At 42.6% G+C, this 65048-nt stretch overlaps 1 protein-coding gene and 2 non-coding genes across 3 annotated transcripts; 2 read left to right on the top strand and 1 right to left on the bottom strand.

Moving 5' to 3' along the window:
- Positions 1 to 26231: 26231 nt before the first annotated feature.
- Positions 26232 to 26338, top strand: LOC130500516 (small nucleolar RNA R71). Its single transcript, XR_008939137.1, has one exon. It is a non-coding gene; the product is annotated as a small nucleolar RNA R71 (small nucleolar RNA).
- An 11384-nt stretch (positions 26339 to 37722) lies between these two features.
- Positions 37723 to 39279, bottom strand: LOC108824739 (uncharacterized). Its single transcript, XM_056994835.1, has 2 exons — positions 39101 to 39279; positions 37723 to 39013 (listed from the first exon to the last, which is right to left on the bottom strand). Exons 1-2 carry the CDS (start codon positions 39277 to 39279, stop codon positions 37723 to 37725), a joined length of 1470 nt encoding a protein of 489 aa, XP_056850815.1.
- LOC130500615 (small nucleolar RNA R71) lies at positions 38723 to 38829 on the top strand. The gene has a single exon (XR_008939232.1). It is a non-coding gene; the product is annotated as a small nucleolar RNA R71 (small nucleolar RNA).
- Positions 39280 to 65048: the final 25769 nt, after the last annotated feature.

Consider the following 65048-nt stretch of genomic DNA (forward strand, 5'->3'; position numbering starts at 1 on the left):
CTAAGTTCCCTAAATTTTACGGCGGTTTACAAGACGTTCCCATCCCTTTCCTATGATAAATTTTCTAAGTCGGACATACCTTAGTCTCATTGATTACTCGAGATTGCCTCATGTTCGTTCCTCTTTGTCTTCTAACGTTTTATTGTCAAAGGTCTTCGCCTAAGTTCATATCCTCGTTTCCTCGTACTGCTGGTTAAATCGACCATGTACCCGAAGGAATAGTGCAGAATCGTTGAAGCAAAGGGAGGAGAAGTAGGCGAAACTCGAAGAAGGCTAAGGTGGGCGGACAAGCGAAAATGATTGGCAAGACGTCACTTGAGTGAGACTTGATATTTCGTCAAGCTATGAGTGAACTGGTCAGGTCAAGAAGCTTATGATATTGTTTTTCTTTACGAATGATATTTCGTAAAATATTGCCGAGCTTTTACTTTACGAGAGTTTTTCAACAAAATGTTGTCGAGTTAATTTTACAGAAACTGTTTCGTAAAATGTTGTCGAGTTTAGTCGCGCAGAAGCTGTCTCGTGAAGTATTGTCTAGGATTATTTTACGAAAGGTGCAAAGTATTGGATTGGACTATCGTCGGAATAGTTTTGCGAGGATTTGCCGTGCTTGACGAATGTTGTGTCGCCCGATAACCAGCGCAGTACGGGTGCGCTAGTCGTCCGGCGCCTAGAGGCAGCACGGGGGCTAGCCAACACTTGGATGTCGAGTCTTTCGGAAGATCTTCGATCCATTGCCGAGGGAAATGGTGTTTTAAGATAACCATCACCGTTTTATACGAAGTTTTCCTGTCCGTTGACGTCTTATGGATTCTTCGAAATCTTGGAGCAAGAAAAGGAGTTTTGTTTTGCGGGATCTCGGAAAGTCGCAAAACACGGATTTCTGACGACCCGGGGGCCTAGAACTTACGCACGAAGACTAGCCGTCCGACGACCCGAGCCAGCACGGGGCTAGCCGCCCGGCGACCACGGCCAGCACGGGCGCTAGCCGCCGGCGGCCACGGCCAGTGCGGGGCTAGCCGCCCGGCGGCCACGGCCAGCACGGGCGCTAGCCGCCGGCGGCCATGGCCAGCACGGGGCTAGCCGCCCGGCGGCCACGGCCAGCACGGGCGCTAGCCGCCGGCGGCCACGGCCAGCACGGGGCTAGCCGCCGGCGGCCACGGCCAGCACGGGGCTAGCCGCCCGGCGGCCACGACCAGCACGGGGCTAGCCGCCCGGCGGCCACGGCCAGCATGGGCGCTAGCCGCCGGCGGCCACGGCCAGCACGGGGCTAGCCGCCCGGCGGCCACGGCCACGACCGGAGTTGGCTGCTCGGTTCCTTCGACTTGTGCGTGTTTTTGCGTTCTTGTTTGTTTTCCGTAGGTTTTTCCTTGTGTAGAAAATGTTTCTTAGAACGTTGTTGACCTTTTATTTTACGAGAGTTATTTCACAAAATGTTGTCGAGTTAATTTTACGGAAACTGTTTTGTAAAATGTTGTCGAGTTTAATCATGCAAAAGCTGTCTCGTGAAATATTTTCGAGAATTTATTTTACGAAAGGTGTTCCGTAAAATGTTATCGAATTTTATCATTAGAAACGCTGATTGGTAACCCGATCAGTCGTGCTTTCTGTTTCATGAGTAGTTTGGGGTTTCTCCGCGATTTCCAGGAGAAATTCTAAAAAGCATTTTTCAGTCGAAACTCTACTTGGTAATCAGACCGTCATATCAGCTTTGGGCTCGATCCTTCCTAAAATCGTATGTGGGTCGTTTAGCCGTGATTCGGGCCCCTTTTGGGCTGTCTTGGGCCTTAGACGTTTTTACGATTTTTCTTTAGAAAAAGCCGTCGATGTGACGCTGGTTTTTTCCGAAAGGTTTCAATTCCCGTATAGTTAAGGCAACTGGTGTTCAAGCTAACCATAGCCGTTTTATACGGCAGGCAGGAATCCGTCTCCACTACCAAGTCCTTTTATGAATTTTACCGAAGTCTTTCTTAGATAATCCCAAACGAGGGGGGTTGTGTCCATGGACGATAGGAGTTTGTTTCCTGCGGTTGCCTCGACCAGACGGTCGATGTGCGGAAGCGGAAAACAATCCTTCGGGCATGCTTTGTTGAGATCAGTAAAGTCGACGCACACTCGCCATTTCCCGTTTTTCTTCTTGACGACGACGGGATTGGCGAGCCAGTCGGAATATCTTACTTCTGTTATTGATCCAACTTTGAGGAGTCTTTCGACTTCCTCATTAACCGCAGTTGCCCGTTCGGGGCCTAGCTTTCGCCTCTTTTGTTTTACGGGTTTATGAGTTGGATCGATGGGTAGTTCGTGACATGTTACGTTGATGTCGATTCCCGGCATATCTCCCGCAGCCCAAGCAAACGTGTTAAGGTTCTTCTTGAGACATGCGGTGAGTTCTGCTTTCAATAGATTGCGGAGATTATCTCCAATCTCCACACACCGCTCTGGGTTAGTCTCGTCGAGGCAGACCGAAATTACTGGTTCGCAAGTGTCCTTCCAGGACCTCAGCTCTTTGCGACTGCCAGAAGATTTCTGGAGGGTCCTGCGATGCTGGTTCGTGAGTTGCTTGCTTTTTTGGTTAGTTTCGGACTCAGAGTTTTTTCGTTTTAACCCAGCGGCCAAGCAGACTTGCGGCGCTTTACGATCTCCTTGTATTGTTTCAACTCTGAGGAGGGTCGGAAATTTGAGGCACAGATGGAAAGTCGAGGGGATTGCTCGCAAGGAATTTAACCACGGAGTCCCGACGATCGCGTTATATGCTGCTGGACCGTCGACTACCAAAAACTCCACCATCTTCGTGACGCTCCCGGCTCTGACCGAGAGATCGACTGAGCCGAGGGTCATTGTGATGTTTCCTGAGAGTCCGATTATTGGGTTGGGATCGTCCGTGATAGCGCTTAGGTCGATTCCCATCCTCTCGAGAGTGTTCTTATATATAATATTTGTCAAGCATCCGGCGTCGACCAATATTCTTGCTACGTCGATGTCCTGGATCGTTAGTCTGATAACGAGGAGTTCGTCGTGAGGTTTGGCTTGACCAGCCGTTGCTCTGTCCCCGAATGACACGATGTTGCGGACAGGTGATGTGGCCATGCTGTTGTTACCAATCGTAGGTTTTTGAGTAAGAGAATCCGACCTCCCCTCCTTCTAGCGCCAAACTGTGGGAACCGAAATTCGCACTGTCGATTTTAGTTAAGTTAATCGGAGGAAAGCTAAGTAAACCTAACTTTCCCTGAAGGTCCGGATTCTCTGCGACAACCAACGACAAGTGATCAAATATATGCGGAAAGGTTTTATTAAGATTTGAGACTGGACCTTAAGGAAGGCTGCCTACGTACCCCTTTCGGGGATCAAGTCGGACGTAGTTCAGTTGGAGTTGTTTGAACAAGAGATCAAACTGCCTGGCGGAGTTCGTCTAGTACGAGCGTTAGTCATAGAAACGGGCATGTCGAGAATAATGCCTAGGGTTTCTATGTGCGGAACTCTAAGTACAACAAGGGTTTTGTTAAGAGTTGGGACTGGACCTTGAGAAAGGCTGCCTACGTACCCCTTTCGAGGATCAAGTCGGACGTAGTTCAGTTAGAAAGATTTGAACAAGAGATCGAACTGCCTGGCGGAGTTCGTCTAGTACGAGCGTTTGTCATAGAAACGGGCGTGTCGAGAATAACGCCTAGGGTTTCTATGTGCGGAACTCTGAGTAAAAGAATTGTTAGATTCTTCCGAAGGAACAGAAGTCTGTGGACAAGATGAAGGCAGAACGAGAGGCGGCCAGACGTCCTAGGTCATGCCTTGCTAGTCTAACCACCTAAGTTCTAAGTTCCCTCAGTCTAAAATCTCGGATCTGCTTTCCCTCTAGGATTTTTGCTCTCTCTTAATGATTTTCGCTCTGCCTTTCTTCCTCTCCCAAAGCTCCTTTATATACTCTTTCTTATGACGGTCTACTCTCCTCCTGGGCCGCAAGGCGGGCTTCTTTCCATTTTCGTCGGCTTTCATCGGGAAACTTGACATTTATCTTCGGGAAACTTGACATTTATCCTTCCGGAAATTTAGCATTTATCTCGCTATGCAAAGATAAACGTAAATCGTCGTATCTATCTCAGATAATCGTAAACGGACTGTCCGATCGTGTTTAGTCCCTTTCGGGCCGTTTCCAGGACTTCCGTGGTTTTCTACGATCTCTCCGGAAGTTCTTCATTCATTCGTAGAGTTGAGACGAGTGGTGTCTTAAGATAACCATCGCTGTTTCGTACGAAGAATTTAAGATCTTCCTTCCGGTTGATACCTTACGAGTTTCCGAAGTGTTTCCGACGGTCTTTGATTGGAGTAAGGACTGGAGTTTCGTACACGGAATCTCGATGATTCGTCCTGCGAGGACTTGAGAAAAACTCAAAGTACAAACTTCAGACTGCCGGGGACTGGGATTCGTGTACCAAAGATCGTTATCCGAAGACCCGAGCCAGCACGGGGCTAGCCGCCCGGCGGTCATGGCCAGCACGGGCGCTAGCCGCCGGCGGCCACGGCCAGCACGGGGCTAGCCGCCCGGCGGCCACGGCCAGCACGGGCGCTAGCCGCCGGCGGCCACGGCCAGCACGGGGCTAGCCGCCCGGCGGCCACGGCCAGCACGGGCGCTAGCCGCCGGCGGCCACGGCCAGCACGGGGCTAGCCGCCCGGCGGCCACAACCAGCACGGGCGCTAGCTGCCGGCGGCCACGGCCAGCACGGGGCTAGCCGCCCGGCGGCCACGGCCAGCACGGGCGCTAGCCGCCGGCGGCCACGGCCAGCACGGGGGCTAGCCGCCCGGCGGCTACGACCAGCACGTGCGTCTCGACGAGGGCTTCGATTTGATATCTTGATCGTTCTCTGGGTCCTCACGGTTTGAGAGAACGGGCTCTTTGAAGTTTCAAGGCGGATTCCTTGTCGTTCGGCCTATCCAAACTTAGATCACTTCCCGTTTCTTCCTTATACTTTCGTATGACAAATAGACTTAGCCGTTGATTTCGAGATAACCGTTTTTGACCCCAACAAATGTCAGAGAAGATATGAGGAAAAGGATTACATTGAAGAAGAAGAGTGATCCTGGGAAGTTTGCAGTACCATGTGTAGTACAAGGGATTGAATTTACTCATGCACTATGTGACACTGGTTCAACAGTCAGCATCTTACCAAAGGTCATGGCAGACCATCTGGGTCTGCAAGTAGAGGTTTCACCAGAGATCTTTACATTTGTGGATTACACTCAAAAAAACTCTGGAGGCTTGATCAGAGACCTGGAAGTTCAGATTGGTAATGCTATTGTCCCTGTGGATTTTCATGTCCTCGACATCAAGTTAAATTAGAACTCTTCCTCTCACTTGGAAGAGCATTTATGGCTATAGTAGGAGCTATATGTGACATGAACACCAACAGGATGTGCTTGACTATGATAGATCCAGACATTAACTACGACCCTGTCAAGATTGACAAACCACCAGCCAAAACCGTGGTAAAAGAAGATGATCTTGGTATCATTGCAGTTTGTCATTGTGAAGTCGAGTATCAAACAGAGTACTCGGGATCGATCGACAGCACCGCAACATCATAGATCGACACCAGCAAGTCAGAAGAGATCGACACCAAACATGGATTATCGATCGACAGAGACCGACCAGATGATGAACTCGATCTACTAGATCATTGCTATCCAAATTTTGCCATCCCACCCAACAGAAAAGAAGATGATTACTCAGTAAGGAGTTGGGCAGATAGCGGATTCATGAGAGTTTTACAGTAGATATAGCCAGATCTTCCCACAGTGGAGACCACATTGAAGAACATGATGAAGATTATTGGGAAGAGAGAGCTTGGGAAAACTACTTGGAGAATGATATATTTGCAAATCGATTCCCAAAATCGATCGACATCCATCGTCCACCATCGATCGATTATCTACTTCATCCAGCAAAACGACATCGTCCATCGATCGATATCGCCAGCATCACATCGACTGATATTGACCCAGACGACTTAAAGGACAAACTCGTAATTTCACCGATTAGGGCAACACATGGGTATATAAGGTTGACAACACCAGCCACAAAATTTCAAACCTTAACACCTTTTACCCAGCAGCTTCCAGCAATTAGCAACTTAACAATGGAGGACTGCAATACCAAGAACAATCGATCCAACCCTGCAGCTAGACGATCACCGTCGATCGCCACCACCACTGCACCATCGATCGACGCCTTTACTAGAGCTCAATCTCGATTTCATGATCCATATGATATCATGAATGTTTCACTAACACCTGATGAATTTGGAATTTTCAGGGACACGGATGGTTTTGCAAGAGCAATGGATGGAAGAATTATGCACATAACCATAGAAGACATAACAGACATCCTCCAAGTTGCTAATGGACCAGAAAACCTGTTCACACAGCAACGTGACCATCTAGACATCCTAGCTCACGTCCAGGACAACCACCACGTCACCATGAGAGAGGATACAGTTCCTCAAAGTTTTGGTCAACCTAGGAGTTCACCATCGATCGATATCGTTTCATCACCATCGATCGACGGCTGGTATCCCAGATCGATCGACAGAGCAAGAGTCAGATCGCCCGACAGACGTTTGGAGTTTGGACGACGTGCCTTTAATACCGATGGATCCAGGAGATTCAGATGGGAAGCAAAGGATGAATATGGTGTCCACAGAGATGAGTTTGGACATGCTAAGAGAGTTGATGGTGAAATCATCCCTGTTACCAAGGAGCACATAAGGAGAATTCTGGAGAGAGCATCTCTTTTTCACAAAGGTTTCCAGAACACACATGCCCTTACCATGCATACAGACCACCACGAGTACCCTACAGTAGAGAGGAGATAGATGATATGGTGACTGATGTATGGAGAGATCAGGCACACCTTGAGGCAGACTTTCGCACATTGGTGGAAGACACTTTCCAGCCTTTGGATATCAGCTATAAGGATTTCCAAAGTGACATGGCTGAGATAAGAATGGAGATTGGGAACATATTAACCATGCTTGAGAAGGAAGCTACGCCACCAGTATCGATCGACACAGTACCTGTACCATCGATCCACATCGGCAAGACTACATCCAAGGACCAACCAGAATGTTCATCACCTAAAAGAGATAAATGGGAGGTTGCTTACATCAATACACGGATTGAAGACGTCTACCGCCCTCTAAACAACAATGTCGAATGGTTAAGCAAGAGGATCGATCTTTTACAGAAAGAGTTAGCATCAATTCGCAAGAAAGATCTTGCTCAGAATGCTACTTTCTCGTCGATCGACAGACAGTCTTCACCATTGATCGACACAAGGTTCGCAGCACTGGAGGATAGGATGAAATCATACGAGAAAAAGCACGATCACTTCAGTTCACCTATCACGCTATACCTGGATACACTGTCACAACAGTTGAAAGATTTGCAACAAGACCTTGGCATAGTTCAAGATCATATTGGTCTTTGTGAAAGAAACACGACATTGATCGACAGGCCTAGACCTATATCGATCGACATCGAACCACCACCAGCGAAGAGAGCATGCACAGCAGCAGAAGTTGATCAGATTAAATAGGAGCTATACGAAGCTATGAATGCTATGGAGAGGAGACTCAACGGGACCTGTGATGACATTGACGACACTGTCAACGAACGAGTGAACAGCTTATGCAGAACCACTCGTCAAATGAAGAGAGATATACGTGCTCTGCAGTACCAAGGACAACATTCAGGATTGATCGACACAGTTGATACTGGATTGATCGACACAGTTGATACTGGATCGACCGACAGAACGCCCAGAGAAACGACCGACGCACAAGTTGTAGCATCGATCGACACCGAGTCCTTGGCAGACCAAGATCAGCAGATCCATGACCAGCACGACACAGTACAACATGAAAAACTGTCCGAGCATTCAACATTTGATTTCTATCAACATCAGTTTGACATGGAAGATTTAGACAGAAGGTTGCAAGTCATCAAAGCAGATTGAGCAAAGATACATCCTAGATGGACAAGATCAGATGATGCCACAAGAAGCTTCACCGCTACTGAGTCCAAAGATGAGGGAAACGTTTGCCCACCAGCAAACAACTGCACCCCCTGTGTCACACACCCACCAAAGTCAAGCTAAATGACTATAACAAAGCGATGAGTGGGAGGCAACCCACTATTAGGTTTTATTTTTTTTTAAAGTTATTTTTACATTTTTACTTTTATTTTTCGGATTTATTTTTGCAGTTTTTAAAGATCCAATAGAATGATAATTCCGTCGACCGACACATTCCATTCACATCGCTCGACACCATACGACCATCATTAACGATCGACGTACATCCCTACGAATTGATCAACACCATGTCGGTCAGGTTTAGTCGTTCTATCTTGTTATATTTATTATTTATTATGATTTATTTATTTACTTCACTCCGGCTGTGTCACACTGTGACAGTGTAATTTAAGTCTGGGGAGGAGAGTTTACTAATATGTGTTTTTATTTTGGTTTTTATTTAATAGATTTTGCAAAATTATTTTTCACATAAGTATTAAATAGGGACATTGATATAGATTTGTATTTGATTGTCTAACCATTCTTTAGCACCATTCTAGATTTACTGATTGCAGATAGTACTAAAGATGCTAAAGTGGATCAACCTGTCACCTATATACACTAGCTGAGATTGTTTGAAGGAACCAAAGCTGACCTCCAACACTAATACTGACTTTATTTGCTTGTCTTGGGGCTTGGAAATCACTGGATCGGATTCCTTTTACAAGTCTGGAAGGTAAAAAGTCTGTGTATTTCTGGTTCCCTTCCTTCTCTCTCTTCGGCATCTAAAAGATCTAAATTTATGTTATAAAAGATTGAAATGATTTCTTGAGAGGCAGAGGGGTAGGAGTGTCTCCTGCGATCCCAGTATTCTAAATCTCAGGAATGATCACACATTGTGGAAACGAGGGATAGGTAAATTACAAGAGACCCCAATATATGGTACACTTTGTCAAAAATGTATGAGTTACAAATGCAAATGTCAATGAGATAGACTAGATGACCTTTGTGGCATCGAAACCTATTGAAATTGAAACTAATAAGAGATTCAGAGAAGAGAGATGAGGGGAGAAAGGGATCTGAGAAGACTACATGTGTGTTCAGATACTTGTTTGAGTTGAATCCATGTGTCCTTTGATCGATACTCCCAAGGTAAAGCCTGCACTTTTATTTTATGTTAAGAAATGAGGTTAGTAGAGGGGAATGTCAGATAAGATTTGCTAAGTTGTTGACTAGATGAATTTGGTTGCTAAGCTAGGATAAGGCATAATGAACTGCTGTGATTAGGATGTTTAGATATGAATTGCAAACCCATAGAGTGATGACTTCAATATTTTGAATCTTTGAGTTCCTACTGTTTTCAAACCTTTTCCAAAGACTACTATTTTTGCTTGAGGACAAGCAAAGGAGTAAGTCTGGGGGAGTTGATTTACCATGGATAGGACCCGTCTTAAGACTTTCTACGTTTTCAAGAAAGGAAAACTTATACGAAAAACTTATACGAAAAACTTATACGAAAAACTCGCGGGAAAATCTTGTTTAAGAAAATCAACGATTTCTTAAATCAACGATTTCTTAACTCAACGATTTCTTAACTCAACGATTTCTTAAATCAACGATTTCTTAAATCAACGATTTCTTAAATCAACGGTTTCTTAAAAATCGTCTCCTTGCAAAAAGTTCCCCGACTAAATGACGTTCTCGTTAAAACAAGATCATCGGAGGTAACAAAAGATCGTTAAACCACGAGGATGGGGGCTTGGCAGTCGCAGGACCATACGAAGCTCGGTCGATATAGCGACCGAGCTCCAAACGAAGCCTGGTCGCTATTGCGACCAAGCTCATACACAAGGTCGGTCGCTATAGCGACAGAGATACCAGACCCGTCTCGGCGAGGGCTTCGATTTGATATCTTGATCGTTTTCTGGGTCCTCACGGTTTAAGAGAACGGCCTCTTTGAAGTTTCAAGGCAGATTCTTTTGCGTTCGGCCTGTCCAAACCAAGATCAATTTCTGTGACCTCCGTATACTTTTGTATGGTCGTGTCATCCCAGCTACGGACATAGTGTCTCGCGGTTCGTCTCGATTGAAGTTATCATCGAAGTTTTATGACTAAAACTGAGAAGGTTGTTTTTCTCGTAAAGTGTATCATGTAAAACAAGAACGATCGACTTGAACATCGATTTTTTAAGCTATACGATTTGTTTTGCGGAAAAAGACAATCCTTCTGAAAAATCGTATAAACGTTCAAAGGCTTGAAACATGCCAACGGACTCCCTTACGATTTTAAGGGTTCAGGCCCAACGAAGCTATGACGGCTTATTCTATTTCCTGAAAATAAGATAAATGTCAAGTTTCCGAGGATAAATGTAAAGTTTCCCGATAAACATGAAGATCGACGAAAATGGAAAAAGCCCGATTCGTGACAGATCTGGCCCAAAGAGAGGATACACCGACCTATGAGGAGTATATAAAGAAACTTGGGGCAAAGAGCAATGAAAAAAGGGAGAGAGAGAGCAGATATGAGATCCTAGACTTAGAGAACTTAGAACTTAGGTGGTTAGACAGGCTAGGCAGGACCTAGAACGTCTGTATGTTCCTCTCGGAAGGATCTAACGATTCTTTTTCTTAGAGTTCCGCACATAGAAACCCTAGGCATTATTCTCGACATCCCTGTTTTTATGACCAACGCTCATACTAGACGAACTCTGCCAGGCAGTTCGATCTCTTGTTTAATATTTTCTAACTGAACTTCGTCCGACTTGATCCTCAAAAGGGGTACGTAGGCAGCCTTTCATAAGGTCCAGTCCTAAATCCTAACAAAAACTTTTTCGTACGATTTTCGTCTTTTGTTATCGAGCTGCGACTCAATTAGGCTTAAGGTTTTGAGACGGCAAGAACTAGGAAAATCGCCGACAGTTCTCGCATTTAAAGCTTTTACAATCTTTTGTTATCGTCGCAACGCTCTTACGGGAATTCAAAACATATATCTACTTTACGTAAAACTCGTTTTGTTATCTTTTCATATTTTCTGCGTCTATTTGGTCACTTGTCGTTGGCTCCGCAGAAATCCGGGACCTCTGGGAAATTAGGATTTTCCTACTTTCCTTATTTATACGAAATATTGACGGTGTGAATTTCGGTTCCCACAGTTGACCATTCAAGACCAAGTCAAAAGTCAACATTGTGATAAGAATCGTTCGATACTCATCCAGAGTTGTCGATCGTTGTAGCTGAGAAGATCCGCGTACTAGAAGATTATAATCGATCGATACACATCTTGTGTTGTCGATCGATATCGAGGACGAAATGGTTTAGCTGACTACTTCACCAAGACTTCATCAAATTACGAGATTGCCCCTGACGTGTTTTTAACCCAATTGAAATGCTTAAATATTCCTGCTAAGTGTTTTTGAAGACAAGCTTTGAAGAGTCTAAGAAACACAAGTCTTGAGAGGCAAAGCAGAGAGTGTGAGAGAGAGACTAGAGTTTTACATGTTTTGAGAGTTTGGAGAGATTTGTTAACTCCATTTGTTATTCTACTTTTATCTATCTATGCAATTCTTTCATCTATCTATTGTTATGAATTGCTTAGCTATGTCTGAGTAGTCTACTTGTTAGATCTAGGGTTTACATAGGTTTATGGGATTAGCCCCAAACTATAATTGCTAAGTTGTGATATTCATCAAATAGATTGCACCCTAAGCTTGTTCTAGAGTAGCTAACTAGAATATAGATCATTAGGATCTTTGATATCTTGAATTATCTATTTGAACTAGTATCTCCTTGGAGAAGAGCTAACCGCCCTCCTTGAGATCTAGTGTTCATTATCGGCTCTCGCCTAGGCATATCTAGAAGCCGTCGATCGATATCCCGACAGGTGAATCGATCGCCGAGCGAAAGGTGTATCGATCGATATCTCTAAAGGATATCGATTGACTCTTTTTATGTGTCAACATACGACAGTTGAGGCTAGAGATCTAGATTATTTAACCAGTGAGACATCACTGAGAGTTAAGCGACTGAGTTCTATAGTATCATGCAAAAAATTGTTAGGCATTTATAGACATTATAATCTCCATTCCTGAATAAAAGCCCTAAGTCTAGAACTCTTCATTTCATTGAAACACCCATCATATTGTTAGTTAGAGCAACTAATCATTAAAACCAACTTCACCTAGGATTGATTAATTGATTAGATTTAATTGGTTTCCTACCTCCTCGTGATTCGATCCTTAAGTATATGCTGAGGTGGAAAGTCTTATAGGAGAGAGAACTTTCCTATTATGTATATGATTTTACAGTACTAAGAAAAACTATGAAACATTATATAATAACACAGATCAAATGTTATGAAAGAATATCGTATATATGATGAAAAGTCATATAATAACACAGATAAAACTTACTATGATAGGAGGGCCTATTATAGTTGCGGCTGTTAAAGTGTTTATAAAAATGCTACGATGTGGTATCGTTTTTTCGGTGCAACTAATGCCAATATTTCTTGTAGTGAATTATGGCATAGAGATTAAAAACAGAAAGTGTTATGTATATCACATTAGAAAAAACGTAAGTGGAATTAAAATCGGATCAACCAAAGATATTGTTTTCATTTTCAAAAACGCTATCTAAAAATGAGAGGTATGTCAACCATAGCATTATTGAAAAAAATCACTATCATATTTTGCTATTAAAACCCAAATTTCCTGTAGTGCCTATGTGTTTCGGTGCATGATATACCTTGGATTTGACCTGTTTTCATCCGAGATATATATAAATATGTTTTATAGCTATTATTATTATGTAATCTACTCTATTAGGTATGTTTTCAGGTTCATGAGTTACTTTGAGTAAAGTGATGATTATGAAGCATTTAAGATCTTAAAAGACATTTCATCTGAGCTGGTTATTCGAGGTCGATACGAAGTAGAAGATATCGAGCGATGCACATCCAGTGACATCGATCGATGTAGAAGAGACGCCTTGACGAGTGAAGATTAATATCGATCGATGTACTCACTGTACCATCGATCGATGTCAAGACGCGATATGAGAGACTCTAGAACCAGCCGACGCTAAACCTAAGGATTCGCCAAATTATGAGATTACCCCTGACGAGTTTTTAACCTAGTAGAGATATTTATACTGCCAAAGTGTTTTACGACAGGGAGCTTTTGGTTACTTTTGTTTTTTCATACTTTCAAAGAGAGAGGAGAGAAGATCACAGAGAAGATCTAATGCAGTTTTGTTTATTCATTTCTGTTATGAATTGCTTAGCTATGTATGAGTAGTTCTCTTGTTAGATTCATGGTTCAAATAGGTTAGAGGGATTAGCCCTAAACTATAGATCTGCTAAGTTGTGATATGAATTGATAGGTTGTTTCTAATGCTTGTTTTAGCCTTGCTAACTAGGACATGAATCTAGGGATCTGCATGTGTCAAGCATCCTTGAGCATCCAACCCCGAAACCATAATCTATCTTGCTAGGAGTACTAGGGAGAACAAGAGTTGATCTAGGAAAGTAGTGGGCATATCAACTCACGCCTAGGCTTAGCTAGAATCTTTCGATATCCCTCTTGGATCATCGATCGACACTTTCTTGTGTCAACAAACGAGAGTTCAGACATGAGATTCTAGTTAGTTAACTAGTGAATTACTGCGAGAGCCTGATCACTGTGTTAAGCGATTGAGCTCTGAATTATCATGCATGCAACTATTAGGCATCTATAGGATTTATAATCTCCAACACCTGAATAGCAACCATGTGCCTAATACCTTTCCAATAAGTTACAACCCAATCATATTGTTAGACGAGCAATAGTTTTGCTCATTAGAATTGCCATTTACTTTTAACACATTTAAAAACCAAAACCTTAGAATTAATAACTTAACTAGATTTAATCGGTTCCCTAGCTCCTTGTGGCTTCGATCCCTAAGTACATCGATCGACGCAAAAGCTTTCAGGTCGACTGATATTCTTAAACCAACTGCCGACCTTCCTCGTCGACCGATCCTACTCGTTCGACACCGATTGATCCTACACCTCGTTCATCGATCAATCCTCAGTCGTGGAACATGGTAGCGGTTGTTATTCTCGGACATGATGAGAATGGAGACCTATATGACCAGGATGGTCATCTACGTAATGCAACATGTCAGAAAATAGGCGCCCAGGGGACTGTAATCCCTAAAGCTGATGCTATAGAAGCTGCTCAACCTATAGAAGAGGCTGCTTGACTGAGAGCACTGGCTGACTATAACCGTCCAGACGAGTATTACACCAACAGATCAGCCATCCGACTTCCGAAGATCCAGAAGACGAACTTCGAGCTGAAGCCTCAATACTACACACTCGTGTCGCATATACCCTTCTCTAGGTTACCGCACAATCATCCTATGGACCATCTGGAAAGGTTCGAGGATCTAATAGCTGCTATTCGTATGGATGGAATCCCGGAGGATTACCTATTGTGCAAGCTCTTCAGATACACGCTGACTTGAGAAGCGATGCACTGGCTTAAGCAGCTACCCACAGGATCTCTAACATCCTGGGCCGACATCAAGAATGCTTTCTTACAAAACTTCTTCGATGAGGCACGCGCCAAAGAAATGAGGAACAAAATCGCCACATTCGCACAGAAGGATGGAGAGTTTTTTCAAAGATGCGTGGATCAGATTCAAGTTCTTCCAGCGAGATTGTCCACACCACGTATTCAATGAAATGCAACTTCTAAGCACCTTCTTTAGAGGTATCGCCCTGCAGTATCAGATGGCTCTTGATACAGCTAGCGAGGAAAACTTCACTACAAGGAATCCAGTGGAAGCTACGAGGCTAATCAAAAACTTAGCTAACAGCAGTAACACCAAAAACACTGACTTTGGGAAGTAGATGTCTGTTACATCCGTAGGGAATGAACAGATGAACGAAGTCAGAGCTACTTTAGACATAGTTCATGAACTTTTTAGAAAGCAAGTCTGTTCAGCTGAAGGAGAAGTAGATGCAGACATGAATGGAGAAGAAGATGTGAACTATATCGGAGGAACCGTATTTCAGAGATTCGGAAATCAGGGAGGAAACAGAAACTTCTTTGGAAATGGGCAGAGAAGCAACCAGAGTTCGCAGTTTCAGAAACCCTTCAACAACAGTAAAGGCTACACGAACTCGTTTTACCAAAACCCACCACCCCAATCCCAAGATAGTAAAATTGAAGCAATTCTTGATAGAGTGCTGGAAGAGCAGCAACAGATCACTGTGGATTTTAATGGGAAGATAGACTCCATTTACAACAGTCTGAACTCAAGGATTGAGACCTTAGGGACTCAAGTGAAGAAGCTTGAAATGCAAGTGGTTCAGACTGGGGAAGCTGTAAAAAAGCAGGAAGCCTTAACTAGAGAGACATGAGTAGATAAAGTAAAACACCACGTCAATGCCATCATAAATGATAACTTCTGGCAAGTGGTGAAGCACGAGAAGCTTGTAGAAGGAGGCTTCTGATACCACTCAAATTACCCTAAGGAGTGAATTACTCTCATCAAAAGAGGTTCAGTCGTAGTACTTAGGGATCGAATCCACAAGGAGCTAGGGAACCTATTAAATCTAGTTATCTTTTAATTCTAAGGTTTTGGTTTGGGAAATGCTTTAAATGTAAATAGCAATCCTAATGAGCAAGGCTATTGCTCGTCTAACAAGATAATTTGGGGTTGTCACTTATTGGAAAGGGTATTAGACTCAGGGCTACGATTCAGGTATTGGAGACTATAGATCCTATATATGCTTTAGTGGTTGCATGCGCGATAATCTAGAGCTCAATCGCTTAACTCAGTGATAAGGCTCTCGCATTATTTCACTGGTTAACTAACTAGAATCTCATGTCTCAACTCTCGTTTATTGACACAATAAAGTGTCGATCGATGATCACAGGTGGATATCGATCGATTAACCTTTCACGATATCGATCGATAGTCGATGGACTATATCGATTGATGCGCTTCTAGCTAGGCCGAGGCACAGGTTTGATATATCTCACTGCTTTCCTAGATCAGCTCTCGCTCCACTCTAGTACTAACAACTTGATAGGTTTAGGTTTCGGGGTTGGATGCCCGAGGATGCTTGGTACATGCAATATCCTAGATTCAAGTCCTAGTTAGCAAGGCTAGAACAAGCATTAGAAACAACCTAACAATTCATATCACAACCTAGCAGATCTATAGTTTGGGGCTAATCCCTCTAACCTATTTGAACCCTGGATCTAATAGAAGAACTACTCAGACATAGCTAAGCAATTCATAACAAAAATCAAATAAGAAAACTGCATAGATAAAATAGAGAACAAAGTATGAAGAACAAGGTGTGAAGAACAAAAGTCTAAAAAAGCTCCTTCCGTAAAACACAACTGGCAGTATTAAGTATGTCTCTACTAGGTTAAAAACTCGTCAGAGGTAATCTCATCATTTTAGTGAATCCTTGGGTTTAGCGTCAACTGGTTTAGAGTCTCTTCATATCGTGTCTCGACATCGATCGATGGTATAGGATATACATCGATCGATACTAATCTTCACTCGTCGAGGCGTCTCTTCAAAATCGATCGACGTCACTGGATGTGCATCGCTCGATATCTTCCTCTCCGTATCGAACTCAAATAACCAACTCGGATGAAATGTCTTTTAAGCTCCTAAATGCTCCATAATCATCACTTTACTCCAAGCAACTCCTGAACCTGAAAACATACCTAATCGAGGAGAATACATAATAGTAATAGTAAAAAAATATATATATATATATATCTTGGATGAAAATGGGTAAAATCCAAGGTATATCAACTCCCCCAGACTTATCCTTTTACTTGTCTTCAAGCAAAACCAACAGACAGTCTCTCTAAAAGAGGTTTGAAAATAGTAGGGACTCACATGTTTAAAAACATAGAAATCATCTTCATTTCTGTAAGCCACATCTAAATGTCCTAACTACAGAAGCACACTATGCAATATCCTAGCTTAGCACAACTCAACATATCATGTCTGACATACCCCTCTACTAACCTCATTTCTTAACATAAATAATAAAGTGCAGGCTTTACCTTGGGAGTATCGATCACATGATGCAAGGACTTTCACACAAGTATCTGGATCTGCATGTAAGAGTTAGTTCCTATTTTCTCTCTCTCTAATTTCTCTCTTGAGTTAAAGTCTGCTTCCATTGCAGGATTAGTGACCAAAATTGGACAGACTTCCATGAATCAAGACTTAATAGTTGTTACTACCAAGCCATGTTCACTTTTTTGACCTATATCCTGGAATTCTTTGCGAAGCGAACCTTGAAGATTGCCGCCTCCAAGTCCCGTTCGAATTCCATTTTGCAATCTTTATGAATCAAGCCTTAATGGTTGTAGCCACCAAGTCATGTTCAGATTCCACCTAACTAAATCCTAATTCCTATATTTCTTTCATTTTTCGGATTTGTTTTTTAAAAATAATACACAACTAAAACTAACTACTCTAGGGTCGAAATCAAAGAGAGAAAAAGTGATAAATAAATTTACACAAGGCTTTACCTTCCAGACTTGTCTGAAGTATCTGATCCCATGTATACCAAGCCCTAAGACAAGCAGTTGTGTCAGGTTTAGTGTTGGAGGTCAGTTTCGGTTCCTTCAAACATTCTAAGCAAGTGTATATAAATGACAGGTTGATCCACTTTAGCATCTTGGTACTATCTGCAATCATTAAATCTAAAATGGTGCTAAAGAGTGGTTAGAAGATCAAGTAAAAACCAAATGATCATAGTCCCTTTGACATAGCTAAGCATAGTTTATTAAAAATCCTTTTGTACTAAGAATCAAAATAAACCATATCAGTAAACTATCCCCCCAGACTTAAATTACACTGTCCTAGTGTAACAAAGTCGGTGAAAGCGAGGCAATAAATCATGTGTACAAGCGTAACAAGTAAGAAAGATGGACCTGACCGGGGTACATATCGATCGACATGCTGAGGTATGCATCGATCGTCGAGGTGGGTGTAATGTCGACCGATGTCGACTCGTACCGATGTCGACTCGTCTTCCGCGGTGATCATCTCCTACTTGGGTCTCCTACAAAACGAAAGTAAAAACTACTAATGCGTAAAACATAAATAAAAAGTACCTAATAGTGGGTTGCCTCCCCCAGGCTGCTATGATGCTTCTTGTGGCTTCATCATTTCTGGCCCATCTCTCATCTAATTTGATTACTGCATTTGATATGTACTTCAATCTTTTCTGAACGGTTTCGATATCGAATGCGTGTCGTCCTATCTTGTCATAGGCGTAGGCGGATAGTTCCTGTAATTACACGTTCAGTTCCTCCATATTCCTTGATAACAGCTGCTCTTTCTCTGGTGTATGTGCGGCGTCGACCGATGCAATCAGGTGTCTGACGGTCGATGCGGGAACGCGAGTGCCGAGCGTCGTCGATTGTGGTCCATCGATCGATGCTAGTACAGATTCCTTTGCTGCAAGCTGTCTTTGAATGGCTTTGACTTCATTCTTTATCCGCGTGCGTCCCTTGAGAATCCAGACCACTGATCTGATTGTTGAATGGGAAGTAGATGTCATCGCAGCGCTTGTCAAGTCGGTCCTCCATTGGTCGCATGGCTGAGTAGATGTCCTCTTTGATCTGATCATTCTCAGCTGCTGTATAGGAGGGTTTCGTCGTCAGGTGGTTTCCTTCGATCGAAGGCTTAGGTAGTCTGTCGATCGATGTGGATCCTCCTTCCTGCAAAACAGAATGATCAGTAGAACAATGGCAATCATTAATTATACTAATGTCCCTCTGGACATCAAGCAGTCGTGAAGTCAGGCTCATCATGTATCGCGTGATAGGTGAGGTGTAATGGTCGTGCATGTCCTCATATGTTTGTAACCTATCATTGATGGCTGCGATCCTGGTGTCGATCGATGCAATGGTGTCTGCGTCGATCGATGTAAACTTGGTAGCTTCGATCGATGTTGAGGCCGTGACGTTTTTCTCAAACTGCAGCCTTGGACTCTCAATTTCTGTCCACATCTTTGCCATACTGATACTGCTCAAATTACCCTATAGAGCTTACTCTCTCAAATAAGAGGTTCAGCTGTAGTACTTAGGGATCGAATCACGAGGAGCTAGGGAACCAATTAAATCTAATCAATTAATCAATCCTAGGTGAAGTTGGTTTATATGATGAAATGTAAATGACAATCCTAAAATGAGCAAGGTAGTTGCTCTAACTAACAATATGATGGTTGTTTAAATGATAAAGAAGAGTGCTAGACTTAGGGTTTTTATTCAGGAATGGAGATTATAATATCTATAAATGCCTAATAAGTTGCTTGCATGATGTTAAAGAACTCAGCTGCTTAACACTCAGTGATTTCTCACTGGTTAAATAACTAGATCTCTGATCTCAACTGTCTTCTGTTGACCAGAAAAAGAGTCTATCGATATCCTTTAGAGATATCGAGCGATACACCTTTCGCAGCGCCGATCGATTGTCCAGTTGGGATATCGATCGACGGCTTCTAGAAATGCCTAGGCGCAAGCCGATAATGAACACTAGGTCTCAAGGAGGGCAATTAGCTCTTTTCCAAGGAGACAACTAGTTCAAACTGATAATTCAAGATATAAGGATCCTAGTGATCTATGCTCTAGTTAGCTACTCTAGAAAAAGCATAGGGTACAATCTATTTGATGAATATCACAACTTAGCAATTATAGTTTGGGGCTAATCCCACAAACCTATTTAAACCCTAGATCTAACAAGTAGACTACTCAGACATAGCTAAGCAATTCAAAACACAAGATAGGTAAAAGAATTGCATTAGATAGAGAATAGAAAACAAATGGAGTTCAATCACAAATCTCTCAATGATCTCTCCAACCTCTCAAAACATATAAAACTCTAGCTTTCTCTCACACTCTCTGCTTTTCTCTTTGGTTACAAAAGCTTGCTTGCAAAAGGTTGTCGTCAAAAACACTTAGCAGGGTATTTAAGCATTTCCATTATGTTAAAAACTCGCAGTGGAAATCTCGTAATTTGGTGAAATCTTGGTGAAGTTGTCAGCTAAAGCATTTCGTCCTCGATATCGATCGACAACACTAGATGTGTATTGATCGATTATAATCTTCTAGTATGCGGATCTTCTCAGCTACATCGATCGACAACTCTGGATGAGTATCGATCGATTCTTATCTGAATGTTGACTTCCGGCTTGGTCTGGAATGGTCAACTCGGGTGTATTATCTCTTGTACTCCAAAATGCTCCAAAAGCATCACTTTATCACGAAACGCTCCTGAACCTGAAAACATACCTAACAGGCTAGAAAACACATTAGTTATATAATAAAAATACTATTATACCATGGTAGAAAATGGGTGAAATCCATGGTATATCAACTCCCCCAGACTTACTCCTTTGCTTGTCCTCAAGCAAAAACTCAGTAGTCTTTGGAAAAGGTTTGAAAACAATAGGGACTCAAAGATTCAAAATATTGAAGTCATCACTCTATGGGTTCGCAATTCATATCTAAACATCCTAATCACAGAAGTTCATTATGCCTTATCCTAGCTTAGCAACCAAATTCATCTAGTCCACAACTTAGCAAATCTTATCTGACATTCCCCTCTCTAACCTCATTTCTTAACATAAAATAAAAGTGCAGGCTTTACCTTAGGAGTATCGATCAAAGGACACATGGATTCAACTCAAACAAGTATCTGAACACACAGGTAGTCTTCTCTGATCCCTTTCTCCCCTCATCTCTCTTCTCTGGATCTCTTATTAGTTTCAATTTCAATAGGTTTTGATGCCACAAAGTTCATCTAGTCTATCTCATTGACATTTGCATTTGCATTTGTAACTCATACATTTTTACAAAGTGTAGCGAATAATGGGGTCTCAGGTAATATACCTATCCCTCGTTTCCACAATGTGTGATCATCCCTGAGATTTAGAATACTGGGTCGCAGGAGACACTCCTACCCCTCTGCCTCTCAAGAAATCATTTCAATCTTTTATAACATAAACTTAGATCTTTGAGATGCCGAAGAGAGAGAAGGAAGGGAACTAGAAACACACAGATATTTTACCTTCCAGACTTGTAAGAGGATTCCGATCCAGTGATTACCAAGCCCCAAGACAAGCAAATAAAGTCAGTATTAGTGTTGGAGGTCAGCTTTGGTTCCTTCAAACAATCTCAGCTAGTGTATATAGATGACATGTTGATCCACTTTAGCATCTTTAGTAATATCTGCAATCAGTAAATCTAGAATGGTGCTAAAGAGTGGTTAGATAATCAAGTATAAATCTATATCAATGTCCCCATTTTAGTACTTATGCGAAAAATAATTTTGAAAACACTTTTAATAAAAACCAAAATAAAAACATATATTAGTAAACCTCCCCCAGACTTAAATTACAATGTCCAAGTGTAACACAGCCGGAGTGAAGTGAAGAAATAAATCATAAGTACTTAATGTAACAAGATAGAACTTAATGGCGTCGATCGATACGTAAAGATGTACGTCGATCGTTAGTGATGGTCGTGTGGTGTCGAGCGATGTGAATGGATTGTGTCGGTCGACGGAATCATTATTCTACTTGGATCTTTAAAAACTAATAAATCCGAAAAATAAAAGTAAAAATGTAACAAAAACTTAAAAATAGAATAAAACCTAATAGTGGGTTGCCTCCCACTCAGCGCTTTGTTATAGTCATTTAGCTTGACTTTGGTGGTGTGTGACTCAGTTGGGTTAGGAGCAGTTGTTTGCTGGTGGGCAAACGTCTCCTTCATCTTTGGACACAGTAGCAGTGAAACTTCTTGTGGAAATCATCTGATCTTGTCCATCCTTGATGTATATTTGCTAAATTGTCTTTGATGACTTGTAACCTTCTGTCTAAATCTTCCATGTCGAACTGATGATGGTAGAAATCATTTGTTGAATGCTCGGACAGTTCTCCATGTTGTAATGTGTCACGCTGGTCATGAGTCTGCTGATCTGGTCTGTTAAGGACTCGGTGTCGATCGATGCTACAACGTGTGCATCGGTCGTCTCGCTGGGAGTTCTGTCGGTCGATCCAGTGGTAACTGTGTCGATCGATTATGAACGTTGTCCTTGGTACTCAAGAGTTCTCTGAATAGAAAGTATTTCATTCTTCAATAGACCAGTAGCTCTGCACAGGTTGTTCACTCTTTCGTTGAGAGGGTCGTCAATGTCATCACATCTCCCGTTGAGCCTCTTCTCCATTGCATCCATAGCTTCGTATAGCTCATGTTTAATCTGATCAACTTCTGCTGCTGTGCATGCTGTCTGCGCTGGTGATTGCTTGATGTCGATCGATGTGGGCTAGGCCTGTCGATCGATCTCGCGTTTCTGCCACAAAGACCAAGATGGTCTTAAACTATGCCAATGTCTTGTTGCAACTCGTTCAACTGTTGTGACAGCGTATCCAGGTATCGCATGATAGGTGAGCTGTAGTTATTGTGTGTCGATCGACGTAACAGTAGCATTCTGAGTATGACCTTTCTCTCGAATTGTTGCCAACTCTTTATGTAGAAGATCAATCCTCTTGCTTAACCATTCGACATTGTTGTTGAGAGGGCTGTAGACGTCTCCAATCCGTGTATTGATGTAAGCAATCTCCCATTCATCTCTTTTAGGTGATGAACATTCTGGTTGGTCATTGGATGTAGTCTTGCCGATGTCGATCGATGGTGCTGGTGCTGTGTCGATCGATAATGGTGGCGTGGCTTCCTTCTCAAACATGGTTCTAATGCTCTTAATTTCCATTCTTAGCACTGCCATGTCACTTTGGAGAGCTTCATAGCTGCGATCCAATGGCTGGAAGGTATCTTCCACCAATGTGCGAAATTCTTCCTCCAGGTGTGCCTGAGCTCCCCACACATCAGTCACCATATCATCTATCTCCTCCTTTTTGTAGGGTACTGGTGCTGGTCTGTATGCATGGTAAGGGTGTGCATGTTCTGGAAAGCGTAAGCAATTCTTCTGAAAAAGAGATGCTCTCTCCAGGATTCTTCTTATGTGCTCCTTGGTGACAGGGATGATTTCACCATCAACTCCCCTAGCATGTCCAAATTCATTTCCGTGGACACCAAATTCGTCCCTCTCTTCACATTTGAATCTTCTGGATCCGTTGGAATCAAAGGCACGTCGTCCAAACTCAATACGTCTGTCGGTCGATCTGACTCTTGCGCTGTCGATCGATCTGGGTAACTCGCCTTCGATCGATGGTGATGAAACAATATCGATCGATGGTGAGTTCCCATGTTTACCGAAACGTTGAGGAACTGTATCCTCTCTCATGGTGACGTGGTGGTTGTCTTGGACGTGAGCTAGGATGTCTGGATGGCCTTGTTGCTGTGTGAACAGGTTGTATGGTCCATTGGCAACTTGAAGGATGTCTGCTATGTCCTCTCTGGATATGTGCAGAACTCTTCCATCCATGGCTCTTGCAAAGCCATCTCTGTCCCTGAAAATACGAAATTCATCAGGTGTTAGTGAAGCATTCCTGATATCATATGAATTATGAAATCGAGATTGAGCTCTGGTAAGGGAATCGATCGATGGTGCAGTGGTGATGGAGATCGATGATGATCGTCTAGCTGCATGGTTGGATCGATTGTTCTTGATGTTTCAGTTCTCCATGGTGATGTTGCTAGTTGCTGGAGGCTGCTGGGTATGTGTTGTTGAAGTTTGAAATTTCGTGGTTGATGTTGACAACTTTATATACCCATCTGTTGTCCTAATTGGTGAAATTCCTATTTTGTCCTTTAAGTCGTCTGAGTCAATATCGATCGATGTGATGCTTGCGACTTCGATCGATGGACGATGTCGTTTTGCTGGGTGAAGTAGATAACCGATCGATGGTGGGCGGTGGATTTCGATCGATTTTTGGAAACGATTTGCAAATCTATCATTCTCCATGTAGTTTTCCTAAGCTCTTTCTTCCCAATAATCTTCATCATATTCTTCAATGTGGTTTCCACTTTGGGAAGATCTGGCTGTATCTACTGCAAAACTTTCATGAAATCCGCTATCTGCCCAACTTCTTACTGAGTAATCGTCTTGTTTGCTGTTGGGTTGGATTGCGAAATTCGGGTAGCAATAATCTGGTAAATTGAGTTCATCATCTGGTGTACCTCTGTCGATCGATAATCCATGGTTGGTGTCGATCTCTTCTGACTTGCTGGTGTCGATCGATGATGTAGTAAGGTCGTCGGTCGATCCCGAGTACTCTATCTCATACTCTACTTCACAATGACAAACTGCAATGATACCAAGATCATCTTCTTTTTCCACGGTTTTGGCTGGTGGTTTGCCAAGTTTGATAGGGTCGTAGTGGATATCTGGATCTATCATTGTCAAGCACATCCTGTTGGTGTTCATGTCACATACAGCTCCTATTGTAGCCAGAAATGCTCTTCCAAGTAAGAGGGAAGAGTTCCAATTTAACTTGATATCTAGGACATGAGAATCCATAGGGACAATAGCATTACCAATCTGCACTTCCAGGTCTCTGATCAAGCCTCCAAAATTTTTCTGAGTGTAGTCCACAAATGTGAAGATCTCTGGTGAAGGCTCTAGTTTCAGATCCAGATGGTCTGCTATAACCTTTGGTAAGATGCTGACTGAAGAACCAGTGTCACATAGTGCATGAGGAAACTCAATCCCCTTTACTACACAGGGTATTGCAAACTTCCCAGGATCACTCTTCTTCTTCAATGTGATCATCTTCCTCATATCTTCTCTGACATTTTCAAACATTCTCCTAATGTCATTTTCAGTCTCACTTGTTTCTCTGAAGAACATCCACAATCTACTTGTGAAATAAACCTCCTCAAAGAGTTTTTCTAGTGGGATTCTGATAACTCTCTTAGTGAAACCATCTATCTCCTTCTCATTAGCTTCCCTCTTAAGGTTCTTAGGAGTTTTTTCCTTTCTACTCCTTAACCTTCTTCCTTCAGTTCGCTCTGATGTTGGTGTAGTGTCTGAAGGGTTACTAGTAGTCTCTGCAGGGTCAGCTGGCGGTTTCGGTGTGGGTTGGAGTGCATTGATTCGGTTGCTGTTAATCGATGGTAGTTTCACTCGGTATGTGAGACGTGCGTGTCGATCGATAGATGGAGAAAAGGGTCGATCGATGCGTGTCTCATCTTTGTGTCGATCGATGAGTGGCTCGTCTCGTCGGTCGATATCTTCGTAGGTGGGGGTGGGTGGATGTGGATGTGAAGCCGTGAATTCAGCATGTGTCAAAATCGTAACCGCGTTGCAATCTGCAGTCGTATCTAGAAATGACATCGATTGTGTCGATCGATGTGGACTAGCTGGTGTCGATCGACACCATTGTGATCCACCAAAACTTAGTGAACTTTCCACTTCGAAATCTCCTTCTTGAAGCTTTTCATGCTTCACCACTTGCCAGAAATCATCATCAATGATGGCATTCACGTGGTGTTTCATGCTTCCTTCTCCTACTTCCTTAGCAGTTCTGATTCTCCTGATAGAGTCTTTAGTTTGGACAATTTGTGTCTCAAATGGTCCATTTGTTTTCTAACTTGAGTACAAATGGTGTCTATCCTTGTGTTCAGATTGTTGAAGACAGAGTAAATCTTTCCATTGAAGTCCACTGTAAGCTTCTGCTGTCCTTCAAGAACTCTATCAATCATGGCATCAAACATACTTGGGTGGGTGGTGGTGGGTTTTGGTAAGCTGAGTTGCCGTAGTTCCTGGTGTTGGTGAAAGGTTTCTGATACTGTGAACTCTGGTTGTAGTTAGTCTTCTGACCACTCTGGTTTCCATATTTCTGAAATCAAGTACCTCCAATGTAGTTCACATCTTCCTCTGTATCATCTTCTCTAGCACCTCCTTCTTCAGCTGAGCAGACTGGCTTTCCCATAAAAGCATGTAAAGCATCTATCTTAGCTCTGACTTCATTCATCTGGTCCTCCCCGATGGCTGCAACAGATTTCTTCTTATCAGAGTCAGTGTTCTTGGTGCTGCTGCTATTGGCTAGGTTCTCAATAAGTCTCACAGCCTCTATTGGATTCCTGGTGTTGAAGTTTTCCTCGCTAGCAGTATTAAGAGCCATCTGATACCTCAAGGCGATACCTCTGTAGAAAGTGCTTAGCAGCTGCACTTCATTGAATTCATGGTGTGGACAGTCTCGCTGGAAGAACTTAAATCTGATCCACGCGTCTTTAAAAGTCTCACCAGGATTTTGCGCGAAATTAGCGATTTTGCTCCTTAAGTCTTCAGCACGTGCCTCATTAAAGAAATTACGCAGGAAGGCATTTCTGATGTCGTCCCAAGATGTCAGTGATCATGTAGGTAGCTGCTTGAGCCAATGTGAAGCTTCTCCAATCAGTGAGTATTTGAAGAGCTTGCAGAGTAGGTAGTCCTCGGGGACTTCATCCATGCGAATAGCAGCTATAAGGTATCTGTGACACGAGAGAGTAGTACTGAGGCTTGAGCTTGTAGTTCGGCTTCTGAATCTCTGGAAGTCGAATAGCTGATTTGTTGGTGTAGTACTCATCAGGACGATTGTAGTCTGCCAACGATCGTGTTTGAGCTTCTTCTGTAGCCTCAGCTTCTGGCTCGGGGATTATGTTTCCATGTGCATCTAGCTTCTGACATGTTGCATTACGCAGGTGACCATCCTGGTCATACAGGTTTCCATTCTCGTCCTGCGTGAGATTAACAATCGCAACCATGCCTCGCGGGTTAGTATCGATCTATGTACGGTGGGTAGTGTCGAACGATGTGGACCGGCAAAGGGTATCGGTCGACGGTGGTGTTTGAGTATCGGTCGACGGTTGAACGTGAATATCAGTCGACGGTACTGCGGTTCTGTCGATCGATGCAGAGCGTAGGACTTTGCGGATTGAACGTTCCAAGTGTGCAGGATCTTCTGAGAATAGTAGTTGATTTCTCTTATTGCTTCTGGTACTGCTGGGCATGTACCTGAAAAGACAAGAAAATTTTAATCAGAAAGAGGTAAAAGAAAAAGAAAAACCTAAAATTGATAAAATTAAATCTAATGGTGATCAAAGCTCCCCGGCAACGGCGCCAAATTTGATACTGCTCAAGTTACCCTATAGAGCTTACTCTCTCAAATAAGAGGTTCAGCTATAGTACTTAGGGGTCGAATCACGAGGAGCTAGGGAACCAATTAAATCTAATCAATTAATCAATCTTAGGTGAAGTGGGTTTTTATGATGAAATGTAAATGACAATCCTAAAATGAGCAAGGTAGTTGCTCTAACTAACAATATGATGGTTGTTTAAATGATAAAGAAGAGTGCTAGACAGGGCTTTTATTCAGGAATTGAGATTATAATATCTATAAATGCCTAATAAGTTGTTTGCATGATATTAAAGAACTCAGCCGCTTAACACTCAGTGATGTCTCACTGGTTAAATAACTAGATCTCTGATCTCAACTGTCGTCTGTTGACCAGAAAAAGTGTCATTCGATATCCTTTAGAGATATCGAGCGATGCACCTTTCGCAACACCGATCGATTGTCCAGTTGGGATATTGATCGACGGCTTCTAAAAATGCCTAGGCCCGAGCCGATAATGAACACTAGGTCTCAAGGAGGGCGGTTAGCTCTTCTCCAAGGAGACAACTAGTTCAAACAGATAATTCAAGATATAAGGATCCTAGTGATCTATGCTCTAGTTAGCTACTCTAGAACAAGCATAGGGTGCAATCTATTTGATGAATATCACAACTTAGCAATTATAGTTTGGGGCTAATCTCACAAACCTATTTAAACCCTAGATCTAACAAGTAGAGTACTCAGACATAGCTAAGCAATTCATAACACAAGATAGGTAAAAGAATTGCATTAAATAGAGAATAGAAAACAAATGGAGTTCAATCACAAATCTCTCAAGGATCTCTCCAATCTCTCAAAACATATAAAACTCTAGCTTTCTCTCACACTCTATGCTTTTCTCTTTGGTTACAAAAGCTTGCTTGCTAAAGCTTGCCGTCAAAAACACTTAGCAGGGTATTTAAGCATTTCCATTAGGTTAAAACTCGTCAGGGGAAATCTCGTAATTTGGTGAAGTCTTGGTGAAGTAGTCGGCTAAACCATTTCGTCCTCGATATCGATCGACAAGACTAGATGTGTATCGATCGATTATAATCTTCTAGTACGCGGATCTTCTCAGATACATCGATCGACAACTCTGGATGAGTATCGATCCATTCTTATCTGAATGTTGACTTCCGACTTGGTCTTGAATGGTCAACTCAAGTGTATTATCTCTTGTACTCCAAAATGCTCCAAAAGCATCACTTTATCACGAAACGCTCCTGAAAACATACCTAACAGGCTAGAAAACACATTAGTTATATAATAAAAATACTATTATACCATGGTAGAAAATGGGTGAAATCCATGGTATATCACATACTCCTTGAAAGTTCCTCATGACCTATGTCCAGAGGTTGATAGGTGTCCTCAATGAGTGTCTTGAGTTCCTCTCCTAGCTGCTCCTGGGATTCACAAATACCAGTCACCATCTCATAGATCTCATCCTTAGTCAAGATCTCAGGTGCCAATCTGGTTAGTGTGAAAGAGTTGGCATGAGTAGGAAGGCAAAAGTAGCTCTCATCATGTAGTGAGGCTCTTTCCAATAGTCTCCTGATATCGTCCTTGGTGACAGGGATCATCTCACCATCCACGCCTCTAGCATGTCCAGACTCGTCTCTGTAGACACCATACTCGTCCCGTTCTTCCCATTTGAATTTCCTGGAACCGTAGGTGTCATAAGCTCGCTTGCCGAACTCGTAGTGTCTGCCGACCGATGCGGAGGTGCCGACATCGATCGACACTGGTGTTACCCTGCCGATCGATGTACGAGCGTCCTCGCCGATCGATGTGCGACGAACTGGTTTGCATGGACTGCTCAGATCTGTTGCAGTTAGGTCAACTGCCGGATTTTCGTTTGTAGCAGTGCTGTGGATGTTTGGTGTGTGGCGTTGTTTTTGAAACAGTTTTCTGCTCCATTGGCTACTTGCAGTATGTCTGCCATGTCATCTCTGGAAACATCTAGAATCTGTCCATCCATAGCACGTGCTTTGCCTTCTGGATCCCTGAAAATACCAAATTCATCAAGTGAAAAAAAACCGTAATTAATACCCTTAATCTCTGTAAAAGAAAAAGAAGAGTTAGGGTTAGAGGTGATGTCAATCGATGCCGATACAGGAGCATCGATCGATGTTGATCGTTTCTCTACAGGAATATGGTTTTTGGTTGAAAGGCTCTCCATTGGGATTTTTGCTAATATATATCCGTGAGAGCGTGAGTAGTTTCCGCCTTTGAGTTCTGAGGAGGTGTTATGGGTGCAAAGCACTTTATATAGGGGTTTAACCTATATGGAATAGGAATATTCCTCAAATCTGTTATTAAGGTGGCGGCCTTAATATCGATCAATGCATCAGTGGCTGCGTCGACCGTCGTGAAGGCTGGTATTGCTGGACGAAGGTTGGCATCGATCGATGGCAGCTTTGCTTTGTCGATCGATGGTCGTTGAAAATTGAAAGAAGGACTTTCACAAGTGTCTTCGTAGAGAGACATTTCTATAGCATATTCCTTCCAATAGTCCTCGTCATACTCCTCTGAATGATTCCCATCAGATGAAAGCACCACAGTTTCTAAACTTTCATGGAAACCGTTATCAGCCCAACTGCCTATAGAGTATCCATTATATCCCTTCCTTGTAGGAGGGTCAAAGGCGAATTGGGGGTAACATTGGTCCGGTAGAGTGTAATGATTGACCGGGTCTATCACGTCGGTCGACGTGGGTTGTGTCACATCGGTTGTCGGTGACCTCATAGAATCGATCGATGACAGCGTGTTCGTGTCGATCGATTCCGAATACTCTGTTTCGTGGTCTACTTCACAATGGCAAACTCCAATGTAGTTGTAATCATTTCCAAGCTCCAAAAGGTGACCTGTTTGTTTTTTAGTGGAACAAGGTCGTAGTGGACGTTGGGGTTTACCAGGGTTAGACACATTGTGTTGGTGTTCATGTCACATACAGCTCCTACTGTAACCATGAAAGCTCTTCCAAGCAGAAGTGAAGAGTTCCAATTAAGCTTAATGTCCAGGACGTAAAAATCAACTGGGACAATTGCATTACCAATCTGTACCTCAAGGTCTCGTATGATTCCTCCGGACTGTTTTCTGAAAGATCTACAAAGGTGAAAGACTCAGAAGATGGTTCTATCGTAAGGCCTAAGTAGTATGCCATAACCTTGGGTAAGATACTGACTGATGCTTCTGTGTCACAAAGTGCATGTGGAAATTCCACTCCCTTTACTACACAGGATACTGCAATTTTCCAAAATCACTCTTCTTTGTCAATGTGATCCTATGTTTCATCTTATCCCTTACTTGATGAAACATTGCTCTAATGTCCTCCTCAGTGACATTGGTTTCTCTGAAGAACATCCACAGTCGATGTGTGAAATAAGCTTCATCGAAAGGTTTTTTTACTGGAATTCTGAGGACACGTTTAGTGAAACCATATATCTCCTTCTCATTAGCATCCCTCTTGAGGTTCTTAGGAATTTTCTCCTTCCTCTACCTTAACCTTCTTCTTCAAATTCTTAGGAATTTTCTCCTTCCTCTAATGTCCTCCTCAGTGACCTTGGTTCTCTGAAGAACATCCACAGTCGATGTGTGAAATAAGCTTCATCGAAAGGTTTTTTTACTGGAATTCTGAAGACACGTTTAGTGAAACCATATATCTCCTTCTCATTAGCATCCCTCTTGAGGTTCTTAGGAATTTTCTCCTTCCTCTACCTTAACCTTCTTCCTTCAAATTCCTGATCTACTACCATAGGTTTGGTTGATGTTTCGGAAGATTTGGGGTTAAATTTGGGTTGGTTTGACGCAGGTGTGGATGATTGTCTGAGTGCATTGATCTTATCGTTATCAATGAGTGGTAACTGCACTCGGTATGTGAGAGGTGTCCATCGATCGATGTTCTGTGGTGGGGATCGATCGATGACAGCATCTCTATGTCGATCGTTGTTTGGCTCTGGCCATCGTTCGACATGGGTGAATGAGGGTGAAGGTGGGTAAGGGTGTTTTGCTGCGAATTCTTCATGAGCTAGGATTTCGAACTGCACTACACTCTGCAGGCGAATTAGCAGATGGCATCGATCGATGTGGGGAATAACCTATCCATCGATCTTCGTCATGGTGTGTCGCTCAATGCGAGTGATTCGACATCGGTCGACTCCATTGCGATCCGCCTAGACTCATGGGCTTTTCAGCATCGAAGCTTCATTCTCCTAGCTTCTCGTGCTGCACCACTTGCCAGAAATCATAATCTATGATGGCATTTACGTGGTGTTTCCCTTTATCGACTCCTGCCTCTTTGAATAAGGCTTCCTGCCTCTTTACAGCTTCCCCAGTCTGAACTACTTGCATTTCGAGCTTCTTCACCTGAGTTCTTAGGGTCTCAATCCGTGAGCTCAGACTGTTGTAGGTGGAGTCTATCTTCCCATTAAAATCTACAGAGATCTGTTGCTGCCCTTCCAGCACTCTGTCAAGCATTGCTTCTATTTTATTATCTTGGGATTCGGGTGGTGGGTTTTGGTAAAATGAGTTCGAGTAGCTTTTACTGTTGCTGTTAAACGGCTTCTGGAACTGCGGACTCTGGTTACTTCTGTGCCCATTTCCAAAGAAGTTTATGTTTCCTCCTTGGTTTCCGAATCTTTGCAATCCGGTTCCTCCGATATAGTTCACATCTTTTTCTCCTCCCATGTCTGCACCCACTTCTCCTTCAGCTGAACAGACTTGTTTCCTGAGAAGTTCGTGAACCATGTCTAGTATAGCTCTGATGATCTACCATGGTTTTGACCCACTTTTAACCATGGTATTAAGATGATTTTATATATATATATATATATTTTTTTTTTTTGGGTCAAAAACGGTCACAAGGAAATTAACGTTCGAAAATATTCCTCGAAAAAGATAATTCCCATAAAAATTATTTAAACTAATTTTTATGATAAAATTCTTGAATAGATTTGTTCGCAGCGTCGAAACAAGCTCCAATGGTTCGTATTGACGACGAAGTTAGTATCAAAACATTCGTAAAAATTGTTGACGGTGTCTTTGCGAAAGGTATCCAAGCATTCAAATCTCTACGAAGAACTTTTCGACAAGATCATGTTCTCCTCGTAAAACTGAAGCTTGAATACTCGGATAACGGGTTCTCGAAACAAAGACTTCGATCCGCGGAACAATCTCGCTCAATATGAAGCTCGCTCAATACCGAAAGCTCGCTCAATACAAGTTCACTCGCTACAAGCTCACTCGCTACAAGCTCACTCGCTACAAGCTCGCTCGCTACAAGCTCGCTCGCTACAAGCTCACTCGCTACAAGCTCGCTCGCTATAGGGAGTGAGCTACGGAAAAGCTGGGTCGCTATAGGGAGTGAGCTACGGAAAAGATGGGTCGCTATAGGGAGTGAGCTACGGAAAGGTTGGGTCGCTATAGGGAGTGAGCTACGGAAAAGCTGGGTCGCTATAGCGACCGGGCAACAAGACCCGTCTCTGCGAGGGCTTCGATTTGAAATCTTGATCGTTTTCTGGGTCCTCACAGTTTGAGAGAACGGCCTCTTTGAAGTTCCAAGGCAGATTCCTTTGCGTTCGGCCTGTCAGAACCTAGATCAATTCTCGTGACTTCCGTATACTTTCGTATGGTCGTGTCATCCCAGCTACGGACATAGTGTCTCTCCGTTTGTCTTGATTCGAGGCCCACTTACGCTTTAAAATAACGATTTCTTAATCAACGATTTAAGAAATCAACGATTTCGTAAAACAACGATTTCTTAATCAACGACTTAAGAAATCGACGATTTCTTAATCAACGACCTAAGAAATCGACGAATTCTTAATCAATGACTTAAGAAATCAACAATTTAGGAAAGTAACGATTTCTTAAATCAACGGAACAATGCTATCAAAGTTCCAATCATCCGCAAACAAGCATCCTAAGAGCATCGTAGCTTCGCAATGGTTCCGGATGCTTGGACAACGGATCTCAGTCCACGGCACGAACCCGATCGCAATGGCGATCGTGTCACGAACAAGAGCTCGGTTGCTATAGCGACCGAGGTAAGGAACAAGTCCGGTCGCTATAGCGACCGAGCATTCGTACATCGATTATTTTACGAAACGTCCGAAGTCTTCCGAAACGACGATACGACGTAAAACTATGCATTCTCGACTATCCATATAGCCGTTCTCCACAACCCACGACTAACCGTTTCTTGATCTCTCGATCAGATGGGATCGTCTGTTCGGTTTACGATAAAACCGCGGAAACTTAACTTTATCGGAGAAATCGTAAAAAACGTCTCAAATCAAAAAGACGGCCCAAAGGGTCCTAAACTTGATTCGAGGCCCACTTATGATTTCTTAAAAACCCATAAACCTTATGACGGTTTATTGTTGGAGGATAAGCATCAGTTTCCGCGAATAAATGGAAACTTTCCGCAGATAATCATTAAGATCGGAAAAAAATGAAATATTCCCTTTTTCGACTATGACGGCTTACGGGCAAAAGGGGTAAGCGTAAATCTCTTTGGTTGAATGTTTAGGAAGCAATCATTAATGACAAGTCTAATAGCCATCTTAACACCTTTAACAACAAATCTCTTTGGTGGAGTATGTTAAAAGCTTAGGAGAGTTGGTTCAGACATTTCATCGAACACCTTGTGGGTGGAAAATGTCTAGAACTCAACTTTAGAGAGGCCAGCTCTAAAGAATCATTAAAAACACTCTACTAGTAAGGATTAAGAAGGATCTACACCTAAACACCCTAGATCAAGCCTAATCACCCTTAATCTCCATAACCCATGAATCCAAAAGTGGATTACTCACTAATCACCATGATTACTTTTGAACCCATGAGGTTTTCAAGCTTAATCATGTTTAAGAAAGCAAGAAATAAAATTATAAACACTTAAGAACACAAGAACAAAAGGGAAGAACTTTCACCCAAAAGAGGTTTTGTGATTCTTAAGAGAAAAATAAGATAATCTCTCCAAAATGGAGATTACAAAGTATTTATACTTAGGTTTACGGTAAAGAGAGATACATAGGATAAAAGACTAGAGTGCCCCTTGGATACAGCTAATTAGAACTTCAAAATAGTGTTTAAAATGACCCAAGGTCGAATTGGGTCGAACCGGCCCGGTCTGAGCAAACCGGTCCAGCAGTCGCCCGGGTTACTCTCCCCGGTCCAGGCATTCGGGTCCAGGTCTGCACGCCCGGGTTACTCTCCCCGGTCCAGGCATTCCGGTCCAGGCCTGCACGCCCGGGTTACTCTCCCCGGTCCAGGCCTGCACGCCCGGGTTACTTTCCCCGGTCCAGGCATTCCGGTCCAGGCCAGCACGCCCGGGTTACTCTCCCCGGTTCAGTCCTTCCCGGTCTTCGCCCACAGCTTCTTCCACGCCCGGGTTCATCACTCCGGTCTCCGACCATTCCGGTCCAGTCGTGTCCAAAGTGAGTATTTGATTGGCTGAACATCGTTCTTCATCTTCTTTGGATTTTTAAACTCTCAAACACTTCATATCACCTCATAGTATGCTCCAACACCTGATAGGGACATATGTATGCAATATGGATCCTAAAGACACTAAGTTCTAAGCTATATGATCAAAATGCACAAGATATGAAGGCTAAAAACATGTAAATATGCAAGATATCAACTCTCCCACACTAGTCCTTTACTTGTCCTCAAGTAAATTTTCAAGAACTAAGGAGGAGAGGTTTGAAAAGAGGGATTTCATAACCAAAAAAAAATGCTCTTCTTAGCTCTCATCCTAACAACCTTGCATAATCATAACAACTAGCTAGAGCAAAACTTCCATTATTCTCTAACTTTTCTAGGCCTATTCAACTCTTTTGATCTCTACACTCATCATCATGATTCCACAAACCACAAATCCAACAACTCTCTAACAATCTTTAAGCAAACTCAATAGAAAATCTTGCATATGGTCAAAAGGTCCAAGTCATTTGGTTTGGTAAGAAAATGCTTCAGTTCAAGGTGAAATAAGAAGTTCAAAGCAATCTTTAAAGGTGGTTCACTCTCAAAACAAAGTAGCTTTGGCAATGCACATAATATATCTAAGAAAGGGAATCAACTCATGCATACAATGCTCAATCTCCATTGTCCTACCCTTTCCCACATATATTCAAGCTCAAATTTAAACTTCAAATGCCAAAACCCAACTCTCATCACTCACCCAAAGATTTCCCAAAGAACTCAAGACATTTTCTCAACTAGAACTCTTTCTTAATGAAGTCAATCAAGTGATTTTTACACTTTTAAACACTTCTTAGCTTTTTCTAAACTTTGCTAGCCCCCTTTTTCATTTTTTTTTTCATTTCTTTTTTTTTATTTGCTTTTTTTTTTATTTGGGGGCCAAGACATTCAATACAAGAGCCAAAGATCATACTTTACTATCCCCTGAGACTTAGATTTCACTGTAGAGTTCTAAAAGTCTAAACTTTTCTTTCTTGACCAAACCATACTCCCAAAGTCAAACTCAACAACACTCACCACCCAATCCTAAATGCTAGACAAAGGTGTGTCTAATCTAGCTAGAATGGAGACTAAGCATTGTCGATCCCGATACTCTCAACATTATGCACATGCAAAGCTTTCTAAAAAGGCCTCACTCAACAATCAATGATGGCTTGAAAGAAAGCTTGGGTTCAAGGTATGGAGTACCACTTGAAATTGTCAAAAAGATCGGTCAAAAAGGATGAGACAATTCAAGTGTGTATAAGCCATGACTCAGCACACAAATGACCATAAGCAAGAGACATTGAGTTTAAATAAGACCGGAGCAATCTTCAAAGAGAGAGTTTCAAACAATCCAATGAGTTTTAAGAAGAGAATTCAAGGCACAAAGACTACAAGCTATCAAGAGAATGCTCAATCTAATTGTCATGATTACAAAAGGTTGCCAAAATGAGTACTTAGCATGAGCATATTTACAAGGTAAAATCACCCCCTTATGCATGAATGCAACCTATATGAATGCTTCTAGACCCAATCCTAAAATGCAAATGATGCAACTAAATGCTTCTTTTTGTGTTTTTCAAAATTTTCAATTTTTTTTATATGCCAATAACTATCTACAATGCATGCTAATGACAAGAAACACAAGATCATCAGCAACTTACACCTCCCCCACACTTAATTCACACAGTCTCTTGTGTGAAAAGTGGAGAGAGATGACCAAAACAAAGTCTAAATGCAAATGAAAATGGTGTATACAAGAAAAGGTGAAGGAGTACCTCTATGGAGCGTGAGAAGACGTATTGGTGTCTAAGGAGTAGAGTCTGGTCGCCTTCCTTCTTCCATGGTCTTTAAATGAAAATCCAAAAGACATATGTACAGGGATAGTCATGGGACTTCCTCCCAAGTGAGCTTGTTTTAAGTCTCTAGCTTGACTTTCATTCTTTCGGTTAGTGAGAAGGAGGGTCCTTCCCACCTTCAAGAGTGATGGTGAGGACCTGAGAGAGGAGTTCTTGAAGCTTGACTAGATCATCTTGGAGCTGAGGGGTGATGATGGCTTTTGCACTAGAGAATGGCCTTGACTTGCCCTTACACTTGAGCTTGTACTCAATGACACTATCCTTGAGCTTCATTGGATGGAGAGTGAGAGTGTGTGGGAGCATATCAAGAGGTGGAGGATGGGGTTCTTGCAGCATCTTCTTCTTGCCATGAGTGGCCTTTGAGGTTCCACTCATCCCCTCCTTTTTAGCACTTTCCAAGTGCTCACAACACAACTCTTTAGAAGTCTCTCCATTAGGACCTTTTGTCTCACAAACAACAACTTCATCTTGGGGCTTCTTATCAGCTCCTTGTCCACAAGTGATTGTCCCACAATAGCCAGCATCCAATGGAGGTTGTAATGGGTAGGAGACAGCTTTGTTCACATTCATAAGAGTGACCTTCTTGTTGGGAAAGTCAATGCAAGCTCCAACTGTTGTGAGGAAAGGTGTACCCAAGACCAAAGGAACTCTCTTCCCAGTCGCCATGTTAAGGACAGTGAGGTCAATGGGAATGGTGCATGCTCCAATCTTCAAAGGGAAGTCTTTAATGATACCAAGTGGGGTTGTAGAAAATGAATCCCCAAACTGTAGTGAAGACTTATCTGGTTCCATACTCGCAATCCCTATACTCTTCACCATCTCCATTGAGATCACATTCACACTGGCACCAGAATCAACAAGAGCATCTTTAAGAGTGAGCTGACCAAGGGAGCAAGGTAATGTGAACATCCCTTGGTGTCCAAGCTTAGGAAGAGACTTTGGAGGGACTGGTGGGTCAAGCTGTAGTGTAGAGATGTTCAGGAGCTCTGCTACTTCTTCTTTGTGAGTGAGAATGTCCTGGATGAGCAGCATTTGGACATGAGCCTCACGCATACCCGAGATCTCTGGAAGGTTGACGCCAACATCACTTAGGTCCTTCCTGAACTTGGAGATAACCTTCTTCTGAGCTTTGGTGAGGACCCTTTGTGGAAATGGGAGTGGGACCTCATATGGTGACCGCTCAACCTCAGTGGCTTCTTCTAGCTTAACCTATTTCAGCTTGTTGTCAGCTCTCCTCTCAACTTGTTTCTCAGCCCTAGGCTCAGCTCTCTGCAGATTTGTTGCTTCAACTTTCCTGTCAACTTGCACCAGAACCCTTTCCATAACCTTATCCACCATATGTGCTTCAGCTGTTGCTACAATCTCTGTTCCATGCAAAAGTCTTTCAATCTCATCCACCTCTTTCTCATGATCACTCAGCTCAATCTTTGAAGAAGTAGTAGAGATGACAACATTGCAAGACTCCTTGGGATTCTTATCTGGTTTTCCTAGTAGTGATCCCATTGGGCTCTTGGAAGATGATGGCATAGAGGCGACCTGACTCTCCAAAGCGTTGAAGCAAGAGGCAAGTAGTAGGAACTTGTTGTTCAGCTTGGTATAGCTAGTATCAATCTTGGAGTGCACGGTTTGGAACTCATGACCAATGTCCTTTGCTAATCTAGACTGAGCATCCATTATCTGCTTGAACATTGACTCCATACTTGAATCAGGAGTTGTAGCTTGAGAAGAGTTTCCTTGAGCTTGAGTGGACTGATTGTTGTTGTTCCCAAAACTAGGAGGTGTGTTTTGCCTAGGCTGGTATTTGTTGTACTGAAAGTTAGGTTCCTTTTTGTACCAAGTACCATTGCTGTTGATGAAGCACAACTCCTCTTGCCCTTCCAAACCATCAATCTTCTTGATCTCAGCAACCTGCTTTTGTTGTTGTTCCCCAACTGATTTCATCTGATCCAGCTTAGCTTTGTTGGCAAGAAGTAGGTCCAGCTTCTCTTCCAAAGACTTGAGCTCTTTCTTGGTCTGCTGATCATCACTTTTGTTGACTCTATCATGATCCTCACTGTATACTGAGTCGCTCTTGGCCATGTTCTCTATCAGCTCCTCTGCATCCACCTCGTTTCTGCCCAAGAAGAATCCATTGCTGGTTGTATCAAGTCTGTTTCTGCACTGTGGTATAGCTCCCCTGTAGAAAGTACTCAACAAGCTCTCTTTGAAGAAGCCATGGTGTGGGCAATGAGCTTGGTAGCCTTTGAACCTCTCCCATGCCTCACTGAAACTTTCTAAGTTCCTCTGCTGAAACCTAGAGATCTCATTCCTGATCTTAGCTGTCCTGGAGATGGAGAAGAACTTGTCTAGAAAGGCTTCCTTCCACTCATCCCAAGTAGTGATAGAGTCGCTTGGGAGAGACTTCTCCCACTGTCTTGCCTTGTCTCCCAGAGAGAAAGGGAAGAGCCTGAGCTTCAAAGCATCTTCTGACACTCCATTGGTCTTGGACAAGCCACAGTAGCTATCAAACTTGTCCAAGTGGTCAAAAGGATCTTCAGTAGCAAGACCATGATACTTGTTGTTCTCAATGGTGTTGAGCAGTCCTGACTTGATCTCCACAGCAGGTGCTCTGATTCCCAACCTATGACCATTGATGTGAGGTTGATCATAGGCCCCGACGGCTCTAGTTTGGCGTGGAGGGTGTTGTGGCTGGCGCTCAGGTCTAAGGTTGGCAGCTCCTTGACCAATACCAGCTTGAGCAGCTTCTTGTTGAGGTAGGTTCTCCATATCAAACCCCAATCTCTGCAAGTGAACCTGTTGCTCTTCTTCTCTTCTCTTTCCTACTAACTCTCTCTCAAGTGCAGCTATGTCTTCAACTCTTGGAACAAGGTTTGATGAACCTCTGCTCCTCAAGTTCATACACCTGAAATGCACCAAGATTTGCAGGGAGAGAATCAATATCACAAACAGCAATAATAAAAATGACTTAGTCTCAAGCAACTCAATGTCAAAATCAAACTAGGATTGGCAACGGCGCCAATTTGATAAGAGGACTTTTCAAGGGTCCAATTATGCAAATCAAAGTAGTACTTCATATGTCAATCCATTCCTAGTTCATTTTAAAGCAAAGAGAATACAAGTCTATACTTATTCTAAGTCTAATGATTGAGTGAATGGTTTTTATGCTAAGAACAATACTAAAAAGCAATAAAGATAGAAACTTTCTTTGATTATGAGAAGAAGAACTCATGGGATAAGGGATTTAGACCTTGGGTGATCAAACTTAATCTAAAGGTGTCAGCTTTCAATCAATCTATCTACCTTAGACCTAGACACAAGAGTAAACAAACTCTATCTCTAGATGAATGCTCATTCACTTCCAAAACTCAAGCATCAAATCTCTTTGGTTGAATGTTTAGGAAGCAATCATTAATGACAAGTCTAATAGCCATCTTACACCTTTAACAACAAATCTCTTTGGTAGAGTATGTTAAAAGCTTAGGAGAGTTGGTTCAGACATTTCATCGAACAGCTTGTGGGTGGGAAATGTCTAGAACTCAACTTTAGAGAGGCCAGCTCTAAAGAATCATTAAAAACACTGTACTAGCAAGGATTAAGAAGGATCTACACCTAAACACCCTAGATCAAGCCTAATCACCCTTAATCTCCCTAACCCATGAATCCAAAAGTGGATTACTCACTAATCACCATGATTACTCTTGAACCCATGAGGTTTCCAAGCTTAATCATGTTTAAGAAAGCAAGAAAATGAAATTATAAACACTTAAGAACACAAGAACAAAAGGGAAGAACTTTCACCCAAAAGAGGTTTTGTGATTCTTAAGAGAAAAATAAGATAATCTCTCCAAAATGGAGATTACAAAGTATTTATACTTAGGTTTAGGGTAAAGAGAGATACATAGGATAAAAGACTAGAGTGCCCCTTGGATACGGCTAATTAGAACTTCAAAATAGTGTTTAAAATGACCCAAGGTCGAATTGGGTGGAACCGGCCCGGTCTGAGCAAACCGGTCCAGCAATCGCCCGGGTTACTCTCCCCGGTCCAGGCATTCGGGTCCAGGCCTGCACGCCCAGGTTACTCTCCCCGGTCCAGGCATTCCGATCCAGGCCTGCACGCCTGGGTTACTTTCCCCGGTCCAGGCATTCCGGTCTAGGCCTGCACGCCCGGGTTACTCTCCCCGGTCCAGTCCTTCCCGGTCTTCGCCCACAGCTTCTTCCAAGCCCGGGTTCATCACTCCGGTCTCGACCATTCCGGTTCAGTCGTGTCCAAAGTGAGTATTTGCTTGGCTGAACATCATTCTTCATCTTCTTTGGATTTTTAAACTCTCAAACACTTCATATCACCTCATAGTATGCTCCAACACCTGATAGGGACATATGTATGCAATATGGATCCTAAAGACACTAAGTTCTAAGCTATATGATCAAAATGCACAAGATATGAAGGCTAAAAACATGTAAGTATGCAAGATATCAAATACGGATCAGTCTTACTCACGACCAGTTCACGTTCAACCAGACATGACTAACTACGACTCAGCAAACTTGCAAACTCCTCAAAACGGAGCAACCAAGGACGCCTTGAACACTCCAGCAGCAGATGTATCCGCGGGCAACGCACCAGCTAACGCCGTGACGCCTGACGAGTTCAAAAAGATGCTATCTGCCTATGAAAAGAGGTCGGAAGAGCAGGATAAACTCGTGGGAACCCTAACCAAACAGGTACAAACCCTAACGGCAAGGATCCGCGCAGTCCTCCCTCGCGGAGCTACGAAACTCCGCGGAAGGAGACTCGAGTTTGTGACCCCACAAGATAGGCCTGGAACCTCGCAGGAACGTCCTTCCGGACAAAATCCTAGCGAAACATCCCCTGTCGACAAAGGCAACTCAGAAAACCCTCCGCACTACGCAAACGCCGTAGTGTTCAATAAAATCGAAAACTTAGTCGTGACCTTCCGTCACAGGAAGAGCACTAAATCGAGCTCGTGATTTTTCCCTCCAAACACAAATGGCAACGATAAAATCTTTCCAACCCCGTGAAATTCTTCTTATTACCGAGTTGGAGAAATCTCAGCACATAAGGATTCGACCAAGACGATTTCTCTGAAAACATTTCGGAAAAGTAAAACTAGATCCCCCAATTACTGCGGAAAAACCCTAGGTTGCTCGCAGAAAGTTAAACTCGAAGACAAACTCGGTCGCTATAGCGACCGAGCACCAGGAAGAGTTTGGTCGCTATAGCGAGCCAAGCTTGGTCGCTATAGCGAGCCAGCCCCAAGATGAAACCTCCTCTGCGTTCTCCTTTGAATCCTCTTCGAAACACTTTTCGTTTCGTCTCAATCGGAGTTTCCGTTGAGATTTTACGACGAAAACAAATTGGACTCGTCTTGGCTCCCTTCCACTCGCTATAGCGACCGAGACACATCCTCACTCGCTATAGCGACCTGTCAGGCCTCAAAGAGACCTCCTTTGCGTTCTCCTTTTATTCTTCTTCGAAACGCTTTTCGTTTCGTCACAATCGAAGTTTCCGTTGAGATTACGATGAAAACAAGTTGGACTCGTCTTGGCTCCCTTCCACTCGCTATAGCAACCAAGACACATCCCCACTCGCTATAGCGACCTGTCAGGCCTCAAAGGAGTCCTCCTTTGTGTTCTCCTTTGATTCCTCTTCGAAACGCTTTTTGTTTCGTCGCAATCGGAGTTTCCGTTGAGATTGTACGACAAAAACAAGTTGGACTCGTCTTGGCTCCCTTCCACTCGCTATAGCGACCAAGACACATCCTCACTCGCTATAGCGACCTGTCAGACCTCAAAGGAGTCCTGTTTTGTGTTCTCCTTTGATTCCTCTTCGGAACGCTTTTCGTTTCGTCTCAATCGGAGTTTCTGTTGAGATTTTACTACGAAAACAAGTGGGACTCGTCTTGGCTTGCTGTCAATCGTTGGCGCCGGGCGGCCAGACCGACGTCACGGTCCTAGGCGCCGGGCTGCGGGTCGATCAGCGAGTGCGGCCGATTCCTCGTGAAACCATCCTGACACTAGTCCAATCACGTACTTTGCATCCTCGCTCGAAGCCACGTAGTGCAAATTCTTAAAACCGTGAATCTAAAACCCCCATTTCATTTCGATAAGAACAATCGGGAAAATTTACGGAAAAACTCGGAAGGTCCGGCTAAAGAATGGATTGCAATTCATCGTATAAAACGATTATGGTTACTCTAAAACACCAATCATCTATACGAGGAATTGGGATTCATTACTTCTTCCAAACAACTCTTCCGAGCTACTCCCGTTGTGAATGTGGTCTCGACTCTGTCCCGACCAGCTCGCCATCCTTCTCAACCAGTTTCGAAAAAATGGAGTGATTTCTATAAAATCACTCAAAACTTAAAACGGTTAACGAAGACTAAACAAAGCCAAATCGAGAGATCATATCCCTCACTGCTAAGACGTTTTCTGACACCTAAGATTTCTCTCGTTGTGGACTCTCGACTTTTTGTCTATTAATCTTACTTTCGAAAAACTACTCAAAACTCCTTCGGATCAATCCCACGGAAACGAGAAAGTTTATGATTAAGATTAGTCACCAAAATTACACCTCACCGCAGCTAGAGATTCCGATATTAAAATTCGATAACTTTTTACGAAACACCTTTCGTAAAACAAAACTCGACAATATTTCCCGAGAAAGATTTTGTACAATTAAACTCGACAATAATTTTACGAAACGACTTCCGTAAAATTAACTCGGCAGCAGTTGTGAAATAACTCTCAAAAATAAAAGCTCGACAGCGCTTTAGGAAACAGCTTTTGTAAGATCAAGCTCGACCATATTTTACGAAACATCGTTCATAAAGCCAAACAGTATCGTATCTGGAACATAACCAGTTCGCTCACAGCCTGACGAACTGAGAGCCTCACTCGAGTAACGCCTTGTCCATTGACCCGTCTTTCCAAAAACGTTCCTTTTTGTCTGCTTCTCCTCCCTTTGGTTCAACGATTTCGTAAAATTCCTTCGATGCATAAAACACAATGTGATTTTACCAGATTCTGCCACGTTAAGTCGAAAACATATATTCATAATATTTGATAGACTTTTCAACAATATACAAAGCGCACCTGGTCAATTTAGTAAAACCAGAGATACGAAGAAACGAGGACGAACTTGGGCATTCATATCCCTTCCTCATTCCGATATTCTCGTTAGAATTTCATCGGAAACCAATTCATATGAACTTCGGTAGCTGACTTTTCGTAGTCCTTCGACGTTGAATCGAAAGTGGCCATTCCTAAACGCATAATAAACTTTCGATAAAGTCAGACGAAAAGAGGAGAAGAAGAAGGAAGAAGGGGCAATCTCGAATCATCAATGGGACTAAGGTACGGCCGACTAAAAATTTCGTCAAGGTTTTAATTTTTTGTTAGGAAAGGAACGAAAACGTCTTGAAAACTGCCGTAGAATTTAGGGAACTTAGAACCTAGGTGGATAGTCTAGCAAGCTAAGTCTTAGGCAAATTTTCCAGTCTTGTTCCATTGTTCCTTGACTTTCCAGGCAGAACATGCAAACCAATCTAGTCTCTCGAAAAACCGAGAAATGATCGCCACGCATTCTAAGGCACACTCGTCCTGCTTCATAAAGAAAGAAAAACATTCGAAAGAACGGTTAACCCATTTTCTTTTGTAAAATAAACCACGGATATCAATCGTAGATAATTTTTGCTCCATAAGGTTGCTGATTCCTGCTTTTACTACCCTCGGCTACGTCGAAGCAGGAAATGACCCTGCAACCAAGTCCGCACATATTCTACGACGATCCTTTACCAACAACTTCCCTGGCTATACGGCTGCACCTAGCCTCCATGCCAATCCAAAACTACTGAGCGACCACCGATCCAACCCCTTAAGGGCTAACGGCTAAACGACAATCCACGATTTGTCGTAAAACGCCAAGTGACTATTATGCAAGCAATTTGTCGTATAACCTAGAATCGAAAAATCATACGGTGAATTCTTCGTAACAAAACTCAGTCCTAATAACCATATGATTAACAGAAGATTTAAACTTATCATCAATCGATTAAGTTCTATACGCCCCATAAAGCGCAGCATGAAAAGAAACACTCGTAACAAAGCTCTTAGAGTTATAAGAGTCATTCTTACAAAAACAAATCCCGGAAGGCCAACACCTCACGAAACACAGTGAAGTTAGACGCTTCTCCTTGGTAAATTTACACGACCCTTCGGTCCAAAATCCTCAAAACAATTTGCCAACTACTAAACGGCTACGACAACGGATCCAGTATCCACAAAACGATTATCACATCCAGACACATGTCTCTCATCGCTTACACCTAAAAACGCTCGCTAAAAAGTAGCATACGGACCAAGCGACAAAATCAAAATCCGAAGTGACTACTCGGATTCTACCCTTTGCACTTGACGAAAGTATAAATCAAATAGTAAGCGAAAGCCCAAAAATCTTCTTATGGCATAAGAAAAATAAAGTCGCAGCATTGCGAGACGTCGCTTCATGCTCGAATAAACATTTTTCGACCAAAACTTTGTATGCCTTCTAAAAGGCATCATATCGTTGTTGCTGATCACAACAAACGAACTCTAACATCCTAAACAGACAAGCCACCTAAGGGTAGGCTCTCTTACATCCGACAAGGATAACATAGCTTCGATTCGTACCCAGACAAATCATATAAGCCGATAACACTTCGCAGATTTTAAAACGGTACGAGTTAGGTTAAAATCGCAAATAGGCAAAACGAAAGCTGATTTGTCATCGCAAAGCCTCAGTCAGAGAGTAAACCTAGGTCTTGCCCTAAACCCAGCCTTGCTGGTACTTAACATCTCACAGACATAGTATCAACACCCGATACGAGATCCCAAAACTTGTCTCTTCACTTAAGTCTATTCGTTTCACGAACCTTCGCGTAAATCAGTAAACCGCAAAAAATCTCGCTTTGTACAATCGATGGATACGGTGATCATCGGAGAGGCAGGAATGAGACGACAACTCACACCCTGTCCCTATAGTTTCGATAAACGGAAGTTCTCTCGATTTATAAAAACCACGATTTTATAGATTTGAGCAAAATATTTTTTACAGGCCAAACTTGGCCAAAATAAACAGCCTCCGAGGCTATTCTTGCGGCCGACAAAGGTCCAATATGAAATACCATCGACAGCAACATGCTCGAAATAACTAGACGATAAAGTCTCACTGGAAAACAGGTCATAAGAATCTTAACTCCAAGACGAACTACGAATGGCTTGATCCCTTTTGACAAAGGGTACGTAGGCAGCTTTCATCAAGCGCAGCCCCAATCTTATAAGATTTCACTCTTCTTAGAATGAACGTACAACTTTCAAAGGACATCTTCAACCGTTAATTCCGCATAACTTGACTAACTTTTCTTATCGCACGCTAGAACCTCGCATCTACGATCCACGGTTCTAACGGGCTGGAGGCTAACTGTTGGGGTCAAAAACGGTCACAACGAAATTAACGTTCCAAAATATTCCTCGAAAAAGATAACTCCCGTAAAAATTAATTAAACTAATTTTTACGATAAAATTCTTGAATATATTTGTTCGCAGCGTCGAAACAAGCTCCAATGGTTCGTATTGACGACGAAGTTAGTATCAAAACATTCGTAAAAATTGTCGACGGTGTCTTTGCGAAAGGTATCCAAGCATTCAAATCTCTACGAAGAACTTTTCGACAAGATCATGTTCTCGTCGTAAAACTGAAGCTTGAATACTCGGACAACGGGTTCTCGAAACAAAGACTTCGATCCGCAGAACAAGCTCGCTCAATACGAAGCTCGCTCAATACCGAAAGCTCGCTCAATACAAGCTCACTCGCTACAAGCTCGCTCGCTACAAGCTCACTCGCTACAAGCTCGCTCGCTATAGGGAGTGAGCTACGGAAAAGCTGGGTCGCTATAGGGAGTGAGCTATGAAAAAGCTGGGTCGCTATAGGGAGTGAGCTACGGAAAAGCTGGGTCGCTATAGGGAGTGAGCTACTGAAAAGCTGGGTCGCTATAGGGAGTGAGCTACGGAAAAGCTGGGTCGCTATAGGGAGTGAACTACAGGAAAAGCTCGGTCGCTCGGTCGCTATAGCGACCGAGCAACCAGACCTGTCTCGGCGAGGGCTTCGATTTGATATCTTGATCGTTTTCTGGGTCCTCACGATTTGAGAGAACAGCCTCTTTGAAGTTCCAAGGCAGATTCCTTTGCGTTCGGCCTGTCCGAACCTAGATCAATTCTCGTGACTTCCGTATACTTTCGTATGGTCGTGTCATCCCAGCTACGGACATAGTGTCTCTCGGTTCGTCTTGATTCGAGGCCCACTTACGCTTTAAAATAACGATTTCTTAATCAAAGATTTAAGAAATCAACGATTTCTTAAAACAATGATTTCTTAATCAACGACTTAAGAAATCAACGATTTCTTAATCAACGACTTAAGAAATCGACGATTTCTTAACCAACGACTTAAGAAATCAACGATTTAAGAAAGTAACGATTTCTTAATCAACGGAACAATGCTATCAAAGGTCCAAACATCCGCAAACAAGCATCCTAAGAGCATCGTAGCTTCGCAATGGTTCCGGACGCTTGGACAACGGATCTCAGTCCACGGCACAAAACCGATCGCAATGGCGATCGGGTCACGAACAAGAGCTCGGTTGCTATAGCGAACGGATCACAAGACCACGCTCGGTCGCTATAGCGACCGAGCTTCGATTACAGCTCGGTCACTATAGCGACCGAGCTTCGATTACAGCTCGGTCACTATAGCGACCGAGGTACGGAACAAGTCCGGTCGCTATAGCGATCGGGCATTCGTACATCGATTATTTTACGAAACGTCCGAAGTCTTCCGAAACGACGATATGACGTTAAACTATGCATTCTCGACTATCCATATAGCCGTTCTCCGCAACCCACGACTAACCGTTTCTTGATCTCTCGATCAGATGGGATCGTCCGTTTGGTTTACGATAAAACCGCGGACATTTAAATTTATCGGAGAAATCGTAAAAAACGTCTCAAATCAAAAAGACGGCCCAAAGGGTCCTAAACTTGATTTGAGGCCCACTTACGATTTCTTAAAACCCCATAAACCTTATGACGGTTTATTTTTGGAGGATAAGCATCAGTTTCCGCGGATAAATGAATACTTTCCACAGATAATCATTAAGATCGGAAAAAATGGAATATTCTCATTTTTCGACCATGACGGCTTAAGGGCAAAAGGAGGAAGCGTAAACCGACCTTGGAGGGAGTATATAAGGAGCTCAAGGCGAGAGGCATAGAGGGGGCATCTTTTCTCAGAGCAAACTTAGCACTTAGAGCATTTTAGGCAACTTTCCGTTTTTGTTTTTCGAGCTGCAACTCAATTAGGTTTAGCCACCTTCGGGTATTAGAACTAGGGATCTCGCCGACATCTCTCGTAGCTGAAGCACGTTACCTTGTTTTTGTTACGCTCATACGCAGATTCGGAATAAAATCCTTCTTGCTCTTTTTACGATTTTTATTTTATTTTCTCATTATTGTCGTGTTCTGATTGCTTGACTTGTGGTTTCTCAGAAATCCGGGACCTCTGGGAAATTAGGGTTTTCCTACTTTTCCAAAATATACGAAATATTGACGGTGCGAATTTCGGTTCCCATATATATATATATATATATATTTTTGGAGTCTATTAGGTATGTTTTCAGGTTCAGGAGCATTTTGGAGTAAAGTGATGTTTTAGGTGCCCTTATGGAGCTTAAAGGAGAGTTTTCCTGAGATGACTATAAAGATCAGACAAGAAGGTCGATATCCAGAGATACACATCGATCGATACACATCCTGTGTAATCGATCGACGACGCATACGTAGAAGATGACGAATCGAGATACCCAATCCATCGATCTACGACTAGTACCATCGATCGATATCGAGCGTGCAAGAAGAATAGTTGGACTCAGCCGACTTGAAACCCAAGATCTCTCAATATTACAAGATTGCCCCTGACGAGTTTTTAACCTAATTGAACTCATATTTATAGTTATGCCTATGTGTTTTGGCAAAGTGTGCTTTTACATATTTTGAATACTTTCACCTTTCATTTATCTAAAGTATTCTTTTCATCTTATTCTCTATCCATCAAAGGTTATAGAATTCTAGATCTAGAAGAAAGATACAAAGAGATTTGTTATCCTGAGGAACTTAAGTGTTTAGTCTTCTAATCTTATGAATTTCTATTATTACCTTGATGCTATAAATCACTTAGCTATGTCTGAGTAGATTCACTTATTAGATATGAGGTTCAAATAGTTATGAGGGATTAGCCCTAATTATAGATTGTTGAGTTGTGATATTCATTATCATGATGAATCCTAATGCTTATTCTAGAGTAGCTAACTAGAATATGATCTTGGAGGTGATTTAACTCGTTAATCATTATGGTGAAATCATCTTGCATAAGCTAAGATCCTCTAGGGATACGCGAGAGCCGGTCTATGATCTTGGTGGACACATATTCAACTCGATCTGAAGTTATATCGATCGATAGTCCTATAGAGTAATCGATCGACGGCAACCCATATTGTTCAATATCGCTGTCAAAACATCGACCGATATTGCCAGCAGTCAGATCAGTGGACGAGTCTAAAACGCGGGAGCTAATAGACTTATCTAAGAGTTGAAGTTCTTTAATATCATGCAAGCAAATTATTAAGACATCTATAGCATTATAATCCTGATTATCTGAATAGTAACCTTGAATCTAACTACTTTCTCCTATTACTTAAAACCTAAACCAATTCCCTTGAGCAACTTACCATTGCTCACAAACAGCAATTTACTTTTAAACCTATTCAACCTAGCATAATCACTAAGGATTACATCTTTTGTGTTCCCTAGCTTCCTGTGAAATCGATCCCTAAGTACTACAATGAGCCTCTTATTTGAGAGAGTAATTCACTCCTTAGGCTAATTTGAGTGATATAAAATTTGGCGACGTTGCCGAGGAGTTTTGATTGCCATTACATTTAATCTGATTAGGTTTGGGTTACTTGTTACTGCTTAATCATCTTCTGACACAAAAAATTTTCTTGCCTTTTTCAGGTACATGCCCAGCAGTACTAGAAGCAACAAGAACACTCAACTTGTGTACACAGAAAATCCCCACAGCTTGGAACGTAGCATCCGCAAAGACTTACGTTCCGCATCGATCGACATCAACAACCATTCGTCGACCGATACTCGCTTACCACAGTCGACCGAGACACCTTCTTCGTCGACCAATACTCGCACTTCACCGTCGCTCGACATCAACAACCGTTCGTCGACCGACACCGTTCATCCGACATCGATCGATATACTTAAGCTTACATCGATCGATACTAACCGGCGAGACATGGTAGCGACTATTATTCTCACCACTGATGAGAATGGAGACCTACGTGATCAAGATGGTCACTTGCGTAATGCAGCATGTCAGAAGCTGAATGCTCAAAAGGAGATCATTCCTGAGCAAGAACTTGCACCTACAGATTTCATCCAACCTGTAGAAGAGGCTAACAGAGCTAGAACTTTGGCTGACTACAATCGTCCAGATCAGTTCTATACCAACCGATCAGCCATCCGCCCTCCTGCCATTCAGAGAGGAGATTTGAGCTCAAGCCGCAGTACTACACACTTGTAGGACAAATACCCTTCTGTGGGTTGTCCCACGAGCATCCTATGGACCATCTGGAGAGGTTCGAGGATCTCATAACCGCCATAAAAGCCAATGGAGTCTCTGAGGACTATCTTCTCTGCAAGCTTTTCAAATACTCTCTATCTAGAGAAGATTTGCATTGGCTGAGGCAATTACCACCAGGTTCTCTCACAACCTGGAACGACATCAAAAATGCATTCCTGCGTAACTTCTTTGATGAATCACGCGCTGAAGACTGGAGGAGGAAATTTGCTACATTCACTCAGGATCCTGGAGAATCATTTAAGGATACCTGGAACAGATTCAAGTCCTACCAGCGTGATTGTCCACACCACAGATTCAACAAAGTGCAACTGCTCTGCACTTTCTACAGAGGCATCGATTTGAAGTATCAGATGGCTCTTGATACAGCTAGTGAAGGCAACTTCACCACAAGGAATCCCCAAGAGGCTGTGAAGTTAATTGATAACTTAGCTTCAAGCAACAGCACAAAGAACATTGTGAAGGCAAAATCTACATCATTCCTTGGGAAGGAACAGATTAATGAAGTACAAGCACAACTGAATAATGTTCAGAAGTTACTAAACAAGCAGATTTGCTCAGTGGAGGATGCAGAACCTGTAGCTGAAGAGGAATACACAGAAGAAGATGTGAACTGGATTAGTGGAGCTGGATTTCAGAGATATGGAAACCAAGGAGGATACAGAAACTTCTCAGGACAGAGAAACAACTTCAACCAAAGTTCACAGAAGCCTAACACCAACAATTACAGCAGCAACAACCTCAACAACAACAGGAGTTATGGAAACTCATTCTACACAAATCCACCCCCACCCACCCAAGAGAGTAAACTAGAAGAGATGCTTGACAAAGTTCTTGAGAGTCAGCAGAAGCTTCAGGTGGATTTCAATGGGAAGATTGACTCCGTCTACACCAACCTGAACACAAAGCTTGATGCTTTGAGTACCTATGTGAAGAAATTGGAGACTCAGGTGGTTCAGACAGGAAAAGCTCTAAAGAAACAAGAAGCTTTAGCAAGGAGAACGGAAGAGTTTGCTACTAACCACCACCTGAATGCCATCCGAGATGATGACTTTTGGCAAGTGGTGAAGCATGAGAAGCTGCAAGATTCTAACTATGAGAGTGAAACAGACATCGGATTCGACTCCTATCGATCGACATCATCTACTCGACATCAATCGATATCACCCAGAGCGAAGCGATCGGTAGACTTTGACGAGCATCGATCGATGGACTTCGAGAAAACCTCTCACGAGTGCAGTGCCATCAAGATTATGTCACATGAAGCCTTTGCAGCACGACACCCACATCCGCCCGTCCCTATAAAAGTCGATCCGACTTCGCAACCTATCGATCGACATGCAGATTCTCCCGTCGATCGACAAACAGATAAGGATATCTACCGACACACCCCAGTAACCGTCGATCGGTATACAGTACCATGTGGGAACCGAAATTCGCACCGTCAATATATCGTATAAATAAGGAAAGTAGGAAAACCCTAATTTCCCAGAGGTCCCGGATTTCTGCGGAGCCAACGACAAGTGACCAAATAGTGCAGAAAATATGAAAAGATAACTAAACGAGTTTTATGTAAAGTAGATATATGTTTCGAATTCGTGTAAGAGCGTTGTGATGATTACAAAAGATTGTAAAAGCTTTGACTGCGAGAACTGTCGGCGATTTTCCTAGTTCTTGCCGTCTCAAAACCTTAAACCTAATTGAGTCGCAGCTCGATAACAGAAGACGAAAACCGTATGAAAAAGATTTTGTTAAGATTTGGGACTGGACCTTATGAAAGGCTGCCTACGTACCCCTTTCGAGGATCAAGTCGGACGTAGTTCAGTTAGAAAGGATTGAACAAGAGATCGAACTGCCTGGCGGAGTTCGTCTAGTATGAGCGTTGGTCATAGAAACGGGCATGTCGAGAATAATGCCTAGGGTTTTTATGTGCGGAACTCTAAGTAAAAGAATCGTTAGATCCTTCCGAGAGGAACGGAAGTCTGCGGACAAGATGAAAATAGAACAAGAGGCGGACAGACGTTCTAGGTCCTGCCTTGCTAGTCTAACCACCTAAATTCTAAGTTCTCTAAGTCTAGGATCTCGGAGCTCACTCCCTATAGCGAGTGTGCTTGTGTCTGAGCTCACTCCCTATAGCGAGTGAGCTTGCATTGAGTGAGTTCACTCCCTATAGCGAGTGAGCTTGTATTGAGTGAGCTCACTCCCTATAGCGAGTGAGCTTGTATTGAGTGAGCTCACTCCCTATAACGAGTGAGCTTGTATTGAGTGAGCTCACTCCCTATAGCGAGTTTGCTTGTATTGAGTGAGCTCACTCCCTATAGCGAGTGAGCTTGTATTGAGTGAGCTCACTCCCTATAGCGAGTGAGCTTGTATTGAGTGAGCTCACTCCCTATAGCGAGTGAGCTTGTATTTAGCTCACTCCCTATAGCGAGCGAGCTTTTCCTGTAGCCTGCTTCCTATAGAGACCCAGCTTTCCCTCTAGCTTGGTCCCTATAGCGACCGAGCTCGTGATGCGGACTGAAACCTTTGTTTTGAGAACCCATTGCTCGAGTATCCGTGCTTGTCGTAACAACAAGATGCTTACGATGTTTGCTCGGATCGATGCTCGAACCATTAGAGCTTGTTTCGATGCTGCGGATAAATCTTTTCAATAATTTTATCGTAAAGTAATGTTTATATGTCGTGTAGAGACTTTCGAGCATGTTGTTGTCGATAGCATTTCGTATTGGACCTTTGTTGGCCGCAAGAGTAGCCTCGGAGGCTGCGTATTTTGGAGTTAGAGTGAGAGGGAATGAGTTGTCGTCTCATTCCCAAACCTCTGCTGATCACCGTATCTATCGATTGTACAAAGCGAGATTTTTCGCGGTTTACTGATTTATGCGAAGGTTCGTGAAACAGATAGACTTAAGTGAAGAGACAAGTTTTGGGATATCGTATCGGGTGTTGATACTATGTCTGTGAGATGTTAAGTACCAGCAAGGCTGGCTTTAGGGCAAGACCTAGGTTTACTCTCGGACTGAGGCTTTGCGATGGCAAATCGGCTTTCGTTTTGCCTGTTTGCAATTTTAACCTGACTCGTACCATTTTTAACTCCACGAAGTGTTATCGGATTATATGATTTGTCTGGGTACGAATCGAAGCTACTTCCTTTACGAAGCGCTTAGACGAAATTTTGGTTTTCTTGTATAGCGCGCTATGTTATCCTTGTCGGATGTAAGAGATCCTACCCTTAGATGGCTTGTTTGTTTAGGACGTTAGAGTTCGTTTGTTGTGATCAGCAACAACGATACGATACCATTTTGAAGGTGTGTTACAGTTCAGAGTTCCTGAGACGAGAATTTCGTCTGGAATGTTTTGAGGAAAAAATATCCTTCGAGCGTTAGTGACGTCTCACAGTACCGAAGATTGAGTATTCCTTGTGCCGCATTTCGTGTTTGAAATGTTTGCGGGCTTGGAGGTCTATTGCGATTGTTCGCAGCCAAAAATTGTTGTTTCAGTTTTGGCGCTGAGTTTTTTGATTTTGATCGAGGAACTAGGACCGAATGGATGCGTAAATTTGTTCCACGGAAATAGCGTCTTCCTTCACTGTGCTTCGTGAAGTGTTGGCCTCCCGAGGGATTTATTTTGTGTATTTTTAAGAATGACTCGTATAGCTCTAGGAGTTTTGTTATGAGTGTTTCTTTTAATGCCGCGTTTTATTGGGCGTATAGAACTTAATCGATTGATGATAAGTTTAAATCTTTCGTTAACCATATGGTTGTTAGGACTGAGTTTCGTTACAAAGAATTCATCGTATGATTTCCGATTTTGGGTTATACGACAAACTGCTTGTATAATAGGCACTTGGCGTTTCACGACAAATTGTGGATTGTCGTTTAGCCGTTAGCCGTTAAGCGGTTGGAGCGGTGGTCCCGTTCAGTAGTTTTGGATTGGCATGGAGGCTAGGTGCAGCCGTATAGCCAGGGAAGTTGTTTGTAAAGGATCGTCATAGAATATGTGCGGATTCGGTTGCAGGGTCGTTTCCTGCTTGGACGTAGCTGAGGGTAGTAAAAGCAGGAATCAGCAACCTTATGGAGCAAAAATTATCTACGACTGATATCCGTTGGATCCGTTACTTTATTTTACGAAAGAAAACGGGTTACCCGTTCTTTCGAATGTTTTTCTTTCTTTAGGAAGCAGGACGAGTGTGCCTTAGAATGCGTGGCGATCGTTTCTCCGTTTTTCGAGAGACTAGATCGGTTTGCATGCTTTGCTTGGAAAGTCAAGGAACAATGGAACAAGACTGGAAAATTTGCCTAAGATTTAGCTTGCTAGACTATCCACCTAGGTTCTAAGTTCCCTAAATTCTACGGCAGTTTTCAAGACTGTTTCGTTCCTTTCCTACCAAAAAATTAAAACCTTGACACGGAATTTTTAGTCGGATGTACCTTAGTCTCATTGATGATTCGAGATTGGCCCTTCTTCCTTCTTCTTCTCTTCCTTTCTTCTGACTTTATCGAAAGTTTATTATGCGTTTAGGAATGGCCACTTTCGATTCAACGTCAAAGGACTCCGAAAAGTCAGTTACCGAATTTCATATGAATTGGTTTTCGATGAAATTCTGACGAGAATATTGGAATGAGAAAGGGATATCAATGTCCAAGTTCGTCCTCGTTTCTTCGTATCTCTGGTTTTACCAAATTGACCAGGTGCTCTTTTTATATTGTTGAAGAGTCTATCGAAAGTTATGAATAGACGTTTTCGACTCAACGTGGCAGACTCTGGTAAAATCATATTGCATTTTCTGTACCGAAGGAATTTTACGAAATCTTTGGACCAAAGGGAGGAGAAGCAGGTAAAGAGGGGCGTTTTGGAAAGACGGGTCAATGGACAAGGCGTCACTCGAGTGAGGCTCTCAGTTCGTCAGGCTGTGAGCAAACTGGTCATGTTCCAGATACGATATTGTTTTGCTTTATGAATGATGTTTCGTAAAGTATGACAGAGCTTGGTCTTACGAAAGCTGTTTCGTAAAACGCTGTCGAGCTTTTTATTTTTCGAGAGTTATTCCACAACTGTTGCCGAGTTAATTTTACGGGAAGTTGTTTCGTAAAATTGTTGTCGAGTTTAATTGTACAAAATCTTTCTCGTGAAATATTGTCGAGTATTATTTTACGAAAAGTGTTCCGTAAAATGTTATCGAACTTAATATCAGAAATTCTTGCTGCGGTGAGGTGTAATTTTGGTGACTAAACTTAATCATAAACTTTCTCGTTTCCGTAGGATTGACCCGAAGGAGTTTTGAATAGTTTTTCGAAAGTAAGCTTAGTAGACAACAGTCGAGAGTCCGCAACGAGCAAAATCTTAGGTGTTAGAAAACGTCTTAGCAGTGAGGGATATGATCTATCGTTTTGGCTTTGTTTAGTCTTCGTTAACCGTTTTAAGTTTCGAGTGATTTTATAGAAATCACTCCATTTTTTCGAAACTAGTTGAGAAGGATGGCGAGCTGGTCGGGACAGAGTCGAGACAAACCACATTCACAATGGGAGTTGCTCGGAAGAGTTACTTGGAAGAAGTACGGTAATGGTATCGGTCTTTCGAATGAATCCCAATTCCTCGTATAGTTAAGATGATTGGTGTTTTAGAATAACCGTAATCATTTTATATGATGAATTGCAATCCATTCGTTAGCCAGACCTTCCGAGTTTTTTCCGTAACTTTCCTGATCGTTCTGATCGAATGAAATGGGGGTTTTAGATTCACGGTTTTAAGAATTTGCACTACGTGGCTTCGAGCGAGGATGCAAAGTACGTGATCGGACTAGTGTCGGGATGTTTTCACGAGGAATCGGCAGCGCTCGCTGAACGACCCACAGCCCGGCTCCCAGGACCGTGACGTCGGTCTGGCCGCCCGGCGCCAGCGAATGCAGCAAGCCGAGACGAGTCCCACTTGTTTTCGTTGTAAAATCTCAACAGAAACTCCGATTGAGACGAAACAAAAAGCGTTTCGGAGAGGAATCAAAGGAGAAGACAAAGGAGGACTCCTTTGAGGCCTGACGGGTCGCTATAGCGAGTGAGGATGTGTCTCGGTCGCTATAGCGAGTGGAAGGGAGCCAAGACGTGTCCAACTTGTTTTTATCTTTAAATCTCAACGGAAACTCTGATTGAGACGAAACAAAGAGCGTTTCGAAGAGAAATCAAAGGAGAACACAAAGGAGGACTCATTTGAGGCCTGACAGGTCGCTATAGCGAGTGAGAATGTGTCTCGGTCGTTATAGCGAGTGGAAGGGAGCCAAGACGAGTCCAACTTGTTTTTGTCGTAAAATCTCAACGGAAACTCCGATTGAGACGAAACGAAGAGCGTTTCGAAGAGGAATCAAAGGAGAACACAAAGGGGACTCCTTTGAGGCCTGATAGGTTGCTATAGCGAGTGAGGATGTGTCTCGGTCGCTATAGCGAGTGGAAGGGAGCAAAGACGAGTCCAACTTGTTTTCGTTGTAAAATCTCAACGAAAACTCCGACTGAGACGAAACGAAAAGCGTTTCGAAAAGGATTCAAAGGAGAACACAGAGGAAGATTCATCTTGGGTCTGGGTCGCTATAGCGATCAAGCTTGCCTCGCAATAGCGACCAAGCTTGGCTCGCACTAACGACCGAACTCGTCTCGGTGCTCGGTCGCTATAGCGACAGAGCTTGGTTCGATGCTCAGTCTCCATAGCGATCGAGCTTGTCTCGGTGCTCGGTCGTTATAGAGACCGAGCTTGTCTTGGTGTTCGGTCGCTATAGGGACCGAGCTTGTCTTTGAGTTAAACTTTCTGCGAGTAACCTAGGGTTTTTCCGCAGTTATTGGGGGAGCGAGTTTTACTTTTCCGAAATGTTTTCGGAGAAATCGTCTTGGTCGAACCCCTCTGCGCTGAGATTTCTCCAACTTGGTAATAAAAAGAATTTCACGGAGTTGGAAAGATTTTATCGTTGCCCTTTGTGTTTGGAAGAAAAATCACGAGCTCGATTTAGTGTCATTCTTGTGACGGAAGGTCACGACTAAGTTTTCGATTTTGTTGAACACTATGGCATTTGCGTAAGCGTTGGCCATAGGGGCAGTCAGTGCTGCGAGTTTGTCTTTTATATATCTGTCTTTTTGATCAAGCGGTTTGTGGCTATGAGTAAGAATATTCCGCGACCCCTCCTTCTAGCGCCAAATTGTGGGAACCGAAATTCGCACCGTCAATATATCGTATAAATAAGAAAAGTAGGAAACCCTAATTTCCCAGAGGTCCCGGATTTCTGCGGAGCCAACGACAAGTGACCAAATATACGCATAAAATATGAAAAGATAACAAAACGAGTTTTACGTAAAGTAGATATATGTTTCGAATTCGTGTAAGAGCGTTGCGATGATTACAAAAGATTGTAAAAGCTTTGACTGCGAGAACTGTCGGCGATTTTCCTAGTTCTTGCCGTCTCAAACCCTTAAACCTAATTGAGTAGCAGCTCGATAACAAAAGATGAAAACCGTACGAAAAAGGTTTTGTTAAGATTTGGGACTGGACCTTATGAAGGGCTGCCTACGTACCCCTTTCGAGGATCAAGTCGGACGTAGTTCAGTTAGAAAGGATTGAACAAGAGATCGAACTGCCTGGCGGAGTTCGTCTAGTATGAGCGTTGATCATAAAAACGGCATGTCGAGAATAATGCCTAGGGTTTCTATGTGCGGAACTCTAAGTAAAAGAATCGTTAGATCCTTCCGAGAGGAGCGGAAGTCTGCGGACAAGATGAAAATAGAACAAGAGGCGGATAGACGTTCTAGGACCTGCCTTGCTAGTCTAACCACCTAAGTTCTAAGTTCTCTAAGTCTAGGATCTCAGATCTCCTTTCTCTCTCTCTCTTTTTTCTCTTCTTCTATGCCTCTCGCCTTGAGCTCCTTATATACTCCCTCCTAGGTCGGTTTACGCTTCCCTCTTTTGCCCTTAAGCCGTCATAGTCCGAAAAATGGAAATATTCCATTTTTTCTGATCTTCATGATTATCTGCGGAAAGTTTCCATTTATCCGCGGAAACTGATGTTTATCCTCCAAGCATAAACAGTCACAAGATTTATGGGATTTTAAGAAATCGTAAGTGGGCCTCGAATCAAGTGTAGGTCCCTTTGGGCCGTCTGTTAATTTGAGATGTTTGTTCCGATTTCTCCGATAAAGTTAAGTTTCCGCGGTTTCATCATAAACCGAACGGACGATCCCATTTGATCGAGAAATCAAGAAATGGTTAGTCGTGACGTGCGGAGGATTGTTATAAGGATAGTCGAGAGTGCATAGTTTTACGTCGTATCGTCGTTTCGGAAGACTTTGGACGTTTCGGAAAATTGTTGATGTTTGTATGCTCGGTCCCTATAGCGACAGAGCTTGTTCCCGAGCTCGGTCGCTATAGCGACCGAGCTTGTGTCTGAGCTCGGTCGCTATAGCGACCCAGCTTGTGTCCGAGCTCACTCCCTATAGCGAGTGAGCTTGTATTGAGTGAGTTCACTCCCTATAGCGAGTGAGCTTGTATTGAGTGAGCTCACTCCCTATAGCGAGTGAGCTTGTATTGAGTGAGCTCACTCCCTATAGCGAGTGAGCTTGTATTGAGTGAGCTCACTCCCTATAGCGAGTGAGCTTGTATTGAGTGAGCTCACTCCCTATAGCGAGTGAGCTTGTATTGAGCTCAATCCCTATAGCGAGCGAGCTTTTCCTGTAGCCTGCTTCCTATAGCGACTCAGCTTTTCCTGTAGCTTGGTCTCTATAACGACCGAGCTCATGATGCGGACTGAAACCTTTGTTTTGAGAACCCATTGCTCGAGTATCCGTGCTTGTCGTAACGACAAGATGCTTACGATGTTTGCTCGGATCGATGCTCGAACCATTAGAGCTTGTTTCGACGCTGCGGATAAATCTTTTCAATAATTTTATCATAAAAATTAGTTTAAGTAATGTTTACGAAAATTATCTTTTTCAAGAAATATTTTCGAACGTTAATTTCGTCGTAACCGTTGTTGACCCTAACATACCCTAACGCCGTGTGCAACTTCCAAAGCTAGACGTTGCACGACTTAATGCACTCCGGGAGCAGTCTAAGACTTCTAGAAACCCTCCAACCGCCATCATGAAGAAACCCACGGATATTATTGAGCCCATGGAGATAGAAAAGGAAAATCAAGAAAGAGTTCTCAGAAAAAGGAAAGAGAAGATTCCTAAACACTATAAAAGGGAAGCTAATGAGAAGGAATTGTCAAGCTTCAGAAAGAGAGTTCTGAGAATACCTAAAGAGAAACCCTTTGAAGAAGCCTATTTTTCACACAGATTGTGGATGTTTTTCAGAGAAACCAAGAAGACAGAAGAAGACATCAAGAGGATGTTTAACAAGTCAGAGACAGTTTGAAGAAGATGATCACATTGGAGAAGAAGAGCGATCCAGGGAAGTTCACAATACCATGCTGAGTACGAGGTATTGAGTTCCCTCGTGCTCCCTGCGACACAGGATCTCGAGTTAGCATCCTACCCAAGATCATGGCAGACCATCTAGGTCTGAAGATAGAGCCTACTGAAGAATCATTCATCTTCGTGGATTGTTCTCAGCAGAACTCTGGAGGAATAGTTCGAAATCTTGAGGTACAGATTGGTGATACCCTAATTCCTACAGACTTCCACGTCCTGGATGTCAAGCTCAACTTCGAGAAATCTCTACTACTTGGAAGAGCCTTCTTAGCCACAGTTGGAGCTGTTTGTGACCTAAAATCCAACAAGCTTTGCCTAACCCTAATTGACCCTACCATCCACTACAATCCGGTCCAAGTCATCAAGTTTCCAAGGAAAGAAAGCTCAGCACTCGTAGCAGCATGTTTTTGTGCACATGAGTATGATTCAATGGCTGAGTACGAGACAGAGCAAGATGCATCGACCGACGGAGGCCATATCCCGTCAACGATCGATATGCTATTTAAAAGACCGAAGAGGAGTTTCCAGACGGCGACTATAAAGTAGACATTTGGGATAACGATCATTACATCCCAGCACTGGCTATTGACACTACTCAGGAGGAGTATCATGAAGATTATGAAGAGGAACGAGCCATAGAGTACAGATTTCTTCGTGACGAAGAAGATGAAGACAGATTTCCTCACCACATCTTCAAATTCAAGGCATCGATCGATAGAGACCACCCTCCATCGACCGATATACACCCCACATGATGCTACACGAGACGGAGACTATTCAATTGGAAGTTGGGCAAGCGATTATCACGAGAGTTTCGCAGTGGATACAGCACCACTGACACATTCAACCCAACCAGAAGCAGCCTCATCGACCGACACGGCACAGTGTCAATCGATCGACAGGATTCCCACACCATCGACCGATGCACCTGCTGTACCATCGATCGATACAACCACTACACCATCCGAGGTACAAACACATAATTTAGATATTGGCTTTTTAACTCCGGATGAGTTTGGTATTTTCAGGGATCCAGTATCCAAAGATGACGTTGCAGACATACTTCACATGGCCAATGGATCAATCAACCTATACAAACAGCAACCCATCAACATAGAAGACCAGCACCATCAGCAAACCATTACAGATACCTCAGACAAGCAAGATGGTGAAGAGGATGATCATCTCAAGTCAGAGTATCTAGAATTTCAACGAGCATCGATCGATAAGATGCGACTCAAATCGATCGATATGCATCGAGAATTTGGGAAACGAGCTTTCAAATTTGTATTTCGTCGTTTCTTTTGAGAAAAGAAAGACGAATATGGAGTCTACGGATGAATCTGGGTTCGCAAGAGGAGAAGATGGAGACATCATTCATGTTTCCAAGGAAGATATAGGAAAATTACTGAATAGAGCCTCAATGATGGAGCGCTCTTGTTTCTGTTTACTAGAACATGCTGAACAGTTTGCTAAAGGAGATCCAGTTTGCAAGCTCTACACCGAAGCAGAGGTCAAGTATATGATCAAGGAAGAATTGGTGATCATAACTGGGAAATAGGAGCACTGAAGTTCGAACATAAAAAGACTGAAGCATCACTTCAGGGAGATATCAACTGGCTTCAGAGTGCTAATGAGTTAGTTCACCAGAAGAAAGACTCCCTGCAGGAAGAAGTGCATACACTTCGCCAAGAGATGGAATCTCAAAAGAAGCTATCGATCGATAAAGGCAACACCTCATCGATCGATACAATTTCTTCATCGTCGACAACCTACACGCAACAGTAAAGCATTGGAGGACAAATGTCTAAACCTCAGCAGCAACATCATCTCTCTCAAGAATCGCATGAATAACATGAGGACAACTATGGGTAACATCATGGATAAGCAACACCACATTGAGGAGACGATGAGAACGATCTACAATTACACCAGAATGATCATTGACGAGATGTTCACACCCATTAAAGATCGATTGCAAGAAGTCGAAGAAGGACAGAGGGAGTTATTCACTCAGAAGCTTTACAAGAGTTACTTAAAGGCGTTATCAACCGATGAACAACCTAGTACATCGACCGATCCGAGAGCACGAGAGTTTTGTACCAGAGAAGAACTTGAGAAAAAAAGCTGAAGAAATCTACTATGCTATTGAAGCAACTGGAGATGAATCGTACAGACTACTTGACATAAGTACAGAGCGATATTAAAGGATTGGAACTCACAACAGAAGGAATTCAGAAGGAGACCAAGATCATTCAGAGGCAGCTCGCAGACTGACCTGCACCATTACCATCGATCGACATGCCAGCAAGCACATCGACCGATAAACCATTCCCTGAATCGACCGACGGTACTATACCAAGATCGATCGATAAGAATCCTTCACGTGCGAAAACCATCCAGCGACTCAACACAATGCAAGAACAACTCAGTGACTTATCGGAGCACGCCTATCCCACGATCAGAAGTCACCAGTTCAGCATTGAGAATCATGCAAAACGGCTAGATCAAATACACAATGAGGTAACCACACTGAAGGAAAGATAGACTAGAGGAGATGAAGCCACAAGACGCTTTTTCACTACATTGTTTGGAGAACAACAAGATACAGAGGAGTCTTGTTTCCCAACAAGTTTCTGCAACTCACCTCAGTAGCCATAATACATCCATAGTCAAGCTAAATGACTATAACAAAGCGCTGAGTGGGAGGCAACCCACTATTAGGTACTTTCTTACTTAGTTATATATAATTATTCGTTTTTACTTTCGTACTTGTTTTAGTTTCAGAATAGATGCTATACGATCACTACCTCTATCGACCGATATGATCCTGTCGACATCGCTCGACACAGACCTATCCATGACGATCGACGAAGGCGACTCACCATCGATCGATACAAATTCCGGTCAGGTATATCGTTCTAAATTTCGATATCAGTTACATATGATTTATTTATGCCCTTACTCTGACTGGTTATACACTGAGGACAGTGTATGATTTAATTCTGGGGGGAGAATACTGATGCTACTCTACCTTTTGATTTCATTAAATGTTTTCAAAATTGGTTTTATTGAGTCAAGAAGGGGATAAGGATATTTCAAAAAAATAAAATATTTTTATCTAACCACTCTTTAGCATCATTCTTAGATTTGTTGATTGCAGAAAGTACTATAGATGCTAAAGTGGATCACCTGTCACCTATGACAACACTTTTCATGATTGTTTGGAAGAACCAAAGCTGATTTCTAACCTAACCTGAAATTCTATTGCTTGTCTTGGGGCTTGGTATACAAGGGATCGGAATCCTCCTGCAAGTCTGGAAGGTAATAGTCTGTGTGCTTCTGATTCCCTTCCTTCTCTCTCTTCGGTATCCTCTTGACAATAAAAGGAGAGAAAGAAAGATCTGTATAAATGATATGATAAGATTTCTTGAGGAGTAGAGGAGTAGGAGTGTCTCCTGCGACCCCATTATTCTACTTTAAAAGAATGATCAGAGCGAGGGATAGGAGTGTGTCTTGCGACCCCATTATTCGCTTATTCTAAAGATGCATGTGTTGCTAGTCAATGAGATGATACAAAGATTAGCCTAAGTGGCATCAATGTTCATTGAATTTGAAACTATAAGGATTCAGAGAAGAGAGAAAAGGGGGAAAAGGAATCAGAGAAGACTGCCTGTGTGTTCAGAAACTTGCTTGAGTTGAATTCATGTGTTTCTTGATCGACATTCCCAAGGTAAAGCCTACACCTTTATTTTATGCATAAATGAAATCAGTAGAGGGGATATACAAACAGGATTGCTAAGTTGACTGGCTAGATAAATTTGGTTGCTAAGCTAGGATATGGTATAATGTACTTCTGTAGTTAATAGATATGAGATGTGGCTTGCAACAAAGTAGAGGTGATGATCCTAAGATAAGATTTGATTGAGTCCCTACTGTTTTTAAACTTCTTCAAAAAAGACTACCTATTGTGTTTGCTTGAGGACAAGCAAAAGGTTAAGTCTGGGGGAGTTGATCTACCATGGTTTTGACCCACTTTTAACCATGGTATTAAGATGATTTTACTATATATATATATATATATATATATATATATATGTTTTGGAGTCTATTAGGTATATTTTTAGGTTCAGGAGCATTTTGGAGTAAAGTGATGTTTTAGGTGCCTTTATGGAGCTTAAAGGAGAGTTTTCCCGAGATGACTATAAAGATCAGACAAGAAGGTTGATATCCAGAGATACACATCGATCGACGATGCATCCGTAGAAGATGACGAATCGAGATACCCAATCGATCGATGTACGACTAGTACCATCGATCGATATCGAGCGTGCAAGAAGATTATAGTTGGACTCAGCCGACTTGAAGCCTAAGATCTCTCAATATTACAAGATTGCCCCTGACGATTTATTAACCTAATTGAACTCATATTTATAGTTATGCATATGTGTTTTGGCAAAGTGTGCTTTTACATCTTTTGAATACTTTCACCTTTCATTTATCTAAAGTATTCTTTTCATCTTATTCTCTATTCATCAAAGGTTATCGAATTCTAGATCTAGAAGAAAGATACAAAGAGATTTGTTATTCTGAGGAACTTAAGTGTTCAGTCTTCTAATCTTACGAATTTCTATTATTACCTTGATGCTATGAATCACTTAGCTATGTCTGAGTCGATTCACTTGTTAGATTTGGGGTTCAAATAGTTATGAGAGATTAGCCCGGAACTATAGATTGTTGAGTTGTGATATTCATTATCATGATGAACCTTAATGCTTATTCTAGAGTAGCTAACTAGAATATGATCTTCGAGGTGATTTAACTCGTTAATCATTATCCTGAAATCATCTTGCATAAGCTAAGATCCTCTAAGGATAGGATACGCGAGAGCCGGTCTATGATCTTGGTGGACACATATTCAACTCGATCTGAAGCTATATCGATCGATACTCCTATAGAGTAATCGATCGACAGCAACCCATATCGTTCGATATCGCTGTCAAAACATCGATCGATATTGCCGGCAGTCAGATCAGTGGACGAGTCTAAAACGCGAGAGCTAATAGACTTATCTAAGAGTTGAAGTTCTTTAATATCATGCAAGCAACTTATTAAGACATCTATAGCATTATAATCCTGATTATCTGAATAGTAACGTTGAATCTAACTACTTTCTCCTATTACTTAAAACCTAAACCAATTCCCTTGAGCAACTTACCATTGCTCACAAACTGCAATTTACTTTTAAACCTATTCAACCTAGCATAATCACTAAGGATTACATTTTTTGTGTTCCCTAGCTCCCTGTGAAATCGATCCCTAATTACTAC

The sequence above is a fragment of the Raphanus sativus genome, chromosome 9 (assembly GCF_000801105.2).
Source record: "Raphanus sativus cultivar WK10039 chromosome 9, ASM80110v3, whole genome shotgun sequence".
In the NCBI taxonomy this organism is placed as follows: Eukaryota; Viridiplantae; Streptophyta; class Magnoliopsida; order Brassicales; family Brassicaceae; genus Raphanus; species Raphanus sativus.

Excerpts from the sequence above, each read along its gene's own strand:
- LOC108824739 (XM_056994835.1), bottom strand. The coding sequence starts at position 39,279 with ATGGAGAACCTACCTCAACAAGAAGCTGCTCAAGCTGGTATTGGTCAA. Across the intron at positions 39,014-39,100 it reads GCACCTGCTGTGGAGATCAA|CTACTGTGGCTTGTCCAAGA; the intron begins GTCAGGACTGCT and ends CAAGTTTGATAG.